The sequence below is a fragment of the Cygnus olor genome, chromosome 3 (genome assembly GCF_009769625.2).
Source record: "Cygnus olor isolate bCygOlo1 chromosome 3, bCygOlo1.pri.v2, whole genome shotgun sequence".
NCBI lineage: Eukaryota > Metazoa > Chordata > Aves > Anseriformes > Anatidae > Cygnus > Cygnus olor.
Window position 1 is genome coordinate 3,456,487 of NC_049171.1, and position 70,687 is coordinate 3,527,173.

Below are 70,687 nucleotides of genomic sequence, written 5' to 3' on the forward strand. Positions count from 1 at the left end.
ATGGACACGTGCTTTTGACCAGGAATTAGCAAGCCCAGGGCCCCTTCCTGGCAGACAGTTCAGATGCAGCCACCCAGTTTTGATAGCCAAGAGCATTTAATTGCACGACGTGGCCAGACAAGGTCAGCTGGCCTCAGGACCAGGGACCAGGTCTGCAGCGGGTTAGTTTACCAGCGGAGGTGTCACCACCAAGGCTGGACATCTCTATCATCGCCATAACAGACCATACACGGTCCCCACTCCCTCTTCTGTAAATGTTTATTTTTAATTTAGTTGTGTAATAGATTTCAAATGAGCTGCCATAAGACAACAGTGAAAGGCTGGAGCTAGGTCCCTCTGAAGTCTCCTTATGGGTTTTAAATGTTTTTGGCCTGAATTTGTCTCATTTAAGTTATCTTCACCCAAAGGATGTGTGGTGGGAGCTGCTCCTCTCCTTCCACCAAAGCACTGTCCATGATGAGGCTCTAACCCCAACCGCCTGCACAAATGCCCAAGGTTAGGTGTAATAAGTGAAAATAAACCTGTACAACACTAATGCTGTCTATATGTATGGCTCAGTATTTTATTTTATTATTTTGCTCAGATACAGTGAGGCCTTTCTGTTGCACTCAGAGCTGCAAAAGAAGCCAGCCTCCAGAGCTACGTCCTTCAGCATCCCTGGGCACAGCATTTTTTCTGGAGGACCCTTGAGCCCCTGGGAACACCTTGTTACAGGCCTGAATCCTTGCTGGGATGTGGTTTTGCAAAGCTCAAGCTGGCAATTGCCTGCTGCAGGGGCAATTCCCTGCAGGCTTTTTTTGGGAACCCGAATATCCTGTGCTTACCACGGTCCCATAAGGTAGATGTGCCCTACAGCCAGCCAAATCTCACCTGGACCCTCTAAACTTTCTCTGTGTTACCAGCAGGAAGAAATGGCCATTCCTCTTCCATAACAGGAGCAGTTCAGAGCAGATAGGATTTGAATCATTTACTTCTTGCCCTGACTTCTGGCTTTGGGGTAGTTTTTTTTGTAGGCATCCTGCTAAAAGAGCATGGAGGAGCTGGACATGCCAGCAGGGGAGTGTGGCCATTCTGTGGGACCACATGCTGGGAGCATCAATGGTTGTTTCTTGGTTGGTCACCAGATAAATGCCTTTTCCCCAAGGCGAAGGACTCAGCATGCCAGGACTGGGATGGGGAGAGGAGGCTGTGGTGCTCCAACCACCACCAACCTAGCCTAGCTGCAAGAAGTCTCCACTCCCCACATGGGTGCTTGTACCAGGACAGTCCCCTGACATGGCTGGAGGGCCATCTGGGTGCTCATCGACCTGGAAATGTGACAGAGGCACCTACAGAGGGCAGCAGGTCTCCAGTTAATGCTGTCCCCTGGTCACCGCAGGGGAACCAGTGCAAGACACCATGAGAGCTTAAGCGGGGACCTCCGCACAGAAGGCCCAGTCCAGCTTGGGTTTCACCCCCAGATGTTTGCTGTTTGCCCCTTCCAACTGCATTTCACCACTGTCATGGAAGGGCTGGAGCCCAGCTGTTTTCTATCACTTAAAAAAATCGATGTGGAAACTGCAGAACTGGCTTTGTAAATGTCTGTGTTAAGTTCGCAAATCATTCTTCTCCTTGACTCCAAAAAAGTCCCTAAGCCCTGAAGAGCTGAAAATCATTTGCAAAGAAAATCATAACCTTTCCCAAAGATTTGAAGTGGCTCATTTGTAATGGCTTTCCTTTGAGAATCTGCTAACCCCAGTTCATTGCCGCAACCCGGAGAAGCAAAAAGCATTTAAAATCTCAGAACCAAGATGCAGTTTTTTCCACCTTTCTATTTTACTGGAAAAAAAGGGGATGTGTGTTCCACTTTCACCCAAAATAGTTGTTGTAAATTATTTGCCAGAACCCCTAGGGAATAAAAAAATCCCCTTCCAGTCTTACCTGGTTTCCCAGCAAATCTACTTCATAATATGCCCTCTGGGCATCTTTACTGAAAAATATGGGAGTGGAAGGACTTGGGGTGAATACCACCTCCCCACACTTCAATTCAAACATTCTGTGTCCACCCTAAATTTGTTGCCATGGCTTCCTGAGCCAAGGAACGGAAAGGTGAAGAAAGCCTATCTCAGATACTGCTTTAGGGTGGGATTAATTCCCTTATAGAATCACCTGTGTCCATCTTGGGTTAAATACTGAGCTTCAGACACTGTGGTGAATTCTTGGCCTATTGTCCTTGACTTGGAGATGTGAGGTATTTCCTGATGTCCACATCTTCCTGCATGTATCCGTGATGTTTTTTGGTCACTAGCAAAGGTGCAGAGCTGTGTGTCCCACAAGTCTAGGACATTCACTGCCTGGCAGCCCCCCAGGACACTGCTGGACAGGAGGAATGTTGGCCCAGCACCACCACACAAGCAGGCCATCTGGTAAGGGCCAGATGGGGTTACGGGGTCTGACAGAGGCACACATTTAAATATCACCACCCCAGCACTCACAAAACAACACTAATATGGCAGTGGGCCTGAAGGCACAGTCCTCAGGGCCTGCTGGCTCTGTCAGCAAAGATCAGGGAGGCCCCACGTACGCAGGGCCCACATGGAGAAGGTAGGGGAACTCCTTAGGATTCGTCCCTTTCCCAGTTCATGCCCAAGCTAATTCCACTGTGAAACAACAGCCACAGACTGTGGTGGGCTGCACTGAAAGGTGGCGTGAGCAGCCCAATTCCACAGGGATCTCCTCAGCAGCCTCTGCAGAGACCAACAGGAGCTGCAAGATGTGTCATGGGGCACAGAGGGGTCTGCCAAGGAGACGGGCAGCAGCATCCCCATCCTTGGCACCCACCCGTGTATGAGTCAGTGTCTGCAAGAACTGGGTGAAATTTCCTGGATTTGTAGCTGATGGCCAGATAACACAGTTTCACTTCAACCTTTGGTGGCACAACAGACTGAATCCGGCCAATAGCTTCAGCTCAGAGCAAAAATGAAAGACAAAGTGTTTTGTTTTTTTTTTTGACTTTTTGTTTTTTCAGCCCAGCGGTTTGATTTTTCTGGTTTCTGGACCAAGCTGACCCATTTTGGAGGCACTAAAATGAAAACAAGTGAAATGTTACTTCTTGTTAGATTCTTCTGTAGGTTTGTTTTTTTTCAGCTTCATTGCAGTTTTTCAGTACTTAAAGGGGGCTTATAAAAAAGATGGAGAACAACTTTTTGCTCAAGCAGATTATAGGAATGGCTTTAAACTGAAAGAGGGCAGATTTAGATTAGAGGTTAGGAGGAAGTTCTTCACTCAGAGGGTGGTAAGACCCTGGCACAGATTTCCCAGAGAAGCTGTAGGTGCCCCATCCCTGGATGTGTTCAAGGCCAGGTTAGGTGAGGCCTTGGGCAACCTGATCTAGTGGGTGGCATCCCTGTCTATAGCAGAGGGTTGGATCTGGGTCATCTTTAAGATCCCTTCCAACCCAAGTACTTCTTTGATTCTAGTGAATGAACCATACTCTGACAGACCCATACTCTGGAGGCTGTCTCCAACCCCCAGATAGCCATCATCAAAAGGATGTTATCTCAGCCAGCGGTGCTACCTGAAACTGCAGGACCGAGACCCAAGATTTAAACTTCTCTTGCATAAATCTGTAATTCCCCAACACAGAGTTGATAAACAGCCCACTGAAGATCCAGCTTCAGGCAGGATCCCTGCTGTCTGAGAAATGCTTGGGCTGCCTTGCCTTGACTCAGCAGAGGTTCTATCCAAAATCCCACAGAATCACGTGGCGATGCACATCAGCTTCCTGGCCTCCAGGCAGGTTGGTAGGTCTGAAACCCTGCTGGTGAGGGTGGAAATGAGAATAATCACGTTTCACAGCATTAGGCCGCAGGCAGTGAAACACCCCAGCACGGTGTGATCTGAGCTGATCCCTGCCCACTGCAACTCCAGATGAGCACTGGGTGGGCAAAAACTTTTTGCAATATAGCAAGTTGCTAATGGCAAAAAATACAGGAAAGGCAGATCATACGAGATCTTACATAGAAGTGATGAAGAGATAACAGGATGTGCTGTCATCTATCTCTGGCATCTCTTCTTCCATGCCCTAATGACATCAGCTGGCTGAGACGCAGACAGCTCTGAGGACGAACACGACCACTCTCTTTCAGATGAGATTTTAAGCAGAAGCAGAACCTCAAATGGAAAGTGAGTAAGATTACGGCACCGTAACCTAGATTATTACAAAAGGGGAAACTGCTCAGACCAGAACCTGACTGGAGATAAACTCTCCCAAAGGTTAAGCGCATGCAATAAATATCTCCATCCCTGCTATTGGCCCAGCATGCTCTTAGCTGTGAACGGGCCAATCTAGAAAACTCAGGACCCGTATTTCTCCTCCCCTTTGCAAACCAGCTTTTATACCCTGTGGCTTCATGGGTGCCTTCACACCAGCCTGAATGAGAGTGGTCCGGGGCATCAGCTGAAGAGGGACAGTGCTTTTTATAGCCTGCTGAGCCTTTGTGGATAACAGTTCTTCTAAGGTAGCCACCGTTCCAACGTCAGCACTAAAGGAGTCGTGTGGTTACACTACCAGCCCTTTAATTGCTATAAGTGTAACAAACTAGTTCGATTTGTCATTCAGCTGTTGTCGACAGGAAACCACTAACAGCAGTCAACTGACAACGCCATGAAGAATTAGGGTTTCTCTTTCTACGTGCTTTAAGGATTAAAACTTATCAAGGGGAGCTTATGTTCTTAAGTACGCACCCTGCAAGGGATTTTTTAACTCTGGTGGACAACTAGGATCGAGTGGGCTATGGTTTAATCCGAACAAAGGAATCACCAGGTAAGAGCAAACACTTTTTTTTTTTTGCAAATTCAAGACCTTTACTTCATTCCTGCTGCTTTATTTATCGCCTTCCTCTTCATTCGGTGCATGCACTTAGAGCACCCAAGATTTGGTCCATCTCTGACTATTGTCTAGACATCTGGTTATTGTCTAGCCATCAGTGGTGATTAAGCCCTCAAAGATGTGTGGCAGGATATTGAAGGGAATTGGCCGTGCTGCTGCCATGGATCAGGACAGAGTGCATTTCTTTCTTTCCTTCTGGCAGGGTGTATCTTCTGAAATCCGGGCACCCTCTGAAGCGGGACTGGTGCTCTAAGTGAGAAGCTGACCTGGCATGTTCTCTCTTGGGCACTGATCAAACTCCTTCTCTTCAAAAGAAACCAAAAACATAAAAGTAGATCAAAGCCCTCTAAACAGCAAAGGGAGGTGGAAGTTTGGATGTTCAGGCTCCAGGCGGTGGCTGCTGAATTGAACCGCTGGGTGCTGCGTACAGTGCAGAGAAGGGTTGAGCCTTTAATTTGCCTTCTGCCAAGAAGCACATTTGGGACTGCAGATCTTTGCTTTGTTTTGCCCCACAGATGGGTTGGATCATTTTGGAGATATTTTTCTCCTCGGAGATAATAATTCTGCTTTCACAAGCTCCTCCAGTTAAGCTGGTAAAACCAACAGAAGCTTAATGTGGACAAAGCTTCTGGCAAGCTGGAGAACCCCAAAAGGGGTTATAGGAAGGACAGGCTTAATGCTTCTCTCTCTGGTCACTTCCCATCCCCACTAATGCAGAACCTACTCAAACCTCCATAACTTTCACTCTCGGTTATAATTTAGGCCAGGCTCAAATTTTTCCCTAGTGCTCCGACTTGGAGCCTGGATCTCTCAGAAACCACCTTGCTTACGGTGTGATCTCTGGGGAGGAAAAGCAGTTGCAGTGTCATGGGGCGTTCTGCATCAGGGCATCATGGTCGGTGATGCCTGGCAAGTCAATGCTTTTTGTGGCACTTTAGTTACCTCCCTGGTGAAACAGGGGCTTTGTTTCCTATCTCGTAAGGCTGCCGTGAAATTGAATTTATTACGGATCCCTGAAAATGTAGGGTCGGGACAAGGTGCATATATGGTCCGCAGCGATGTTGCTGACGGTGCTACACACAGCGCTCACACGTGGTCCCAGGTCTAGTGTGAGATGGAGAAGAGAAGCCGGCTAGAAATTAAGGAGGAAAAAAGAGAGCTGCAGGCCAATAAAGGCATCCTCATTAATATACTACATTAGTCATCATCTCAAGGCTTAAATAACTTTTGTCAGAAGAGTTGAGGGCTGCCGAACTTGTGATCTTTTGCCCACATTTTGTATTTTCTCTTGGACCTCCTGGAGCACTATCATTATGCCGATGCACAAGAATCTCTTAAAAAAAAATAATTTGGCCCATTCTTGTTTTGTTCTGCCAAAACAGAGCTATTACTACACCTTGGGGGTCACAGGTAAAAAGCCAAAGGCCAGATTTTCTGATGCAGGAGAAAAGACACAAGACATATTTAAGTGAAAATTCTGCGGTGGTGTTACTATTTTTTTTTCTGCTTTTATAATGACTTTCCACATTCTGCTTATTAGACAAGGGGTGTTGTTGTATGCATTTCTACCCTGGGCTCTACTGTTCTCAGTTGAGGTGGGGTGCTCTTCAGCCCCTGTTAAATAAGCCCATGATATCTCAAGCTGAGCATTAAAAAAAATAATAATAAAAAAAGCATCCTACTTCCACACAATTTGGGCCATAAGTCCATTTCAGACAAGGAGATCAGCTCTTTTATTTCTGCTTTGTGATTTTCCCCTTGACTGACTTTTCAGCCTTTAATTCTCCTTGAAACCTTTACGGAAACATCAAAGTCCAAGCAGGTGTTGAGGCTGTCTTCAAGTCCAGAGAAGACTTTTGGAAAGGGGGTATTTTTCACCAGCGATACCCCGTTGTCATCTGGAAACAGGCCCCTGTGGATTTCACGGGAGTGACGGCACTGTGTTGGGCAGAGTAGGAGCACTTGGGCACACTGTTACTTCATCATTATTTGCCTTCCTTCCTTACTATCAGTCTTTCCATTCTCTCTATGTTAAAAAGGGAGTTTCCTTGCTGCTCTTTCATGCTTGATGAGACTCAAGGAGGCAACCAAGCGTTGACTCCATGTGGGTGAGCTCCCCTGTAGTCAATCGTTTCCTGCAGACCCACGGGGCTCAATCATGGGCAAAAATTTTGCAAGGGCCCTGGGGCTAAATCCTGCTGGAACCATGGGCAACCCCAAAGTCTCCACTCACTGATTCATTTAATGTGCTGCAATTCAGCTTTCTCGTTAGATCTGTACCGCATTGCAAGCAGCAGAGATTAGAGGTAGTAGAGGGGATAAAATTGGATGCAATTCTCCCTTTTCAGAGGTCTTGGCAACAGATTACAGCCTCAGGGTCCCACTGCTTGTGGAAGAATTGGCTGCACCATCAGATGTCACCATGAAACTCAAAAGAAAGTACATCCCTATATGAAACAGGATATACAGGTCATGGTTTTGGTTTAAAAATAAATGTTAAAGTGCAACTTATAAACCAGGAACATAAACCAGACCTCTAGCATTTCATATTCAACAAGCCCTGTGCTTCTCAGAGGTCTCTCTGTCTTCCATATCAGGGGTAAAGCCACTTGAATTCATTTCACTGTCCAGCCAAAAAAAATCCCCCCTTTCTCCCCCCCAAAAAAACAAACCCGAAAAGAGAGCAGTTCCTTGTGTTGAAATAAAAAATAGATTTATAATTATAATTGCTTCCAAGAAAATGTTGCAACTGAGCTAGAGAACAATGTTTCTGGGGTTTTACAGAGTAATTTTGCCTTTGTTAATGTCGGTCAGTTTTAACTTGGAAAACATTGCGGGTTTGCCTATTCAAGCTCCCAAACCCAATTTCAGAAGGCCTAAAAAAGAAGGACACAGCTGAGCAAAGGTGTGGACAGTGTGATCAATGGGGAATTTTTTCAAGAAGTAGTAGTGCTTGATTTGCTGGAGCCCCTGCAAAAAAAACAGGGGGGAATAAACTTTGTGTTCACCATGGGCAGGACACGCAGTTGTAGGTCTTTCAGTAAGGAAATTTGTGCCGATCATTAAGAAGTGCTGATCATTAAGAAGTCATTTTAAGTCTATGGAACTTGGAGGGCTGGGACAGACTGGGGAACAGTGGGAATTTCCAACAGTAAGCACCATTTAGGTCATCTCCCAGAAAAATATATGTCCACCAAGCGGATTAGATGACTGCCTGAGGGCCAGCCCTACATTTCTGCGACCCTGTAAAATGTACTTCTTTTCTGAAGTGAAATGTGCTTTTCAAAACCTCTCTGTGGATTTCCTCCCCAACAAACTTTTATTTACTTATGAAATAATTCGTTGAACTTGACTGGATCTCACAGATGACTTCTGTTCATCTGGAAAGTGGGAAATCTGTTGCTGATCAAAAAGCAGCATGCAGGACTCCTTGTGTCCTGCATGTCAGGCACGTAGGAGACAGAGCAGAAATAGAAAACACATGGGGTTTACAAATGAGTCCTTTGCTACCCAGTAAGAGGAGAAGAGTGAAAAATTATTAATTTGTCTGGGGCGTCTGGGCCGCCTTACCGATGGTTGAATACGCAACTCTGGGTGGAGGAAGCAGGGGTGAACAAACTCTTGGTGCCATTTGCATTATGGCCAAGAGGCAAATGAGGCGACTGACCCTGCATCCGAGTCACCGGGGTCCCCGTTTCCTACTTTGCAAATATCTCCTCATACGCAGAAGGTCGCAGCCTCCTCTTTTCTCAGACCTCTGTTCTTCCCCAGGTTATGGTGGCAAGTGGTGAAGGACCATCAGATTACACCAGGTGGCCTCACAGGAGGGTATCCCTCTGCTCAGTGCAGCCTGTGGTGGGAAAAAGGAAAACCCTGACAAAATGCCACGGGCAGAGGAGCCGAGGTGTTGCAGGACTTAACTGAGATCAGCTTGGTGCCTGCCCAAGACCCAAGCCACAATGGCATCCGTGTTTATGTGAATAACTGCTCACGGCGAATGGCTTGGAAACAAGAAAATTAGGGGCAGAACATCTCGAAATGGGTGCATGATTCTTGAGAAATGGGCTTCGAATGCAGGCTAAGTGGTCTATGGAAAAATCAAGGCGTCATCAGCAACATGTGATGGAAGGAGGGAGAAACAAGGTCATACTAAGCAAATAGAAAAATTGATACAAAAGCTTTACCTTGACTTTTATCACAGAGTTTTTTTCCCAGTTGTCTCTTACGCATTTGGCCTTCAGCATTTGAGACTCACAGGAGGAAGACCACAGCTGTTTGTGACATTACTAGAGTAAACTTGCGTCAGAAAATATCCTTTTTCCAGCATTTGATGAAAATACCAGTGAGGCAGGGCTTCAGCTGCTGCAAGTAGCAGGAACAGGCATGGTGTGGAGGAAGCCTGGCAGGGAGGATTGGGGAGAAGAGCACGTCCTTACCAGTAGAATACCCCCCAGTAAACGTCAAACAAAGCCACTGCTGCATTTTCTTCCCAGTCCCTTGGGCTAACCCAGATGATTCAGCAATAAATACCAGTAGCTAAACAAGAGAGAGCCCCGCAAAGCCCTAACAAGGAGTTTGGATGCAGCCACCTTATTTTGAAGGGGGAGAGATGGAGACCTGACACTATTTCACTAGCAGAGATGCTGCCTTAGAGCTCAGAAAGCCTCAGCAGTCAAAATGGAGGCCGGATGGTTGGTTAAAATGCATCAGCATCCTCCTCCAGCAGCAATCCAGTGCTTTAAATTAGCTTTTAATTTGCCAGAGGAATGGCAGCTGCAAGGTTCAGATGGTAAATTAGGGTACTCGTTCTTAACAGGCAAGGAATGGGAGGGGAAATTCATAAGCAGGTCATGAGAACAAGGTCTGGAGGGAACGAGCTACCTAGCCTGCACTGCAGGGGTGTAGAAAGCAGCCCCTGGGGCCAACTGGAAAGTGGAGGTGCCTTCATCCCTCTGGGTGGCTTCAGATCGAAGCTGGAGTCCCTCCTGCAGCAGCCACCTTAACGGGAACACTTTTATTGGGTTCAGTGTAAAGTGGATAAAATGTGGTGGACTCTGCTGCAGAAGGAGGCTGTGCAGTGGGGCCACCAGTGTGGGTGTATGGCCGGGTGGCCATCCCACTGGGCTTGGGGTCATCCAGAGGGAGCCAGCAGCATTTTCTGGACTCTCTCCGTGTCCAGGGATTGTGGTTAGTCCTAGAGATCTTTCTTCGGGCATTAACCCCATGGGCTGGACATTTGGGTTCAATGCACATCTTACGGGGGATTGTAACAGGTAGCAGAGATGAGCCAGCTGTGGGATTGCACACTGCGAAGCTCCTGGGGAACATCTGGAGACCAACATATGGCAGCAAGGTGGGACCACTGCCAGCCAGACCCTGCTGGAGCGGGGGAGATGACAGCCTGCACCCTCGGGCTGGGGAAACTGGGGGCAGGTGGAGCCCATCTGGAGTGACCCAGGAGCTGTGTACGAGACTTCCTCTCTTTTCAGTGCCCTTTTTTGCGTGCTTTCGCAGTGACTTCCCTCCAGTTTCTTTTAAAGGATACCCGTGGGCTGGTGCTTCATGATTTCTGAGCAGACAGATTGCAGGAGGGCATTCACTGCCTGGGCTTCTCCACTCTGGGTCTTGTCTCAGGGCCAGGAGAGTCCCCGTCTGGAGGCAACAGAGGAGGCATGGGGATGAAGGGCTGATTCTCCCCTCAGGGTCACAGCTCTAGGTACCTAAAAACCTCCCTGGGACGCAGTAGGTAGATTGCACCATGTTTAATCTGTTTATTTAGACTCTTCAATTCTGAGCTGCTTTAACTGCTGCCGTCACTGGAAGGGTCTGTGCAGCAGCCTGGCTGCAGCTGCTGGGTTTCCCCACTGTCAGAACTGGGAACGTGTCTCAAATCAGAAGCAGGTTTCTGTCTGGAGCTGCCGTGCTGTCGCCCTGTTTCCCAAGATGACTTGGCAGCCTTATTTCTAAGCCTTTGCTGCACCTCGTGGTAGCTCCTCCTTCCTACCTCTGCGGTGGATGGCAAGCAGCTTTCTAAAAAAGCAACTTCCCTTTTTGTAGGAATAGGAAGTGAAGCTCACTTAGCAGAGAGCAGTCAGGTACTTCAGACGCACTCTCTGCCAAAGGATGAAGCCCTGCCCTAAAGCTCAAAGCGCTCCAGCTAACCCCAAATCTGTCCTCTCCTTCCCCAGCCCCAACCTGACCTCCTCCAGCTCTGTCCTCTCTCCCCTGCCCTTAGCTGGAGGAGAGCGGAGACAGCAAAATGCAAACTGGTGAGGGAGAAGTCTGACAAATCTGCAAGGGCTTCCTCATTTCTGTGTGTCTTTGGTATGCAAAGAGCAGGCCTGATTCTGCAGCACACCTGCCGGAGGGGCAGTGGGGTAGGTGTCTGTCCTGGTTGTCCTCAGAGAGTGCCAGGATGACCCTGGGCTCTGCCAGCTGTAGGATAAGGGGCATGGCTTGGCCCCAGGGCAGACAAGGCACTTGCAGAGTCCTGCTTAAGGCCCAGACCGTTGTCCCAAACACTTGCAGCCCTCCACGGGGTTTGCTCCCTCTGCCAGGAGCACAGAGCACTTGCAGAGCCTTGGCGATGCCCACGAGCGGCGCTGGGGCAATGGGCACCCGCATCCTGGGGCACCTTCCCCGCTCACACAGCATCGTGTCCTCAGCCACCTTGGTCTGAAGGCTGGTAAACATCCTCTGCCTTGACCTGGGCTTAGAGCAGCCCCACGAAGCCTTTCCTTCGTAAACAGCATCACCAGCACGTGGGCGGCCTCTGGGCCGTGCGCCGCGCTTGGCGGATGTCGGCTTGCGTTTGTCCGTCCCAGCGAGCGCAGCCGAGGCACCGACTGAAAGCCTCGAGGGTGCTGAGACCCAGCATCCCTTCCCTCCCCACTGCAAAAACCATGTCGTGGCATTACCCGCAGAGGTCATGCAGTGGTTTTGGGGGGGGGGGGGTCCTTGCAACGGCTGAAGGACGATAAATGGCAACCCAGCAGGTCTGCTCCACAAAATGCATTGAAAACACGTCCTACGGGAAGCCTCAGGAATGTGTAGAAACAAATCTTGCTTCTTATACATCATTTATCTCCTAAGGCAGACACATTTCAGTCTCCCTACTGAACGTGCTGAGGCAGAATGAGAAAGTAATTTCCTCAGAGTCACCCGCAAGTCCCTGTCCAGGTCTTCATTCGTTAGAGCACTTCGCATCCTCGGTGACACGACTCAGTAGGTTCGTAGAGCGTTGGGGCTTTCTGGAACAGAACATGTTTAATCTGAAAAGACGTTTATTAGTATTTTTCTTCTCATCACAAAAAGAAGAGATCACTGCAAAGCCAGTTTGTTCAGCCGTTTCCCAAAATTTAGTGGTTTGCCTAGTGGAAACAACCCATTCACAGCCACTGCAGCTGATTTTAATGACAGCTGTTAATAGCCTGTGGGTTTTGCTGGGTTTTGTGTCCGGGTTCTCTCCGGGTTTCTCGCCTTCCTCAGTGCTGTTTTCATTGGCCAGGTTGTCTGGGAAATGCAGCTTGCCCCCCCTCCCTGATGGATCGTGCCGATATCCAAAATAGAGCAAGGAATCCTCGGGGGGAAGAGAGGAGCCAGTTCTGACACAGAGGCGCGATTAAAAAAAGAAAGTCCATTAAAAACCATTTGCAAAACCAGGCTGCTCCGGCATCCTGGGGGGTGTAAGACTCAAAACCACCAGTCCCATGGATGGTGTGGACGTGGTGTGAGCCAGGGGTCTCTCACAGAGAGGTTCTGCCACCGCTCCCAGCCCCATGGAGCATCTGCCATGGGTCGGACCAGTGCTTCGTCCGTCCTTGGATCGCGTCTCCAGGAGCGGCTGCGTGGCAAACAGGCAAGTAGGGGTCATCCCACCCCTGTGCGCATCCCCCCGAGGGTGGGGAGAAGCCCAGCAGGCTTTTCTCTACCTTCTTCCTCTTCCCCATCCCCTCTTCATGTGGTGCCCCCTGCCCTGTTTCCATTCCCTGAGATCTGTGGGGTAGAGAGAAGATGGGAGCAGTCCCGACAGGCTGATGAGACCGAGCCCCGAGGGATGGTTTGCAGGGATGCTGATCCCTTGGTTTGCAGCAAAAAGAGAGGAGAAGTGCATGCCAGGCGTGCATGTCCTGGTTCTTCCATCCTCCTCTGCCCACCTGAGGGGGAGGTGTGTGCATGGGGAAAGCTGGTCGGAGCTGGGCGCTGCTGGGGTGGGTAGGGGAAGGGCTCTGTGCCCAGCAGCCATCTCCGACACGGCTTTCCGAGCAGCTCAGGCGGGGAGCTGGGGATGTGCACCCTTCCCTCTGTCCCTTTGCCTCATCTGAGGGTGGCAGGAGGGTGTTGGGACCTGACCCAAGGGGCTGATGGATCCTGCAAAATCCTCTCCCTAGGAAAAGGCAGTTCCCTTTCTGAAGGGCACTCGTCTCAACTCTTCCCCTTGTCCCCAGAGGAATAACCCCCAGGAAGGGCCTTTCCAGGGGCAGAAACGTGGCTGACCAAACGTAGAGGTGTGGAGGGACACCCCATCCATCTGCTCACATCCCCACAGCTGTGAGGGCCAGGCCGACATGATGTGCCCACAAAACTCTTTAAAACAGAGCACTGCAGATTTTGGCCAAGTGAGCACAGCCTGTGCCCACTTCCACAGGGCTTAGAGCTCACCTCGGTGTGGTTTGTGGAGTGGATCTCCCTTTCCTGTGCTCCATCTTGCCCATAGCTCATTAACAAGTTTGGCCCGTGCTTGCTTTGAGCAGTGGATAGATTTGGGTTGAAATGGATAGATTTGGGTTGAAATGCCAACAGAAATTGCTTACTGAGTGATGCAGCTTTGTGACAAAGCCTCTCACACCCAGAGGACCCCAGAGACACTCCTGGCACCCCGAGAGATGTGCACGCTTCTCCTGGCCCCGTCCTCCCACTTCTGCTCTCCAGCACATCCCACCCTGCTCCTCCCCACCCTGCTGCAGGACCGCCGGTCCTGCAGAGCCATCTCCAGCAGACATCGCTGCAACGCCAGGGCACAGCTCGTGGAGCAGCATCTTCGGAGGAGGTGGGGCAGGCAGTCTGTCCTCCTGACCCGGCAGCCTGCTCCGACACCCCTGGGACCCCCAGCCCTGGCTCCGTGTCCTGGCCCGCAGCCTCTTGCAGCTCAGCCAAGCATCTGCCAAGCTCCAGCGGGGCGCGATGCTCAATGTAAGCAGCGATTTTTCCTCCAGACAGATGTTTTGATTAGCGGATGACCACTTTGGCAGCCTGCAGCTGTGTTCTACTTCTACCGAGAGCAAGAAGCTTTTATTATCTTTTTTTTTTTTTTTTTTTTTTTTTTTCTTCCCTGTCAAGAAACTTTTTTTGCATCTGCTTAAGCTCAGGCGCCTGGAAATCTGTGCAGTCACACACCACCCCCAGCCTCACACAGCCTTCTCCCACAGGATCTCAGCTTCTCAGACAGACCCAAAATAGCCAGGTTTTCTGCTGGGTTTATTTGCCTAGGCTGGATTCACCTGCTGCAGTTGGAAAGCATGGCAGACTTAAACTGCAGTGGAAACAACAAGCTGGCTAGGCTTTGATTGCAGCAAGAAGAGATCCCCAAATAAGCCACTGGGCTCCAATCTCATTTCTGCAGTGCCTACCCCTCACCAAGGCCTAATCACAGGAGCACAGAGCTCCTCTGGATTTGTCCACCCGCTGCCCTGGGTGCTGGCTGGTGGAGGACAACCGTTGCAGAGAGCAGTTTGGCCACAGCAGCTGTGCTCGAGGCTGGGAGAGGCAGCAGCACGATGCCAGCCTGGGCCAGCATTGACTGGAGAGCCTGATGCTCCCGGGGGATGCTGTTCTTCGTGCTTGAAACAGGCCCCAACGCAAGCAAAAATGCAGCCTGCTATCTTTATCCAACAAGGACCATGGTCTGGATGGGGTGTGAGCATTGCCAATAGGAAATTTTTACCTGCTCTAGGGAACCTGATCTGGCAGGGGGGTTGGACCCGATGATCTCTTGAGGTCCCTTCCAACCCCTGCAATTCTGTGAAATTTCAAATTCTTCAGCAATTTTCTAAGGATGCAACACGTAAGACAGCCATCTGCTTCACCCCCCAGCAAAGGCCATGATGCCTCTGGCTCCATGCTGGGGATGTTTAAGGAAAGGTTGGACGTGGTGCTTAGGGATATGGTTCAGTGGGTGACATTGGTGGTAGGGGGATGGTTGGACCAGATGGTCTCGGGAGGCTTTTCCAACCCTAATGATTCTTTGATTCTCTCCAGCTCTTTATAGGGACTTCATTCATTGCTCTAATCCCTCCACGCACAGCCTGGTCACTCCTTGTGAGCAGCAGTTTTTGGCCATAAGAGTCTCCGTGCTGCCAGCAGGACACCCACACTATGTGCGTTGCAGCAGGTCTCCCTGCCCTCCTGCTTGCAGGAAGGGTTGTCCAACAAGACTTTACCTGCTGTGTCCTTCTAGAGGACAGCGGCCACACTCTCCACCTTCTGCCTGAGACAGATCTTCTTCAGGGCTGATGCTGTTTATAGCACAGCACATTTCTTGTCGTTCATATCTGCCTTCTAACCACCTCCTAGCAACGAAGCCACTAATCATTCACAGACTTAAAAATGAAATTAAAAAGAACTCGGCCAAAACCCAGAAAAACTGGAAAACAGCCGAAAATGCTTAGGTAGGGATGTCTTCTTCACTGCTGATCTAATCAAGTTCTTCAGTAATTCTCTGGTTCTGTCTTGCAACACAACCCAAGGGTGCCTGGCTCGGAAACGTAATGAAGTATTTTGTTGAGGGAGAAGAAAGCTTCTGGAGAATTTAATGCATCTGGGATGTGCCTAGACCTGGGGGAAATATTTCAACTGAATTTTTTTGCTCCTTGCTGATGCGAAATTGCAAATCTGGTGTAATTACGTTATTGTATCCAAAGTGAGTTGATTTCAGTAGTTCTTTCTGGTAAAGGGACGACACACAAGAAAAATCTTGAGCATTTAAAACCATAACTGTCTGCACTTTCAGAATATATATATATATATATTATGCTATTTCTATTAAAGTGTTTTTTCTTAAGAAAGATATTCTTAAGTTTTAAAACGAGGTGAAATATCTAATCTTGGTCAACTATGAAAACCCTGCCGGACCCACTCTAGCATTTGAATGGAAAAGGGGTGATTTTGTGCTTTCTCTGGTCTTGGGGGGTTTTTGGAGCTGCCCTCACAGCGAAACACTATTGGCTTACTCAAGCCTTAAGCTATTTTTCCATGGCACAGTTTCATGGGGGTGAGGCAAATGATGAGCTGAAACTTCTGCTTTTCTGCTAGATTTTCTGCTAGATTCTGTCGTGTTTTTCCCCCGCGCCCGCCCATGCGATCCCAAGGCCGTTCATCTGTGTCATCCACATCCCTGGTGCAGAAGGCATTGCTGCCTTCACATCAGCAGCAATTTTGAGCTCTCTTGCTTGGGTTGCGAAAAGCAGCCAACCGCAGTTGACAGCATGCTCGAGACGAAGGGTTGCTTACTGTAAAGAGGAGACGGGGAAAAAAGTTCATGCTTGCAGCGCCCGGCTTAGCACAGGTGCCTCCATCCTGCTCTCTGATCTGCTACAACATAAAGCATAAGTGCGTCCAACAGCACCAATCTGACACCATCCCCTTTGCTTTAGCTCCCCCAAGCACTCAGAATGTGCCAAGCATTGAGACAAGGCAGGTCTCCTAATGCTGTGGTCAGCAAAGACTCGTGTCCACCCCTGCTGGGCCTGGGCCTCATAGGGGTTGCAGGCACAGCTAGTTGGTTTGCTCCTCTGGGGCAACTTCTCCGACCCGTTTCAGAGATGGGTGAATGATAAAATTTACATCCTTGTCCAAATATCAGTAGAAATATTGCTTGAGGAGGCCATGTGGTGGGATCTTCAGAAGACTCCCCCCTTAGACCATTGCTGCAGGAACATCTTTACTTGCATCCAGCTCTCACTAACCAAAATGTCACCTCTGAAGACAACCAAAACTGCCTTTGGTTCTCCAGGGCACACAGCATTTTTTGGAGGTCCTATACAAGTAACCCATGCGTCTGTGACCTGCATGTGTGTCCCACACACGTTCGGAGCTATATGTTACACAGAGCTCACCGTCCTCATGTCTGCTGACCTTCTCAGCCAAAGATCTTTAGAATCTCTCAGAAAAACTTCTGCAGAAAATATTTTTACCCAAAACTTATTGACATCCAAACCAGACTCTTTTTTGCTAAAACTTTTCAAACATCCGAAAATTTTTGTGTTGCCTTAAATATCTTTGTTCCTTTATGATTTCTAGTTGCCGTCAAAATATTTTTTAAAATATATTTTCTTGGTTTTGAACTTGAGTAAACTTGAGAAAATGAGTTAAAAAGGAATGAACACATGGAGAATATTTTGGTTAAATAATATTGATGTGATGAGCAAAATCACATTTTCTTATCTGTACTCACAGATTATATTAGAAAGAAGGGTTTCCTCACTTTCAGTTATTAAAAATAAATATTTTTAGATGGGCAAAGTAGTAAACAGATGAAAGGATATTTTTATGCTTTTCTGAGTTACTGTTTTCTTACCGGTGTTCTTTTCCACTGTGGGGAAAAAATAGACTGTGAGACCTATCGGTTAGTTTTCTCAAATCTATTTTTGTGATGCTGATTTAAAAACCAATAATCTAAAGCAGAAACACTGTGAACAATGCGTGTTCATCTCAGCCATCTTTTTTGAAAAAAAATATATATATATTTTAAATAAAACTTTGCCAGCAGTGGATTGGGAGCTTACCAGCAGCATGCTGCACCGTTCAGCATTTGTCTGCAGCATTATTTTAGGGTTTTGTCTAAGACCTGCTGGCATGATGGATGGTTGTGTTGGCTGCTGAAGGCGTGGAGAGCATGAATGCTGGATTTCGTAGGGATCATAAATACCCAGAGCAGTGCTAAAGTCTGTGTGCCATGGAGGCAAAGGCGTGGGTGGGAGCAGGTGACCTTTGCAGGAGTGTTCTTGCTGGTTCCATTTCCCACCTGAGCTGGGACATGTTGTTTGCTTCTCTTTGTTGCCTTGCACTGACATGTCCGGGGTCGCTTTGCAGTTTTATGTGTGGAGAGAGGTCAGTTTATGTGAGCGTGCAGAGGGGTGTTTGCGGAGAAGTGTTTCCAGTCTCGGTGTGGTGGGACGACGAGGTGTCCCTAGGGTGCGAGGCTCCCTTGGACGCAGGAACACCGTGTGGAGATCTGGAGGTCAGAGCATGGTCCCTGCAGCCCTCCAACCCTGTCAGAGGAGCTGGGGTGGCCACAAGCCCCTTCAACACCTGGTTGGACTTGCTGTAGTTGATGTTTCTCCATGCCCCACCAGAGTCAACCCTGAGAGTGACTCAAGACCCCAAAATGTGTAGTCACCATTCTGTAGACGGTCCATCCTCTTATAAAATAATCGGGTCAACATGACTGGCATTTGAAGCATATTGCAGACTTATGCTATATCTCACGTCCCCTAAGTCTGTAGAAAAAATGCCAGTTGCTATGTCTGCGTTTCCCATTCAGGACCAGAGTATCCCAAGGACCCTGAGATGCTCCAGAGAAATAGTAACAAGGACCACAGATATGTGTCCAATCATAGAATGTCCTGAGTTGAAAGGAACCCCCAAGGACCACGAACCATTGCATGACAACCAGGTCTTCTAAGCAGAGCGAGGTCTGGTTACAACCACGAGGAGAGGCTGCTGAAGTTCAGTATCTTGCTGCAGGAAATGCTGTGGCTGATTCAGTGGGCTAAACCTCCCCTCCAACCGCACCGAGTCCGTGCCCACAGCGATGCTGAGGCCTGTGTACAGGTGGATGGGCCATATGAAAACTCGGGTCTGAGAAAAACTTAGAGAAGTATGGATGCTGAAAAGCTTTTGATTAGAGAAAAGATTGTATATGGGGCTATCCTGAAATATTTCACTAATTCCTTCCATTTTGCTCACCTCAGCTGAGGCAGAAGGGAGGAGGCAGTTTGAAAAAATAACACCTTAAAATATTGGGATGTCTCTGTTAGAAACCTTCTCATTTTAGAGGTCCCAGTTTCTGAAATAAAAGAAACATGCTAGAAAGAAGAAAAAAGGAAAAAATAAATAAAAAAGTTGCTTTTACCAGAATATTTTTTTCCTTCATATCTGGTTTGCCAGAAGTCTTTTTGAACACATTTGTTGGATTTTATCATGATGTTTGGGGGAATTGACTATCCACATTATTCCCAGGACCTCCAGTCCTCCATATTCATTGCAGACCATGAGGTATTTTAGAAAGAACGGGAGCCAAATTGTCTTTGATCAGATGAAAGTATTCACGGTTTGGGATTTTTTTTTTTATTTTTATTTTTATTTTTTTGACATTTAGTCCATATCTTTCTATGCCTTTTGTTCAAAGCTGAGGCTGGGGCAGACTTTGGTGCTGGACAATGTAGATACCTTACATACCCATGGCAATAGCTTTTCAGTAATGCTGGCTTCAACTGCTCCCTACATTTTCAGGGGGCTGAGAAAGCTGAGGTTGCTGTGGTTTGGCTATTTTGGCCACCCATACTCAGTATTATACTGGGATTATTGACCAGACCTGAAATTACATTTCAGGGCTGCAAATTAAGCCAGCCCTCAAGAATGAGTATAGAAACCCTAGTGTGGACCAGAGGATAGCCCATGGAAAGGGTTTGATTCACTTTTGTTGAGTGCTCCTTATGGTGCCTGGGATGTGTTTTTTCCAACATACATGTATCTGGAAAACATAATCCAAGAGGTACAGGAGGCCCACAACTTGTGAGACCCCAGGGCATCTCAAACAGTACTGGGGCATTGCACGTGGGCAACTGAATCAATGCCTAGGCCCACACATAATAGGCAGGATGGATGCAAGCTACACCATGTTAAATTCCCCAAACATCTTGCAGTCCTCTGAAGCATCTCGTCAGGTGCCACTACTTCATGGACAACCTGAGAGTATACATGAGCTGCCTAAGCCCAAGGATGGAGGGGACAAGTACCATGCAGACAGCCACCACATCTGTGTGCTGCACGGGAGGTACATAACCTACAGAAAGCACTGAGCAGCATGGCCACGGCTTGGTCTTGTTGTGCGGACTGTGTGGCACTCAACAAGCCCTGGTACATCTGAACAGCTCAGCACAGTGATATTGTCGAAGATCTCCAGCATCACCTTCTGCAGAGCGTTCATGGAGCATCACCTGGCTGTGGAGCAAGTCTGCTCAACACCAGTTGGGGGTCTGTGTCTTGAAGAAGAGACTCAGCTAGAGAAGTCATTTGTGCTTCTTTTTTTTTTTTTTTTTTTTTAGTGGTGACTTACAGTGTCTCTCTGAAACTCATCTGCAAAGTGTGAAGGACCAGGCTTGTGTGGGAACAGAAGTTATGAGGTTTACAAGATCTGGGGTAGTAGGAGGTCTCTAGATGGGATGTTATTAGACTCACCCCTCCACTGTCCCATTTTTCTCTACATTTTCATCTTCTCCAGTTTGTTCTTCATGAATTAGATGATTGTTTTCTCCCTTGCTGTCTGCATCTTTCCCCAAGAACAATTTAATTATAAAATAATTATTGGTCTTTCTTCCAGGATGGGCTTACTTGGGAGCAAAAACCAGCTGACGTCCAATGAGAAATGCACTTCTGGAAGCAATCCAAAACACAAGAGTAAACCTCCTCCTGCCCCACCCAAGGTAAGTCTGCAGTTTTGTGTCCTTTTGGGGTCCTCAAGGATGCCATTTTCTTTCTAGAGATCTGTTGTGGCCATGAATTGTCTGAGTGGGTTTGTGATGATGGTGCTCTGAAAAGCTGTGTGTGGTGGTTATTATTATTATTCGCTTGGGCTGGTGTGGTGGTTTTACCCAGCTGGGCAGCTGACCTCTGCCACAACCACTCTCTCACTCTCCCTCCTCAAAGGGAAAGGGGTAGAAAATACGATGAAAAGGACTCAAGGGTTGAGGTTAGGACGGGGAGATCACTTAGCAATTATTGTGATGGGCAAAACTCAGCATAGGGAGATTACTGTAATTTATTGTCTATTACTAACAGACTAGGGCACTGAGAAACTGAAAGCAAACTAAAAACACCTTCCCTCCAAAACCACCTTCTTCTCCCTCCTCCCCCCAAGCGGCACAGGGGAACAGGGGAATGGGGGCTGCAGTCAGCCTGTAGCACTTCATCTCCGCCGCTCCCTCTCGGTCACTCTCTGCCCCTGCTCCATGTGGGGTCCCTCCCACAGGATGCCATCTTTCCTGAACTGAGCCTGCGTGGGCTGCCCACAGGCAGCAGCTCTTCAAGAATTGCTCCCACATGGCTCCGTACCACGGGGTCCATCCATCAGGAGCAAACTGCTCCAGCACGGGTCCCCCACGGGCGGCAGCTCCCCCCAGATCCCTGCTCCTGCGTGGGCTCCTCTCCACGGGCTGCAGCTCTGGCCCGGGGCCTGCTCCTGCGGGGGCTCTCCATGGGCCGCAGCCTCTTCCAGGCCACATCCACCTGCTCCACCGGGGGCTCCTCCACGGGCTGCAGCGTGGAGATCTGCTCCATGTGGGACCCATGGGCTGCAGGGGGACAGCCTGCTCCACCAGGGGCCTCTCCACAGGCTGCAGGGGAACTTGTGCTGCGTGCCTGGAGCACCTCCTGCCCTCCTGCTGCCCTGACCTGGGGCAGGGCTGCTTCTCACTCCTCACTCTCCCAGCTACTGTTGTTCAGCAGTTTAATTTCCTTTATTAAATCTTCTCTACCAGAGGCACAAACAACATTGCTTGTTGGCTCGGCCTTGAGCAGCAGCAGGTCCCTTTGGAGCCAGCTGAAGCTGGCCCTTATCTGACATGGGGCAGCTTCTGGATTCTTCTCACAGAGGCCACCCGTGCAGCCCCCAGCTACCAAAAACTTGTCACATAAACCCAATAAAGCTGGACTGGAGAGCAGGGCAGGGGTCAGGAAGAAAATGTTCATCAGCCACCACCCCGTGTGCCATTGTGATCCTCCTAGCTGGCCCCGTATCTCAGACAGGGCTGCTGCCTCCAGCACTCTGCAAACCAGGCTCGTGTTGCTGATCTGCAAATGGCACAAAGATGGGTCAGATTCAGGCTAAGATTCAAAGTTGCAAACCACAATGGAAACTTTACCATCAGGGCGGACAACAGGCTCAAAAAGAGGGTCTACAGCTAATCTGTGAGAATCAGAAACGCTGAGCACCTGCTGCTCCCTTTGGATTCATACAGCCTGTGCTTGCATGGACACAGACATTTAGGAGATCTCAAATAATAAACTCTGTATATAAACCTGGGAAATCAGGTAATCTAGCTGCTTGTTGCTGTACAGAGGACGTGAAAATATTTTCTCTTTCCCTGTCCTTGTCAGCACTGCATCCAGCAGCCAGCACAAGAGAAACTCTATGTGCAATGAGCATGTGAAAACCTGAAAGCCACCTCAGGTCTTGAGCTCTGAGAAAGGGGGGAAGAGGGGGAAGGATGTCTATCATTGATTTTGATGACAGATGGTGGGTTTTTTTTTACTCCTTTAGTTTCAGTTCTGAGTTCTCCCATCATGATGAAGTTCAGTTTTCATGACAGAAAATGTCACGTTGACCAAGAGGATGTTCTTTTCCTAAATTTCCTTCTTCCCAGTTCACTGGAGGGAAGCTGCAATCAGTGTAAATGCAGGATCATCAATCACCTTCTGACACTCATTTTTTTGCCACGAGCACTAAGCTCCCACATGTCAGGGGAAGTCCATATTTCTTTCAGTTAAATTAGAAAGGGCAGTGGCTGAGCAGCTCTCCCGCCCTACAGTGCTGCTAAGTGGGAGCCAAAGGGTAAGGCAGACAGGAAGCACTAAATATTTTTTAATTCAGTGTGTGTAGTTCACCCCTTCTGCACACATATAAATATCCCTGGCAGTGGTCACAGATCCACTTCAGTCACTAGGCACTGTACCTGGGACTGATCACAAGAGTTTGAGGATGGGTAGAGGCCAACAGAGCCCACTGGAGCATTTCCATACTTCTAAAGTCCCAGCCTCCAAAGCAAGGTGGTTGCACCCCAGCTGCTGATTAGGAGTGGTCTCTGGCCAAACTAACCCTAAACCATTCCCAGGGTCAGGGCCAAAAACAAACTAGGGACCAGGTCAATGTTTCGAATGTGGGGTACCTTGCTGCTGATTAATTTGCTAGTTAAATCGCTGCCTCTTTTTCTGAACATATCCCTGAGGAAAGGGTGTTCTGTGAGCCATAGGACAACCATGGCAAAGAACACCCCAGGTTTTCTGCTTTGAATAATATTGCAACTGTTGTTTCTCACTTGGGCCATTCACATCTCATCCCTCAGTGATCCTATACGTGGCATCAGAGTTAGATAGACCAGGCTCAAAATGAGTGGGTAGCAGATTTACATTTTTATTCAGAGGGGAGCCAAGGTTTATTCAAGCTGACAGTGAAGCCAGCTATGAACACATCGCAGCAAAATGTGCTAAAACAATCACGACACATAGGGAGCCAGATGCAGGGCCTGCTGACTGACTGCAGTGGGCTCTGGATCAGACTCCCACTCATCTGTGAAGCTGAGAGCAGGCCTTCCAGCAAACACAGCAAAGCTAACAAATATCTTCTCTTCTTTTTCTGTTTCCATCAAAGGGCAGACAATTTATCAACATCCCTCATCTAAACCAAGCCTCTGTACAAGGTAAGATGCTTAGCTCAATTACTGCTTCTTTCGTCTTCCCGTGGGGTTTTGCAAGGTGGTGGTCCCCCGACAGCAGGTCTTGAGAACAAGCTGTCATGTCACAGGCGTGCGGTTTCTGTATTTTCAGCATTGCCAGGCAGGGAGTTTATCAGTACGTTTCGGAACATTCGGTTTAAATCACTAAATATTTGTCGCTGCCAGTTTCCCCTACTCATCAAAGAAATTAAGAGAAATACATTCCTTCGTTGGCTGAGCAAAGCGAGATCTGAGGCATCAGCTGCATGAGATTTCTCTGTCTGCTGCCCCGTCTGCAGCATGAGAACTTGTGGATGCAATATCCAGCCAGCTGAATGTTTCAGAGGAAATAGCAGGCATCAGAGAGCCTAGGCAGACTACAAAGAGAACGAGAAGAAAGAAAAGTATAAAATAAGGATGCTCGGAGCCCCTGCCTGGAGACTGGTTATTGACTTCAACCGCCTCTGCAATTATCTGCAGATCACAGATGGCGTTTGGTAGATGATTGCCTTTTAGCAGGAAGCCTTCTGCTACCTCTGCCTGGCCTCTGACAGCAGTTGTAGCTATTTGTGTCAAAGAAGTTTTGCAGATTAAAGACAGAGAGAGAGGATCAGAGAGGGCAAAAAATAGAGGAAGCTTGGAAGAAAGCAGCTGGCAACATGTAAATGTTTCTCATGTGGGTGAGAGAGAAGGAGAAAGGGAGATGGGGCATGAGCAAAGGAAAAAGTGGGGTGGCAAATAGGTAGGATGGGTGGAACAGCAGACCTGGCCTTCGTGGTCTTGTGGACACCTCTGCTTTGGGGTGGCCAGAGGAACTACTGGAATGTCAGAATGTTTTCTTCAAATCTGATGTTTCTCACAGAGATCAGAACGGGAACACTAAAATGTTTTGTTTTGAGACACTTCAGTGTTATTCAGCCTTACGCCTGCGCTGATAACAGGCGTTGTGCGAGGCTTAGCTCTTCATCCACGTGAATCTGTGTGCTTCTCTGTGCAAGGACCACTTTTCCAGAAACCATGCTTTCTTTGGCAAAATATTTTTCATGGCACGTTTCCAAGTGAGTTTGTTCTCATACCTCCACAACTGAGCAGACATCACCAGTTTTTCATGATATATATATTTTTTTTTTGTCAGTGTTTTCACTCTGGCTGGAAACACAGCAGAAGCTGTCTTTGGAGGCGTCTTTTACTTCTGCTTCATGCCAGAAGGCAGAAGTGGAAAGATGATAAATGCATTAAGTACTATGCTAGCCATTTGCAGATCTCAAAAATATCGTGGTCTGTTGAGTTTGGTTCCAGTTTTGGAGGAATACTCACACTGATGGTTTGGGAACTTCTCGTTTTTCTCAGCCAGTGCCTAAGCTTCTAGAAATGATGCTATGTCTGCCTCTGTTCTGTGTAGCAACATGGGCTGATAGGAACCATGCGAGGCATTTGAGATATTCTGGTGAAAGAGGATAAACCAAGCGAAGTGATAAAAGAAGCACAAAATGCAGACTATTCAATCATAAAAAAAGCAAAGAGCTGAATTATATCTTATGGGAGCACTTCCAGTTCAAGGCAAAATTATTGACTACATATGTCTGAGACATAATATTAATTCAAAAACTTTTCCTTTCCTTTCCTTTCCTTTCCTTTCCTTTCCTTTCCTTTCCTTTCCTTTCCTTTCCTTTCCTTTCCTTTCCTTTCCTTTCCTTTCCTTTCCTTTCCTTCCTTTCCTTCCCTTTCCTTCCCTTTCCTTCCCTTTCCTTCCCTTTCCTTCCCTTTCCTTCCCTTTCCTTCCCTTCCTTCCTTCCCTTTCCTTCCCCCTTCCCTTCCCTTTTCCCTTCCCTTTTCCCTTCTTTTTGATTTTTTGCACTCCTTTCATTATGACTTTTTTTTTTTTCCCCTTCTGGTCTTGGTGTTACGCAACTTGTATCACAGTTTGAAGCTTTCACGCTGCTGTCTCAGAAATAATTTATTTAGTTATTGTTAACAAAAGCCTAATTCCTCCTGTCATTACTTGGCTTAATGGAAGTAGCACGAAGACAGGCGAGAAGTACATAACTCTCTGGCGAACCGTGGTGTTGGCAGCATTGCCAATCCACCCTTCGCTTGTGAGTTATTCCACCGTGCAAGTCTCTCATTCATTTTACCACGGGTCGCTAAGCACTTGTGATGCCTTTAAGGTCAGTGGTGGATCCTCCCTCCACTCTGTGGGGTCAAAACTTACCTTTAATTCAGCAAAAAGCCCAGCCAAGTCCTTGCCCCAAGCACAACAGCTCCATTGCCACAGCTGCTGCTACTACCTTGCATTAGATAGATGAGAGGTAGCAGATAGGTGAAATAACCCCTGTGCACAGCTGGATTTAAGTACTACTGATGGAGACAGCTGCTTGTTTGGAGTACTTGTCCTCAGGCATTATAATAACCTGCAAGTGCACAGAGAATCAGCCCTGATGTGAAGGCATTTCTTCCAATTGAGGAACTGCAACCTCCTTGCTTGCTTTGACTAACCATGGTGTGAACAGGTCAGATTTTCAGAGGGTGGGAGCTAAGCGTGCTCTGGAAATGGAAGTCTCTTCAGGCATCTCGAGATTAGCATCAAAACTCTAAGTCGTTTTTATTGTTGTTCCCTGAATGTGGATTTGAGTTTGAAAGGGAGGCTGTCGGGAACGTGATTGTGCATTTAGGTGGAACAAGGAAGAGATGCTTCTGCTGAAAAGGCTGACTTTTCAATGAGAAATGAGTATTTCTCATTAAAAATAGGCATTGCAAATCGAAAGCAAGAGAGGGAAGGAAGATGAGAGTGAATTACCCCAAATGTTCACATTTCCTGATAAAAAAAAAAAAGTTATGAGTTTCAATCATAAGATACAATCTTATGTGGAAAACAGAAATTATCTGAAAAAAAATAATGATAATAATTCACTGTGTCAAAACACAAGGCACATGGATGCACAAGGCAGGAACATATCTGGCAGAAATCACGCTTCCATTTCAAGCCTGCATGTCTCAGGAGGCATCTCCATCAGACCTGGACCTGCTGACCTGCTGGGCGATGCAATATCCCCATCCCACAGTCTTCTGCATCCCCACCAACAGGACTTAACGGCACTGCCCTCGGTGTGCCACCAGCAGCCGTGTGTTTGGAAGGCTCGCTTTCCTGGCACACATTTCTCCTGATGAACCAGCCCTTGCCTTGCTGAAACGTGAAGCTGGACCCGTTGCTGGCAGCTTTAACTCACGGCTGAGTGCAGCCAGTAGGCCAACACATGTCCTGCGAGTCGTCTTTTACCGTACAACCATCCTAGCACGGCTCTAAACTAATTCTTGGTCCTCCGAGGGATGCTGGCACAACCTTCTCATGGCTCCATCGCCGTGGGATGGTTGCAAAGGCTTTCCATTCATGACGGGAATCCTGCTTGAATCCTGCTTGAATCCTTTCCATTAAGCCATCAAACTGGCACCCAGCCTACGCAAACTGAGCTGGTATCTCGCTTTCCTGACAGCAGCTCTGAGCCAAGATGTGTTTTGGCTGGCTATCAAAGTCCCCGGGCTGCTAGCTCTATCTGCAAAGCACTCACGCCCAGCAGCCCGGTGCCACGCGGAGCCGCTCATGACCTAACCTGACCAAATGGGCCAAAAAAGTATTATCGAGGCTGTTTCTCAGCGGGGTGACAGGCTGAGGGAGGGAGAGAGCCACTTTCATCGTGAGACGGCAAGTCCTGCTGGCTGGAGCAGAGAGAGCGCTTTTCTTCTGGCTCACTTAAGCGTGCAGTGTTTCTCAAATGAATGTCAAGAAGGGGATAAGAAGGGGACATATTATTTTTTCAGCATAGAAAACCTTTTTGTCCTTGCAAATTTTACTCTTTTTCTTCTTCCATTTCTCCTCTTGTTTGTTTGTTTGGTTGGTTCATTTTGGTTCCGTTTATTAGTAGTTATGGCAGTCGTTTCAAGATCAAAATTTATTTCTTTTTCTTTTTTCTTTTTCTTTTTCTTTTTCTTTTTCTTTCATTTTCTTTTTTCTTTCTTTTTCTTTTTCTTTTTCTTTTTCTTTTTCTTTTTCTTTTTCTTTTCCTTTTCCTTTTCCTTTTCCTTTTCCTTTTCCTTTTCCTTTTTCTTTTCCTTTTCCTTTTCCTTTTCCTTTTTAGTTTTCTTTTTTTCCTTTTCCTTTTCCTTTTCCTTTTCCTTTTCCTTTTCCTTTTCCTTTTCCTTTTCCTTTTCCTTTTCCTTTTCCTTTTTTTCTTGTTCTCTGTTTCTTTTTCTCTTTTTCTTTTTCTCTGTTTCTTTTCCTATTTCTCTTTCTTTTTCTTTCTCTATTTCTTTTTCTTTTTCTTTCTCTCTTTTTTTTTTTTTTGAGCACGCAGCCACTCAGTGCTTGACAATGTTTACACGTTTGCTTCTCTTTTTTAACGCAAAAGTGAAGCCACTGCTTTTTTCACTTTCAAGAGGAGCTGGACAGTGTGCGTGCACGAGCACACTGGCTGGGGACACCTAGCAGCAGGCACATGCCCAGAAACCTCTCGTGTCAGAGAAGCTGTGGTATAACACCAGCCTTGTCAAGGAGGCAGCGAGCGGATGGAGGCACTGCTTATGCTTTGAGATCCCTCAAGGGGAAGCCCCCATCCGTGCAAGCTGTTTTAAGACTTCAAAGCATTCTCCCTTGTGGCCGACCATCCTTTTCCCCACATGTAGCAGAGAGTGAGGCTCTGCTGAAACTTCTCTTGCATCCCTGAGTTCCTCCTCGCAAGCCTGACAGGAGCTGCTCGGGGCTTTGGCTTACAAAGCCGTGTTTCCTTTCTCCTCTCCCCTCTGACGCTGACCCCTTCTCATCCCTCCTCGCCAATAAATCGCCAGCAGAGCAGCAGCCAGTCTGCACGGACACAAAACCCAAGTTGCCCCAGAGACAAGTTATCTTGCGATGACAAAGGGCCAGTCTGGCTCTCTTGCTGGTGGCATTATTTGAAAAGGTCACACAGAGACTGTGGCTTGACAGTCTGTTTTGAAAAATGCTATATATAGACCGTCCATGGCTCTTGGTGCATTAATTAGGCTGCATACAAGCTAAAGTCTTTCCACAGGTCTCCTTTTTCTTTCTTTTTCTTTTTCTTTTTCTTTTTCTTTTTCTTTTTCTTTTTCTTTTTCTTTTTCTTTTTCTTTTTCTTTTTCTTTTTCTTTTTCTTTTTCTTTTTCTTTTTCTTTTTCTTTTTCTTTTTCTTTTTCTTTTTCTTTTTCTTTTTCTTTTTTTCTTTCTTTTTCTTTTTCTTTTTTTTCTTTTCCTTTTCCTTTTCCTTTTTCTTTTTCTTTTTCTTTTTCTTTTTTTTCTTTTCCTTTTCCTTTTCCTTTTTCTTTTTCTTTTTCTTTTTTTCCTTTTCCTTTTCCTTTTCCTTTTCCTTTCCCTTTCCCTTTCCCTTTCCCTTTCCCTTTCCCTTTCCCTTTTCTTTTCCCTTTCTTTTTTTTCCTATTCCTTCTTTTCTTTATTTTTCCTTTCCTTTTCTTTTTCCTTTTCCTTTTTCTTTTCCTTTTATTTATTTTTTTTTGTTACTGTGTATTGGTTCAGTGCTTGGGTTTGCACGCGGGTGCCAATTCTCTTCGTAGGTTTTGATCTGCCCCCAAATATCTGCTCATTTCTGCTTTGGCGGCTGCAAGCACGCCGTGCACACGTGGATGGTTGCACAACCTCTCTGTGAGCAGCACCGGCACAACCCAGGCACGCAAACGTAGCAATTCAGCTCCCCGAGCCTCCAGCCACAGAGATCTGCCCCTCACAACATGTGTACCCAGTGGCTGCTTTGCCATGCATGGCACGGCTGGTGTGCAACACAGTGCATGCATCCATTTTGCTGTGCCAAATTTTAGGCTGGGCTGACATGGATGGAGTCAAAGTAAGGTGTAAGGGTAGGGGCGGGGGACCTAAATCTGCTCACAGCCTCAGTCCAGGTGGGTTGCAGGAGAAATGGGAGACACACAGCGTCAGGTTTGAGGTCTGGAGAGAGGAAATCAGAAATGCATTTGTGTTGGGGAAGGAGATCCTGAATCCTGCTCCCATGGGAATTGCAGCTGAGCCAAAAAGCAGCTGGGCGCTGGAGTCGAAAACAGCAGCACGACTTCCACGTGGTGTCACATCTGCAGGGAACAGCACGTAAAAGGGATGGCAAGATACAGACTGAGCCCAGAGCATCTGGAGGCAGAGCTAGGCCCTAGCGGTGGGCTCCTCTAACAGGAACTGAGATGTCTCCATACCTTCTTCAGTCAAGAAAACCTCATCTTGTTGAGCCAAATCCCAGAGCCACCCTGGGAAGTGTTGCCACAGCAGTTTTCATTTCCCATCCTGTAAAACTGAGGCCAAACACCGATGGATGATTTATGACCTTTCTTATTCCACACAAACATTTTCTCATTGTTGACACTCGGGGTTTTGTGGATATGGGGATCTGGAGTGCTTTAAAAATACACACAGAGGAAACACTTTGGTGAATCAGTGTTAGTCCCCGAGCAGGAGCTGTGGTTGGCAGGAAAGCTGGGTTGGCAGAAAGCTTGGCTTTTGGGGGACTAGGGGGGTGAAATGCCCCACCATACACCTGCGTGTGCATCACCCCTCAGAAACAAGCTGGATTCAATGTGATGTTGCTTCTTTTTCTTTTTAGAAAACGTCATTGTGATTGCACTGTACGACTTTGCTGCCTCAAGCGACCGTGATCTGGAGCTGGTCAAGGGGGAGAAACTCCAAGTCCTCTCCAAGTAAGGGAGCTGCTAGCAGAGGGGATTTCAAAGAGCATGGTCAGGTTGGGAAAGGGGTCGGACACGAATGTGGGGATGGGGAAGGTGACACTTCCCTGCTTTCCTTGGGTTACAGATACTTTGGGGTCAGGTAGTGTCCACACCTGGCTGCTACTGGGACCTTCCTCATTGCCGGTGTGCATGGGCACAGAAGTAGCATAAGCAGCAACAACTTAACTTAGCCTGTTTCATATTTTGTGCTGATCGTGCTTTTGCAAAGGATGTGGGTTGGGCGTATTCTGAGGAAAGGACAGAATCGAGCCAGAGAGGTGAATGGTTTCATTTCATCTCGTAAAACTCACGAGAGATGAGGCTGACAGTCCATCTGCCCAGTCCGTATCAGGGCAGGGGTGAGCTTTGGTCCCACTTGGCTTTGAAGGGCTGCTCCATCCTTGGCTGCCCTATGAGGTGGCCTCCAGAGGTGACATGGTGTCTGGCAGATAATGGAAGGAGCAGAATGGTGGAGCCTCCACACCGCAATGCAAGAGGCAAAATAAACACACAAAGATCCAGATTTCCCTCCTCTCATGGGGTGCTCAGCCGAGGTTTGGGGCTGTGCTTCCTCTGCATCAGTGGAAAGAGGCTGTCACCTCCAGAAGTCCCTGAAAGACCAAATGTTGTCTTTCTCACCAACCTTCAACTGAGCGGTGGTCCTAGGAGATTGAGAGGGACCTGTACAGTAAAATTAACATTTTACCTAATTAGCACTGTCCTCCTTGCAGTGCCTGAAACCCCAGAAAGCATGTTGACCTTGCACTCTTAGCTTTTTGAGAAACCTCCTCTGGGCACTCACATTTTTTTATTTATTTGCAGCGAGGGGGACTGGTGGCTGGCAAAATCCCTCAGCACTGGGAAGAAAGGCTACATCCCCAGCAACTTTGTTGCACAAGTGGACAGCTTGGAAGAAGAAAAGTAAGTGCATAAGCTTATGAGGGGTGAACACACATGCAGAGCTTTCCTTTCTGAAACAGCATCCTGGCACTGGTTGCTGCATTAGCCCAGGTGCAGGCATCCTATCTGGCACCCTGCAAAGACAGATTCAAGTCCCAAGGTTTTTTTTATGCCTATTTTACAAGCAGAAGAAGGAGTTTTTCCCATGGTTTATCCTCTTTGATGGCACTCAGTTATAAAGGAGCAAACCTGCTGACTTCTTTCACAATCCCTCTTTCCAATCTCGTCTTGGAGTGACCCAACCATCACTGAATTCGGCAATTATTTAACAGCATGCAGAAACTTGGTCGAGACATAAATGTTCTTTGTATCCAAGAGATTTTTTTAGTGGCTATGGGCACATTGTGCTCAGCCTCCAGCCCACGTATCTGCTCCAAATGTAATTTCCTTGGGCTTCCTCACTTGCCAGGTGAGCTGTGGGTCCCAGTGTGCCTCAGGGACCATGCTTTGGCTGGGCTTTCACCACTCTTGTGTATGGGGGCACTGAGCAAACTCTGCTCTCTGCTCTGCCTGAATTGATAAGCTATGAAACAAGCCCGAAGTGATATAAATCAGGTGTTAATCTACCAAAACCAGCTTATTACTACCACTTTCCAGCAGATAAAAGACTGTTTGCTAATAAAAACAACCCTCAGTTTCAGAGCATGACAGTAAAAAACAAACAAACAAACAAACAAAAAAAACTAACTGGAAAGATTTTATTTTTTTTTTTTCTTTTTCTAGAGCTTTTCCTTTTCAGCCATGATTTTCCTTTTTCTGTCTCCCAGGTGGTATTTTAAAACTCTGAGCAGAAAAGATGCTGAACGGCTGCTGTTGTCTTCTGGTAACAAAGTTGGCTCATTCCTTGTCAGAGAGAGTGAGACCAGCAAAGGTGAGTGAGATCTGCAGAGCAAGTGGATGTCCTGGGCATTGCCACGGCTTGGAGAACCTGTCAGACCTGAGCTGCAGGGTTCAGCTGTGCCAGTGTTTGCATGGAGCTTCCTGGACCTGGTTGGGCAAAATCACGCTTGCCAGGCTCAGCAGGGCTGCAGAAGTGAGGTGGGGACTCTGACAGCAAAGATTTTCTCATGATGCTGCCTGTACATGCAGTTCAGGCAGTGGTGAGGGTGGCTCCTCTCACCACAGTTCGTGGCAGAGATACAGGAACACAGATGAGCAGCAAATAGTTTCCAAAACAATGTGTAGGGTGTTTCTTTTCCCTTTCTCCCTGAGGAAATGCTGCTTTTTTGGCAAATGGTGATTCTTCTGCACACCCTTGGGGAAGCATTTCTGCTATTTGCAGCTGAAACTGGAATTTTGGAGAGGTTTTTGAGAGAAACATTTTCCAGAAGAAACACTTTTTTTCCTGATAGTCTGAAGCATGGGGAATCAATGCACACCACGGCTAATTGTCTGGAGGGAGACTGACTGGAGCAGGAGAGGTGGACATCATCCACTTTCCTTCCCTATGAACATGGATGGCTTTTGAGGACAGGACCCAGTGAGGATGGAAAAGGCAGAGCATTGTGGCAACCTCTCTTAGGCAGTGGATATAGTTATTAACAAATGCTTAACTGTGTAATTGCAACTTCATTCTGTGCTGTTAATTTGTAGACACTAGAAGTTGGTTTAGGTGCTCCCGTGGGTATTTCACATTGCTTCTTCCCTACTTTGCTCTCCTTGCATCGTCTGGGCCAGCAGGCGTGTTTTGGGCATGGAGGAAATGATGCTCATAATGGCCCATGGTTGTGCTCTGAACAGGCTCCTTTTGGAGTTCAGGATAGCTCTTTACTCTCGCTGTGCTTTGGTTTCTCCCCTGTGAAATGTTACACGTGGCTGGGATTGGACTTTCCCTTGCATTTTCACAGGACAATTGTTTGGTGCTTCTGCTTGCCATGATCTGCAAACGCAGGATGAAATCGTGCCCTCCAATCTCTAGGGTGTGAGTGGGTCTAGGCTGCATGGAGCTTGGACAGTGCTGGTGGAGTCCTGAGGCTCAAGGAGAAATAACCAGGCTAGACTGGTCTTTAACTTCCCATTTCTGCTGGCAAGAAGCAAACTTGGCTGGAGGTGTGTGATATCTGCGTTAGCAGAAGTAGTGTATTTCAGCCCCATGAAATCCCCTCTTGATCCCAAATGGCGAGAGGTTGGCTTCTGCTCTGAAATATTTCACATGTGCCATTTTTGATATTCTGTCTCAAAATATGTCTGCTATTCCTTCAAACACCCTGTCCTTCTCTGAATCACCCTATGCATCCAGCTTCTAACAAAATCCTGCCATGTCTTAGGCTGCTTGAAAGGCCACGGTGACAGCATTTGATCAGTCTCAACCACAGTTTCCTCCTCTGTAAGGAGAAGGGGAAAAGAAGAAGCCCCACATCTCCAAATGTCCTCTGATGCTTAGTTCACTGATGTAAAGCTCCCTGTGACCCACCACGAAATGTCCAGAGCAATGATGTGGAATTAACCCTACCCTTCAAACCCCACAGGTTCTTCCTTCTTTTCCTCAATCATTTTCATTCCCTTTACACAACATGAGCAACATTTGACCTTCAGAGCCGAGCACTGGGTCGAGCTAAGGATAATAATACACATATTGGACTCAGCCACAGAGTGATGCATCCTGCACCCTGCCTTAGAGCAGTACCTATTCACAGCCCATCCTAACAGTGCCACTGGCTCACTTTGCTTATGAATAAACATACAGAAATTCTGCAAGCCCAGGGGCTTCTCTTTCAGTCAGCATTTTGCATCCCAGGATGATAGCTCCTTGTCAAGTGTGGGAAGCAGATCAGCGGTGAAATCTTCAGTGGATAGTTAGCCTCGCTGAAGCTGCTGGAAGTAAACAAACCTTCCCCCAAAGTCATGATCGCTCTGAAACCCGCGGGAAGGCAGGCACACAGCTGTGCCAAGGCTTGCAGCAAGGCTGCTGCATCTGCTCCTGGCAGGAGGGACCTCGATGAATTCAGCTGCGGCACCCACCTGATCTTCTGGGCTTCCATGGGGAAGGGCTCAGAGCCCTAGGAGACCTGTGGGAACAGGAGATGCCACACGTGGTATGTGGAAGTGGGACCCAGTTGGAGATGCAGACACCAGAACATAGATCTTAAATGTGGTAGCTGTCCTGCTGTAGCCAACGGGGCTTGATCTGACTGCCCAAACCTGGATGTCTCAGAGCCATCTGCGGAGTCCTGCTTGGCTCCAAGCGCTCCACAAGATGTGGTTTTGCACTGTATCTGCCAGGCCCATGCAGATGTCCCACAGCATGTCAAGGAGTGCAAGACACCCGTGTTTAGGTGACTGAATGAGCCCTTGGCACAATCTGAAGCTGAATCCCTTGAACCTTCTGTAGTTTTCCCATACAAAACTGTCCACGCTTAGAACAAAAAGGAGCTGAGAGCCCTTGTGGGACGGTTTGGGGATCTCAGCTCCAGAACAGGGCACTCTGAGACCCAGAGCTGCCCAGGACAAGATTTGGTTGTGCCCAAGCTGCTCCAGGCTGGCATCTAGTACAAGGGTGGACCTGTCTGTGTGCCACCCCAGGTTTGTGCTGGGAGGCAATGCAGGACTGTAGGACAAAGAATATCCTTGTGGCTAAGGAGCAGGAACTCCTTTTTGGCCATCCTGGTTGCCACCAGGGGAGATTAGGATCCTGCCATACACCTGGCTCCATGTAACTCTTAAAATTTACTGCTGTCATCGAGAGAAGAGGGAAATGATGCTTTTCAGCCCTTGTGCTTTGCCTTTACCCTGCTGCTCCCAGGAGAACAGTAACTGACCAGGGTGAATGACAGGGAAAGCTCCACGGCACTCGTTCCAGCAAAGCGAACTCTGACTTGGGGTGAAATGCAGTCATTAGCTTTAATGGCAGGATAAGGATTAACGCAGGTAGCAGGCAGCTGATGGATCGGCCTGGAGGATGCCTGCAGCCCCTGTCACTTCTGCAAGCTGCACATCGCTGGTCTGAAAGATGCAGGAGGGTTTAAAGGGTCAGTGGGGTCTGGGGAGCAGGTCCTGCAGGAGAGCAGACATTTTGGGTGCAACCACACCAACAAACAGACCAGGTCTTCTCTGCTGACTGTCAGCCCCCAGGCGCCTATCTGCACATGTTTTAGTCATTAATTCCTGCGCTCCCTTCTGCAGCGCTCTGTCGGCAGTGCAGCTGGGTTCACACCACGCCTGGCTCCGTCCTCTCGCAGACCTTGCCTTGCAAAAAACCCACGGTCACCCTGAGCCACGTCGGTGCATGCAACGCGCTCATTTGGGTTCTGCTACCCGCTCATTTGGGTTCATGCCCTACAAGCCCAACTTTGAGGAGCTATAGCTTGGCTTGTATATTACTTCAGTCACTTTGAAATTAAAAGAACATCATCTTCATCATCAAGAACAATAAGTAGTACAATTACTACAATTAGTAGTAATAATAATAATAATAATAATAATGATGCATGAATGTGGTTAATCCACTCTAGCAGGACTTGTGTTGAGCATTGTGGACACAAGCCCTATAGTGACATTTCTCTGCACCCAACAGGAACCAAAGATCTCTCCCTTAGCTGTGTGGTTGTAGCCTTTGGTCAATGAGGCACAGACTGTAAAAATGAGCCATTTTTCCCTTTCCTGGAGTTTTTTGTCACCTCATTGAGGACACTGCAGGACCCCATCATGCCAACGTTGTGTGCTTCCAGACTTGGGGTTCCCTTGCTCTGCATTTAAACCAGCAGGTCTTCCATGAAGAACGTGCAACCATATTTCATGGTTTGGTCTCTGCAGAAAAGGATTCAACCCAAAACAACTGCTTGCACTTGGAAAACTTTTAGCCTCTCCCAAATCCTGCTTGCCAAGATCCATAATCAACTGCAATACAGCAAACGTCCACAGAGATGATCTTCTATTGTTACTTTTTTAAAATTATCAGTACAAGGAATGTTTTCCAGACACAGTGCAGGAAACTGCAGTAAGAACTGGCCTGGTGATGGAGAAACACCAGTCAGTGAGCATTACGTGTTAGTAAACTTTTCCCTCGCATGGAGGATTAGGGTTTCGGAGTCGCTGTGGAATGCCCCACTTCTGCTTATGATCCTGCATGACAGATATGTACTTTTTAACATATATAGCTTTGCCTTTTCAAACATTAAAAAAGCAGCCTATCAACCCGGGTGATGTATTGGACTTTTAACAGCCCAGCAGGCTTATAACAACTTACTCCGGAAATATGATCCAGACAAAGGAAAAAAAAAAAAAAAAACAACATTGCTAACATCTATTGAAATTTACCCTGACATAGGCTTGAAGTTCCATGCAACATATTGTGCTTTTCTTTTTGGCACCAAAAATAAAAATAAAAAATCCATGGTTTGGATTATAAACCCATTATAAGGAAAAAATAGCAGATCGGGGTGGGAGATAGCTGAGTAGCTCCTCTGAGGTCAAAAAGCACCTGCAACGAGATGTGAATCTAGCTGTGGTTTAGCCACAGACACAAGCTTAAGGCTGAACAATTCGGCTGAACCACACAATGCTGATGTGCCTACCAGCTGAACCCTTTAGCACGGGGGCTATTGGGGAAAACGGGGACACAGGGACCTTGGGTAACATTGAGAAGGGACCTTCTTGTCAATCTTGGCCTTCTCTCTCCCGTGAACTGAAATTCTGGACATGCTACAGACCAGTGGGTCTGCAGTCCCGTGTTTGTCCAGGTGAGAAAAGCTCAGATGGGAGACGTGGAGCTGTGGCAAGACCACAATGACCTAAGAAGAGCCTGATTGCTCTGGATGGTGATGTGTTTTTGGTTGCCATGCGGTTTCCTTGGGGCTGTTGGCCACTGCATGAACAGGTCTTACCCAACCAAGCCTCAACAGGCCCAGTAAAGCTCTGGTGAACCTTTGTCCTCTCCACTTGCCTTGGAGAGAGGGAAGTTAGCAGCTTTGCAGCCTGATGAGACCTGCCTTAAGGAGGCATCAGCAAGGGTTGGGGGAAGTGTCTACAGCTGAGAAAAGAGGAGGTAGCTGGTCCTGGAGTCAGGTGCTGCTTGGCCTCACAGTTCCCTCTTCTTCTTGCTCTCTAGGTGCCTATTCCTTGTCCGTGAGAGACAGCGACTCTGCTCACGGGGACATCATCAAACACTACAGGATCCGCTCCTTGGATGGCGGGGGTTATTACATCTCCCCCAGGACGACGTTCGCCAGCCTGCCAGAGCTAATCCATCATTACAGCCGTGAGTTGCTTTCCTTCCCTAATGGGCCTGGGGTCTGCCTCGGGGGTCAGTGTGTGGGCAGAGGGAGGACAGGCTTGCTAGCCACCATCACTCCATCCACTCTCATGGGCCAGATGTGCTCCCCCAAGCAGAAACTGGGCTCTCATGTCTTATCTTTTGTCCTTGGGCATTGTGAGGGTGAGCTCTGCCCACAGCCCTATAACCAGGGAGTTTCTCCTACCATGAGCGCAAAGAGATGAACGCTGGAGGGATAGGCAGGAGGGATGCCTGGAAAGCAGGGCTAGGACTTACCAGACAGGAAAATTTGCACCTCTGTGACTCTTCTTGAGCTTTTTCCTTTCACTGGGCCCATTCTGGATGCCTTGATCCCAGTGGCTGAAGCATTGTGCAGTTGTGGAGGTGTCCCATGAGCTGACTTCTTCCTGTCACGGAGGAACAAGTTAGTTTTGGGCTGCAAGTTTTGTGTCGAACTGCCCATTGACCTGTCCTGTGGTTTCTCCTCCGACAGAGAAGGTAGACGGCCTGTGCCAGAGGCTCACAGCTCCCTGCATATCCCTGGTTCCCCAGAGGCCCTGGGCACAGGACGAGTGGGAGATCCCGCGGGAGTCTCTGAAACTTGTGAAGAAACTTGGCAGTGGGCAGTTTGGGGAAGTGTGGATGGGTAAGTACAATGCCCCCCATTCCAGGAAGGAAATATATAAACAGAGGAGACAGAAAACCCTCTTTCCCTAAGACAGGACTGCTCTGGGCTTGAGGATCCTAAAGCATGAACACATGCTTTATGGGTACACCTGTAGCAGTAGATTTTGTACTCCTGGAAGGACCAGACAGGTTGTTTGCATGGCTCCGTGGTCCAGCATGGGTTTCATAGGCTAGATGTATGCGAGGGGTCTCCAAGTAACTATGTACTCACTTCCCAGGGCATGCTCTCATTCTCTCTGGAAATCCCGGACAGCAATCTGGGATCGTAATTTACCTGGGTGACGCTGCCCTACTTTTTCTGCTTCTCTCTTCTACTTTATAACCCAGACCCAAATCCCTCGTACGTCCCTGCCCATTGCTAACCAGCGGGAGAGGAAGTGGGGCGAGCTCAGCTTCCTCTGCTGTCCCCTTTGGGGTTGCCTGTTGCCTTGGCAATTGAGATTGCGGCCAGCACCAGACTGAGCTGACCTCCTGGCTGCAGAGTCCTGTTTTTCTTGAGTATTTGGTTTATTTGAAAACCTAGCCAGTGGATGGCTCTGGGGATTTCACCCTGGGAGGGCCCTGGGAGGGCTGTGGGAGAAACTCATCAACTCATGAGCCTCCTTCACCTAGAGAAGGGATGACTTTTGATAAAGCCATATTGATTGACAAACATGCCATGCCTCTCCTTTCCCCTCTTATACTTATTGGTTGCTCAGATCCCAGTGTGCTGAGATTTAGTACTCACTCACTTTTCTGTTTCCGAATCCACCAGCTCTTCTGCTCCTTATTTTGTGGCCTGACAGTGCCCGTAGAGATGCCAAAATTCCTCACTGCATCATTATCTCTTTGCAGGCTACTACAAGAACAACATCAAGGTGGCTGTGAAGACCATGAAGGAGGGCAGCATGGATCCTGACGCCTTCTTGGCAGAGGCAAACCTGATGAAGAGGCTCCAGCATAACAAACTGGTCCGGCTATATGCGGTGGTCACAAAGCAGCCAATCTACATTGTGACAGAGTACATGGCCAATGGTAAAGAGCCTCATGTAACATTTTTGCTGAGTTTCTGCAAAATTGGGTCATTAAACTGACTGGTACTCCCATCCATAATGGGAAGGGGGGGTGAGCATTGTACCCAATCCGTAAGGAAAGGACTAAATGGTCTACAAGGCTTTTTCTAGGACTATAAGAGACTTTCTGGGTAATTAAATATGTGCTCACAAATTTCATAAGCCACTTCACAAGATGGTGATGCTCCATTTCAAGAGCATTTAAAGTTCTGATCTCGACCATTCCAAATTTTTACTCTCTTCATGGTGACATTGTCCTTTCTTTTGCCCCTCTATCCATGAGGCTTGGGGTGAAGAATGTCCAGCACTTTGCAAAAGGTGTGTGCATTAATAGAGGGGGGAATTGGGCTGCTTTTGGGAACTTTCCTAATAGAAGGTGCTCCAGGGGACACCCACTGTCAACCCTCAGATTTTCTTTAAGATTCAGGCAGATTTGTTGCATATACTCAGAAAAGCACCAGGGAAAACAAATGCATAGGCTTATTTGGAAGCATCACAGCGGTCTCTCCTTTTCTGCAGGGTGTTTGCTGGATTACTTGAAGACAGAAGAAGGAAGCCAGCTGAATCTCCCAAAACTCATTGATATGTCTGCTCAGGTTAGTGAACAGCCTCTGGAAACGGACTCGAGGCCACGATTTGTTGTCTCAGTGAAATTCTTGCAAGTTTGAAGTCTGTGTCAGCATCGAGTGTCACGGAGAAAAACAGCACCTCCTGGTGTGCTGTCTGAGGGTTTCTCTCTCAGCACTCGTGTTCATGTGCAAGTCAGCTCTGCAATGCTCTGCACTCCTTAGGGCAGACTCTGGGGAACTTAGTACAGGGCTGGAGGGTTGTTTTGTTTTGTTTTGTTTTGTTTCGTTTTGTTTTTCTGGCTTACTGAGCAGGAAAAAGTCTGTTTCTCTTTTTACCAAAGGGATGAGAAAGCTCAACAAAGAGACTTTCTGTATAGAGACACACTGGCTTTCAACAGTTCTTCCCTCTTGACAATTAGGCATAAAGAATTATGTGTCCCTCAAATCTGGAAATATTGTTATTTATAAGAAACATTTGCCTTTATAGGTTTGTATCCCTCTAAGCATCTCCAGGCTGTAAATGTTAATGGTTGGTTATAGATCCAACTGCGGCATCCTTATTTAGTACCTTTCCCTCCCTCCCTCCCTCAATTTTTCATTCCTTCATTCCTTCTCTTAAAAGATATAGCCAGTGGTTTATTTTAAATACCTAGTGATAAAGAGAATGGTCCAAATTCCTTGGTACTACGCAGCCCTTAGGTTGATAGGAGATTTACACCACAGAACGTGGCTCGATGCATTTCTATGGAAGAGGAAAGCACCACAGCCTGAGCAATCTGCTCTCACAGATGTGACCCAAACAGCTCCACAGCAAAGCTGTCAGCCGACACCATATGCTGGTGTGAGACACCAACAGCAGAAGCTCCGAGTCTTTATGCAGTTCTTTAACACAACATTTATAACTTGCAATATTTAGCATGTGGAACAGCAAAGCATTTCCAGGCAGGTGTGTGGGAGCATTTGGGGCTGGGGCAATGGCCTTGTTTGTCCCAAGCAATGGTGTTGTATAACTCTGACAACACGCTGGTTGCAGGAGGATCCCAGCAGGATTCAGACATGCACTCAGTAGCTCTGGGAGGAAGAGGAGGAGGAAGAGATATTTTGCAATCGCTGCTCATCTGCGGTGTCAGGATGACATCACGACCCAACAGGCGCCCAGCCCTTTCGAGAGCAATTTTGGATTCAATTGCATCTGTTGGAGATAAAATTAGAAAGCTCTGGGCTGATGCACTCGATCCTGTGGTCAGTCTCAGGGGTGAAAGCTCGAAAGCTCTCTGGGCTGGAACCAGCCCATCGCTGGGTGCTATCTCATTAACATCAGGACAGGAAATTACATCAATTCTTCCATTTTCCACTGCAGCAAACAACACTTGCACTGAAGGGGTGTTGACACAGGTTAGAAATGCAGCATTGGAAAGTATGTGTTAGTATCCTGTTTGAAACCACATGTAAGCAGAGATGCTGATGTGAATCTGTATGGAGTGGAAAATCGCTCTGCCTTCACCCGCAGGCGTTTAGAGGTTTAAATAGATGCTAACCATTATTAGAAGGGGTTGCGTGCATCCACTCACCCTCCTGATAAACACCTCGCCCAAATCTGGACTTGGCTAATAGAGCAGCCTCACAGCTTTGCAATCCCCCTGTGCTACATCACCCAGCAATAAAAGATTGCTGCCCACATTTATAGGTACTCATCACACACCAGACACCTCCCCTAGCTGCTCCCTGCTCAGGATCTCAGGAGCAGGAACCTCCCAAAGTAAAGTTTGGAGGTGGTTGAAGAAGGCAGCATGTGCCCAGGATGCAGGACTTGCCCAGGACAAGGGATTTGCCCACGGGCATACCCTCTGTCTCACTCATATTTCTATACATTTCTGGGTCTTCTGCTCTACTGCATCCTGTAGGTATCAGAGGGATACTACGTTGTGTCCATGGGTCCTAGTCTGGATCCAGCCCAGGGAAAACAAACATCAGTCTCATCTGTGTTGTGGAAGGATCTCCAGGGGTCTCATCCCCACCCCAGAGCAGACCAGCTAGGGAAAAGGGAGGTTACTGAAAATTATCTGGTTGTCCCTTATCTGGACTTTGGTACTGTGACTGAGGGACAGGCAAGCCCTTTGAGTTGTTTTTTTTATTTTTTCTTCTTCTTCTTTTCCTTTTTTTTTTTTTTTTTTAATTCACTTAATCTGTAGTATTTATAAATAACTAGTGGGGGGAGTCTTGTGGCAGAAACTGGGAATCCAGTGATGTGGCTTCAGGTTTGCTTCAACTTTCCTAACCTTGCTACAGACACAGCTCAAAGCCACAACTTCTGAGCAAAACAGAGAGTGACACTTCTGCTCTGCTCGACTTGGCTGCTTAAAGCTTTGGGACGCCAGCTGCATGCTGGTAGAGCTGCACCTAAACACATATGCGTGGGTGATATGTATTTATGGATGGATGGGTCTGTCTGCTTCTTTATCTACCTGTTTATTGATCTGTCTGTCCATCCATCCATCCATGGATGGAGGTCCGTGCACATGGAGGCATGTGGACAACCCTACAAACTTACTGTGCATTTGTAAATGGGGTTGAGATGCAGCCAGGCTGAGATATCATGGGAAGGTGCTGATGAAGATGGGCTCTTTCCTCCTCTCCTAGGTGGCAGAGGGGATGGCATACATTGAGCGAATGAATTCCATCCACCGTGACCTGAGAGCCGCCAACATTCTCGTCTCGGAGACGCTCTGCTGCAAAATTGCTGATTTTGGCCTGGCCAGGATCATCGAGGACGAATACTTGGCGCAAGAAGGTGGGTGGCGTTCCCAGCATTGCCTCACCGACACATTTCCCTTATCTCCAGCTCTCCTGCCAGGCAGATCTGCCAAGACATGGGGCACCCGAGGGCTGAGCTGGGACCAGGCACAGGGCACTGCCATCATTGGCGTGAGACCAGAGCCCCCTTTCTGCTGCTGTCAGCACCCAGGAAGCAGGCAGAGCAAGCACGAGAGCCAAAAATGGGCTCCCACAAGAAGCAGCAGCACTTGGGGACATTAAAAAGCAAGTGAAGTTTGCAGAGGGAAAGGGGATTAAAAAAAAGTCTTTTGGCACTGTTTGGGGGAGTCCTGCTGAATCTCAGGTTGTGTTCCTAGAGAAATTTTGACCTCCAGTAGTGAAACTCACTGCCTGTACCTACATGTTAACAGTGAGTCAGCCCGAAGGGAAGGAAATAGCAGTGTAATTCAGTCACTGCACGCACGGGTCCGCAGAGGGGAGCTGGAGCCGTGTATCTGGACCTCGGGGAAATTTTCAGACGTCCCAGGCAAGCAAAGCCCAAAGCAGATCATGTCTCTTGAATAACAGTGACAGCTTACAAAGTGTGGGACAGGGTTTGAAGCCTGGCAGGTGTTTCCCGAGGGAACAGCACACCCAAAACATCTAAAACAAACAAACAAACCCAATATTCCCTGTATTAACACACAATGTCCTTATGGCTCCACCTGCAAAGCCAAACCCCTTGCTAGGGCTGCTGGATGTCTGAGCTGGTGGTGGACAGGAGAGCACACCCACGAGAGGTGGCAATTGGTTTGGTTGGTGCAGAAATCTGTCTACAGCCTTCTGGCAGCAGGGCTAAATCAAATTCCTCTGGTTGTGGCTTTTCTTCCTGTACTTCAAGGTCAATTACGAGAGGGTGCCATTCAGATTGTGAAGGGGCCCTATAGAGCATGAGGGAAATAGGAGAAATGATGGAAACCAAACAATTAAATCTCGCGTGGCGCTTACCAGAAAAAATTCAAATTCTGGAAACCCACCTTATTCCAGAGTTGGGATGAAGCTAAGATGCCCTATATGGAATATTTTGAGGAAAGGAAATTGAATATATATTTTTTTTTTATTTTACAATAGGAAAATTCTGATTGAACTTGCTATTCTCAGTATACTTTATGATACAAATTATGCCCATTTCAACATATAAAATTATTTCTAAATGGAAAAATCCCACAAACATCATTTGTGAAATGTCATGAAGGGATACTTTGAGATTGCTGCAATTATTTAGGGAACTTTTTGTCCTTAAGAGAAGTTTTGGTGAAATCAGTATAATTCTGTTAACATACTCAGAGGACCTACATCTCCAGTGGAAAACAATTCTTATCAGCATTTTTCCAGCTAGCTTTAATCTTGAATAACAACTGCCCCTCTATCTTCTTTGAACAATTTTCACTTAATAGATTGCATTTCCTAAACTCATCAGTCTGCTTGTCAAAAGTATGACATGCAAGAACAAAAGCACTTATTTCACACACTGCCTTTGGGCTTTCAGCCCTGCGAGGATACATACAAATACAACTGTGTTTTTCCCTGCAGTCTTTAACACGTTCAGTTCCTATGCCTCAAGGTTGGTTTTGTTTTGTTTTTTATTTAGCCTCAGCAAAACTGAAATTGCAATCATGTGGTCGTTGCTGGCTGTAGTTGCCGAAAAAAGATCTTGGTGGACAGAATCAAACAGGATGTTTTCTGTTTGTAGAACACATACGCAGATTTGAAAACCAGAGAACCTATGTCTGCATCATTTGTGCACTTTTGCTATAAATAGACCCTTAGAAGTGAGCAATTTTATACAGAAAAAAATCCTACTGTCATTGGCCTCTAATCGAGCTATGGTAAGCACTGACTTCAGGTAGCACAGGCACATCCTTTGGGCTGCAGGAACCCACTGGTTAGCATCTGAGGAGCAGTCGGTGTCCCGTGAGAGCTTCTGGCTGCTGAAGGTCTGCAGCAGTGGCTGCTCAGTGTCTGTGGTGCTGGTCCTGGGCTCCGTGCCTGGGAGTCCAGTGCTAAACACACAAGAGATGCAAAGGCGTGAGAAGACTGTAGATTCCTCTAACTTTATTAGTGAAATAGTTTAATTAGAGGGTTTTTGTATGCGTGTGCTTTTTTTTCTTTTTTTCTTTTTTTTTTTTTAATATGCATATTAGCAGCTACCTAACATATTATTTTTTTTCCATTATTTGGCTTCTGTGTATCAGTACCTATGCATGTTCATAAGGACATGTATGTCAAAAAGTCTTGAGAAATGAAATACCTTTGATGGCACTAGAAAATAGAACTGAGAGTGGCAAAGTGATGCCCGGCAGAAATGACCTTTTAATGAAGCAGGAGACAGGCAGCAATGACCTTCCCCTGGCCATTTCTCCTTAACTCCACAGCACCTTCAATATGTCCCATGACATCTCCCTGGTGCAGCCAAGGACTCAATTTTTGGGGAACCACTTGCTAATGCCTATGAGCACCTCCTAATTTTCTTTTTTCTTCCTCTGGACAGGGGCCAAGTTCCCGATCAAATGGACGGCGCCGGAGGCCATTAACTTTGGAGTTTTCACCATCAAATCCGACGTGTGGTCTTTTGGGATCCTCCTGACTGAAATCATAACCTATGGCAGGATCCCCTACCCAGGTACGGTGCGCTGTGAGTAAGGGAGGAGCATGCAGCAGCTTCAAAGCATCTAGCGATGTTTCATGCCTGGAGACATGTAGAGGGGAACTCCCAAAAAACTTCAAAACCCACAGAAGGGAGTTGGGGAGGGCGCAGAGGGATGGATGGGGGAATACAACCACAGATAGTGCCCATAATTGTGGTTTACCCTTGCCCCTGCATCCCCACGGTGCTGAATAACTCCTGCTGGTTGCGTTCCCCTCTAGGGATGACCAACCCCGAGGTGATTCGCAACCTGGAGCGGGGCTACCGCATGCCCTGCCCGGACATGTGTCCTGCCGAGCTCTACAACATCATCCTGAAATGCTGGCGGAACAAGCCCGAGGAGCGCCCGACCTTTGAGTACCTGCAGTCGGTCCTCGAGGACTTTTACACGGCCACGGAGAAGCAGTACGAGCCGGAGCCGCAGCTGTAGGCCACGGTCCCAGCAGCACCTGGGGACAGGTCTGGAGGAAAGCCACCATCCCACACGGCCCCGCGATGGCTCTCATCACGCCTTTCCCTTTCTCCTGTGTGCTGCCACAATGCGTTTGGAGACAGGGAAGGAGGAGGGACATGAGGGGAGGTGGCTGCTGCCAGCTCTGTTGCCGTCACCAAGACTGAAGAGGAGGCCAAGAGCTGGAGCAGCTCCTTCCTCCTCGGCCTTGGAGGGCTGCTCCCATCAGGGGACTCTACTGTGACCTTCTGCTGCCTCCTTCCTGACCCACCTGGGGGCAGAAAAGCCGCTCAGCCCCCCCAGCTGCCATCCCTCTACCCCCAAAAAGAAGGGAACACAGCCAGGAGTGGGGTATGGGGCGGCTGCACAGTGTCCCCCCGCGCTGATGGCACCGCCAGCATTAATACAGCCCCCTTCACGCCACGGGCAGGGGTGGGATGTGTCCTCTCTGCACCTCCGTGGGCCACACCAGGCCTCCGGGCTTTGGAGCAACCCCTCCACGTGGTGCCAACCCCAAATCCTTAATAAAGAACTGGATACGACCCTTTCCCATTTCTTTATTCGGGCGTCAGGATAAGAACATGCTCCTCCATCTCCCATGCCTCCTCCCAGCCCAGGGAGGAGAAGGGAAGAGGCCGTGGGGTTCCCTTGGGCTGTATGGGGGGTTTTGGGGTGGTACCGGGGTGCAGGGGGAGTCCCCAGGCAGCAGGGGGGGTCCCCAGGGTGCACCCCTGCGACCCCCGGCACAGGCAGGACGAGAGCCCAGAGGAAGGGGAGATGTTCATGGTGTGGCCACGAGATGTCCCTGCTTCCCTGCAAATCTGGGTGCCTCCCACAAGGGGGGTGGGAGTAAAAATTAAAATGAAATGAAATTAAATGAAATGAAATAAAAAAAATAAAATGAAATAAAATAAAATAAAATAAAATAAAATATGAAATAAAATAAAATAAAATAAAATAAAAAATAAAATAAAATAAAATAAAATAAAATAAAATAAAACAAAACAAAATAATAAAACCCTAAATAAAAAAGAGATCTCAGCTCTGCTGGGTCGGGGGAGTGGAGGATGAAGGAAAAAAGCACACAGCTCCCACCAAAGGGGCACGAGTAGCTCAGGAACGAGCACCAGGCTGGGAGCTGGGTGGGCTCCCGTTCAGATTGTGGCACGGAGCAGCGTCTCCCCAGGGTGCTCGCTCTGCTGGTTGCTCCATGAAGCAGAATTTGAGTCCTGCTGGGGAGGGAGCTTCTCATAGCATAACATCAGCAGGATGCCAGGAGAATGTGACAGCAGGGATGACTGCGGTCTGCCAGGGAAAATACCTGACCATCGCCAGCACGTGTCATGGAGCTACCTGTGCACACTGCTGCTGCGAGAGTGTTGGAAGTAAAAGGCACAAAAAGGTTCATAACGAATTTGTAGGGACAACTTAATCATTGACAGGTACATTCAGGTCAAGTTCATTCACCTGTCCTTTGCCTGTGGTGGGCCAAAATCCCTTGTTATGGTGCCAGCACCCTTTGCCATATATTCCTGATGGGATAATAATGCTTGTGTTGTTGTGAGCAGCACCTTGCCTAGCTTTAGACCCTGTATCCCTCCTTTGCAGACCCAGCACTGGGAGAAATAGCCCACAGGGACTGGCTGAGCGTTCTCAGAAGGCCAAAGTCTGCACACTGCTGGTTTGCACTAGCTGGAGGTGTCATTCCCTGCATCCCCAGGAGGGAAGGGGGCTTTAATTGCAGTAAATGAGGGCCCCAGACAGGGAAGGAGGGGAATTGGGTGAGATGACAGTACCTCATCTAGAGGTAGATCCAAAGGAGACGTGGTTACCTCCTGAGCACTTCTCTGAGCCACCAGCAATAAATCAGCATTGATCAGCAGGGCAGCAGCCATGCGGCCAGGGACCAGACACACTTACACAGACTTCTTCATCAAATAACCCCATCCAACCACCTCCATCTTCACAGCCCTGGTCCTGTGCCTCCTGAGCCATGTGCTAGTAGATCCTAGCACTAATTTGGGATGAAACAGCTTGTTTCCTGGTTCCACAGCACCAGCTATGGGCCCTATATCTATACGGAAGCAAGAAGCATTTATTAGTTATCTGTTCAATAATTTCACAGGAGATGAAGGAACGATATTCCACCTGCTCGAGCTCCTGCTTGGCCTTTCACATTTACCAGGAACTCAATGCTGGGCTAAGAGATTTCTATTAATGATAAGGCACACTGCAAATAAATACAGCTGAAGCACACGTGCCCCCTTGGTTGTAAATATTTTATTGAACCGAAAACTGTGGATCATTTATGCTGGAGCAAACAGGGAGGAAGAGCTGCAGGGTGTCTGCTAAGCACTTGTGCATTTCATTATCACCCAAGGCCAAGGAGTCAAGTATAGTAGCTCAATTTAGAAAGGAATGGGGTATTTTTATGGCCAATAACAACACGTGGCCGAGCCCAGGGTGAACAAAACAAAGAGGAGATTGCACTTCCTCTGCACTGGATGTCTTAGCCTTTTAATTCAAGTTGCACCAACATCTGCACCAGCAACGTGTCTCCAGGGGTTGCAGGAGACCCTGAGCCCCATGGGTTCAGGACAAAACCACGGGAACAGGAACCATGGATCCACCTCTGCTGAGATTATTTCGCTGGGGAGGAAAGGTCCCACGTCCAGTCTGTGCCCCAGACACGTACATCAGGGACTTTGGTCAAAACCCCAGGTGAGCAACCTCCAGCCCAGGAGGTGACTGTGTTGCAGGGGGCCAGGACATCTCCCAGGGCCTCAGGAAACTCTGCCAGATCCCCTTCACCCCCAAACCTATCTGGCAGCTCCGTGACGTGCCCCTTTCACCCAGCCAGAGGCTCACAGGTCAGTCACTGAGCAGAAGGATAGTAAAAGGGATCTGGGATCTCACACTGTGATCCTTCAGCGGTCCGCCACTGCTCAGACAGCTCGCTTACAAGTGCTCCGTGAAGCTACCCAAGCAGAGCACGCTGTTTATTTTGTGCAGGCATCAGGTTCTGCAAGGTGTTTTACAAGATAAGAGGTAATCCCGGCCTTAGACAGAGTATGAACTCTCCAAAAGGCCCAGACAAGGATTAAATGAGGTACTTAGTGATATATATCTTGCAGGGTAACCAAGAGAGTCCTTTCATTACTCCCCTAGGTGCCAACTGGTCTTTCCAAACACCACTGGAATGGTTTTTCCAATGCTCATACTGAAAGACCCAGAGCTCCACTAGCTGTCTTTGCTGTGCAGTGGTGGTCCCATCACTTCATCCCCATCCTTTTTCTGAAAATCCACCCATTAATCTAATGTCTTCTCTTGGTGTGGAGTATATCTGCGTTAACCCCCTGTTTGCAAGTGGTTTGAGGCTCTGGAGGGAAGGTTTCTGGTATTTCTCACCTTGTAGATGTGGAAATATTCTCCCGGCCACAGTGTAAAGCCTTCTGCAGGTGACAGCTGTGTGCTGGGATGTGTTAGCAAACTGGAAAGTGCGTCTGGAAACTTGGAGCCGGGACCAGGGGCGAGACGGGCATGGAAAAATCAGCAGGTGCTCAAAGGAGAGAGGTGGGAGCGAGGGAGAGCGAAGGAAAAGCAGGGAGAGGGCAGTGCCACGGAGCAGTAGGAGGAAATCAGGTTGGTTCTCTGATGCCTAACAAGCTGCGAGCTCCAGATGAGGCTTTTCCCATAACCCAGGCATCCACAGCCAGGTGGATTTTCTAGTGTCTGATATAAGACGAAGCATGGCATATGCTATGGTCTGTCCTAGATGTCTTTAGGAAGCTGAGTTAAAATCAGAGCAGAAGGAGGTTGGCAGAGATGGACAAGCAGGAGAGGAAGATGAGGGAGCACACAGTCCTGCCCTGGTGCTTCAGCAAAGACCTGGTGCTTCTCGAGGAAGGTTTCTCTACCCTCTGCTTTCTCCCTGTGCTTTAATTAACACCCCAGAGTGCCTGACTCTGGCTCACAGCAACCCTCTGCATGCAAGTCTTGGCCACAGCAGGGGCAAAGAAGTCCATTACCTTTCCAGACTTCTGGCTAAGAGCCTGGCACCCTGAAGTCCCAAGCTCCTTGCAGAACAGGGCACCTGGACACTGCCACGCTGCCACCAAAAAGCGAGGCAGGGCCCCCAAGAAGGGAGGCGGCAAGGAGCCCTCACCTTGCTCTGATTTACCTCCACCCACGCAGGGCAAGGCAAATATCCCCTGGCAAACACTGCAGAGCAAACAAGGGCATCAATGTCCTGCCAGGCTGAGCCTCGGTCTCTGGGCTGCCCCACCAAAGGGAACAAGGGCCATTTTTTTGGCCAGGAGGGCCCCCTGCCTGGCTGGACAACTTGCTAGCCTGGTGCTTACAGCCCAGGGATCTCATCTGGCTTGCTTCCTCAAGAAATCTTGGCTCAGAGCATCTCCAAGGGCTCAAATCTGGGTGTGCAAGGGGAGGGTGACCATCCCTGAGCACCCCCAAACCAAAGGAGAGGTTGCGTGGGTGGCAGAGAGCAGGGATGAGTCCCCAGCAATCCTGCCCAAGGAAAGGCTTCTCCACACCCACAGCCACCCAGAAAAACCCTCCGTGAGGAACAACAGCAGGGAAGGGCCTGAGGGGAGCCTTTTCTCTGCACTCAGGCTGCTCCAGAGAGGTTTGTGGGATGTGCCGAAGGCCTGGAGCTGGTTCTGAGTGACTTGACCATCCCTCAGCAAGTCGAGTCAGGTGTTGTGACACCATCTCTGGCTTGGAAAGTCTCTAAATCTCCTTGTTCTTTTCTCTCAGAACTCCTTCTGCACCCTTCCCCTGTTTTGTTTTTTTTTTCCTCATGGCAGCTGCAATTGCCCACCATTGGAGGCAGGTTTTGCTGTGGCCTGACAGGGTGCTCCTTCTCTAGGCTGCTTCCAGACATCCCTTCTCCAGAGATTCCCTCCCCAACATCCACCCAAGGTCACTCCCAGTTAAAATTAGAAGCTTATTCAGCACTGGCGAGAAGGGCCAGACAATCTCTCACAACCCACCCGGCATGAGCCTGCTCGTGAGCTCGTGATCCTGGGAGCTGGCGTCAGGGGGATCCAGCTCCAACTCCTCTCAGAGGTGAGTCCTCGCGCTCAGAAGAAAAGGATTCACAGCCAGCTCAGCCTCTTTGCCATAAAACCATGCTCCAGAGCTGTGCCAGCAAGAGTGGAGGAAAAAAAGTGGCCCTGGAGCATCCTCCAGTCCCCACCACCATCCTCTGAATGCCAGAGGTGTGCCCCCCCCTCGTTGTACCCAAGCCAGGCATTTCACAGCTCGTAATTGTCTCTGTGATAGCAGGAGAGTTCCCTCAGCCTTTCAAATCTATATTTAACTCGTCCTCACCTGATCCCTCTTCCTGGCCTTATCTTTCTTCTGTCTTTTTTTATTTTTTTTTCCAAGGCAGGCTGAAGCCACAGGGTGGAGGTAGCAGAAAGGTGGTGGGATGCTGTGATCCGTCCCTGCCTTGCATTAGGGATGCTCAGGGGTGTAATGTTTGGCCCACCAGGAAAGGAAAACCACAGCCTTGAGGCTGCCTTGCTAACAGCCTGGGCAAACATCTCCTGCCCCTTGCAGCAGCAACATTCAGGTAGCTTGTCCTTCTTGCAGCATGCATCAAAATTTGGTCCCAAGGAGGAAGAGCATCTCTGGTGTCCTCGTGTACTGGTCAGAACATCTCCTGCAGGCTCAGCTCAACCCACACATCAGTGCAGGAGCTGCTGGCAGCTGATGTGGGTGAGAGAATGGTGGCAGAATAAAATAAAATGAAATAAATAAAATAAAACAAAACAAAAATAAAATAAAATAAAATAAAATAAAATAAAATAAAATAAAATAAAATAAAATTAAAATAAAATAAAATAAAATAAAATAAAATAAAATAAAATAAAATAAAATAAAATAAAGAAATTGTGCACCTAGCTAGGAGGAAGGGATGAGCCCATTGGTTTCATCTTTGAAACTGCTGTGAATGAAAAACACCCGTGGCAGCAGTTTGAGGGAGGATATTCCTGAGGAACAGAGGTGTTTGTGTGATTAACAAAAGGCCAGTAGGAACTGCTGCACCCCATATTGCTCAGCTTTGGGCCATCCAGGCAAGGTGTGTCTCTTGCTGTGGCCCCGATTCCCTCCTCAGTAGGGTGATAATCGCAGAGGCTCCTGTGAGCTTCCAGGAAATGGCTAGCTGAGGAGAAGAGAGGGTCAACGGACGTCCTTCCTGAGGGAAAGACATGAACACAGTCTTTGTTAGATGCCACAAAGCTGAAAGAGATATCATAAATGCCCCTGATGTAGAAAAAAAGCTTCAGGTTGGAAGGGGCACCTCATAAGACAACAGGGAATGCAGCTGCAGGGGCCCACCCTCGCCACTGAGACTACGGGACATTCACCCACATTTCACAAAATACCTGGTTTGGGTGAAAAACTTATTGGGTCTCAGGTGGGCCAGGAAAACATCTCCAAAATTACTGAAACACTGGGGAAAAAAGTACTTCTCCAGATCTTCTTTCTGGGCCTTGACCCTGCAGACCACCTCAGTGACGTCCCTCACAAAACTTGTGTGAGGTAATTGCTTTATTTCAGCCCCTGCACAATCTTTCTGGTCCTGTCTGGAAACTTTCACTTCAGCTTTGGCTTCCCAAAGATGTGATGCTTTGAGGAAATTCTTCAGAGTAAGGTGCAAAATGGAGGTGCCTGGAAATGGGTCAAGGTGCTGAGGTAGTCTGGCAGCCAAGCCTGGGTGATGCACGCCTCAGGACATGGCACCTCGCTTAGCATTCCTGTCAGGGATACCCAGCTCAGGTATTAATGAGAATCGGGCCTTTCCTTTGGCCTCACACAGGTCTGAACCTTTATTTCTTCTGGATTTAGACATTGTGGTGGTCACCACATCTCCTTCAAGGGTTGGGAGGCAGCAGCAAGAAGGTGAGATGTGGTTACCAGCTAGCAGTGAGGTCTTGACACGAGACAAACAATACTTGCAATGTGAGAAAAATCTCAATAATTTTCTTCAGACAGGATCTGCGGAGGGTTACGGTCTGAGGAAGGGTCAGTAGTGTGGGTTCATGTAGGTGTGAGGCAGTTCATGTGGCCTCATTTGCCCAAAAACAGCTGCTGAGAGATCACAGCCACCCTAACGTATGGGAATGAGGACACCTTCCTCGGGCCTGTCTGCTACTGCTGGCTTTTGATGCTGAAATGCTTGCGTCCCTCTGTGTGTGACATTAACAGGGATTTAAGTCAGTTTTCTGAGTTTTCCTGGATCCTGAGCCTCTGCCCGGGGACTCCGGGAGAAAAACAGAGGAACAACTCCAGAGCAGTGATTGCAGCCTGTTCCAAGTGAAGAGTGGCATGTAGGAAGCCAGCCCAGAGCTGAGCTCATGTGTTTTATTTGGGAAGGAAGATCTGGCCTGGCCTCTACATTTCTCTCTGCTGAGGACTGGTAATGGGATGTGACCAACAACAGACCTTCTTCCCTATGTGCCTGATGCTCTCCCTTGAATATCACAAATTTGCCTTTGCCATTTTCATTGAATGACCTCTTCCTTTGCCATCTGCAACTGAGGACCTTGCTGGCCTTCCTTCTGCAGGACAAACCCTGTTCTGGGTGGTGTTGACTCTTCTTTACCTTAAACTTTTGAGCTCACACATTATGACTGCTGGTAAACAAAAAAAGCACCTGGCTTGTCCTCTGACCCTGAGGCCAGCTGGCCATGTCCATGCTACGAAAACCTCTCAGCCTCCAGAACAGAGTGGACACATCCAAAACACATTTGGGGAATGATGTGTGCAACCTCCAGATCCACGCACAGGGATTGTTCAGGTCTATACTGTTCAACCCGGGCTGAGCTGATGCTGGGATTATGTTGATAATTTAATGGTGTGGATCATCAAATTGTCAGCAGTATTGCATTTACTACTATAAATACACAAACTAAGCCTGGTTTTGCTGAAAATCACTAGGATTGGTTTTCGGCTGGTGGACAGAGCTATCCCACTGCTTGGGCCAGTGCTGCAGAGGGGGTTAGTCAGCCCAATTGGATGGACTGGGAAAAAGTACCTCTACCAGCTATGGACTGGTAATTATTTTTGCCAGGTGTTTAGATGCTCATAGAGGCTCTCATCCCTGGATCCACGTGGGCCAGGAGCCCCCCGTGCTGGCTGTATCTGTAGATCTCCTCTCCTGGAGCTGTGCAGGATCGCCGCACAGCTCACGTCGCACCGTAGGTGGTCCTCCAGCCCCACCGCATGGTCGCTTCCCTCTGATAACTCCGGGGTCTTAAAGGTCAGCCCAAGGGCAGCGGGTGGACATGTATCAACCAGCCTCGACGTGCTGCACTCCAGGAGTAGCTGTGTTTAGAGACAGCGACTCTCTGATCTTCAATAACCTGGCAGCAGCCTGTAAACAGTGGGCTCGATGTGATAGCATCCTCGGTGAGCAATTTACAGCCTTCCCCCTGATCCCGCATCCCTCTTCTCACTGCTATGGCACTGGGAGCCTGAGGGAGAGGGTTGCTCGGGGCCAAAATCGCCAAAAGCAGCTCATTTTGTAGCTGAGTGTCAGCGATGGTGGGCTGGAGAGTCAAAGAGTGCTGAAGGGGTGGGAGCACGAATGTGTGCATGTCCACCCTGCATGCACAGCTTGCCCTGCACGGGGGGGGGACCTCTCCATTGCTCAGGGAATGTGACAGTGATTTGGGGTTGGCTTCAAGGGAAATCAGTGGAAAGAAACCCCAATGAACCATGGATCAAGTCCCAGGTCTGCCAGGACTGACTTCCAAAGAGAAGAGAAAGCAAGCAAGTTGATGTCTGCATTGCCTTGATTTCTGTTTAACTCGTTTGATCTAAAAAGAGTGCAGATTGTGTAAAGCCCTGGCCACACGCCTATCACACCTTAACCCCAAGTGTGACCTGCAAGCCTAAAGCCATCTGTTGAGATAAAAGCAACACCCACCAGGCGATGGTGGGTTTTGCTGCCTGTTTCCCAGCCTCAGCTCCTTGCACACACTTATGGGTGGTGCAAGCACTGGAGATGGGCTGCACCTTGCTCAGGGGGTTTCTTACAGCCTTGCCCCCTGTGGATGCTGAAGGAGAGGATATTAGGATGGTTCACCCCAGGGGAGATGCCCAGCCAGTGTCCCCTCTAAAGAAGGGAGAGATCACAAAGACAGGGAGATGGAACAGGGACTTTCCAGCTGTGCTGTGTGGCACTGAAACACAGAGCTCCTGTGAACCACCACCTCCAAATTGTCTGTCCTGCTTGACCTGGCCCCATAAGCACTGCCCCGGGTGAGTCCCAGGCATGGTTTTGGGGTTGTCACCCCAAAATGGTCAGTTTGATCACAGCCATCCTTCTCTGATGGGGAAGAGAGTTTAATAGGATGGATCCCTGCTGCCCTGCTTGCCTTTGGGACCAGAGAATGCTTTATTTGCCTATTTGAGCGAACTGTGAATTGAGCCCCTGTGTTCCCTTTCTCCTGCACCTGGGAAAAAAATAAAAATAAAAATAAAAAAATAAAAAACACAAAGCACGAAGGCAGGAGAAATCAAAGTGCTCCCCAGCCACGTCCTCCCCTTCTTCCCTTTTCCCCCAGCAAGGCGGCGAGGTGAAGGCCACGGGACGGAGCCCAGCTGTGCCGGCTCTTTCCACCGCACTCTCCCATGCAGTCCCCGCTCCTCCTCCTCCTCCTCCTCAGCTTGCAGGAGGGCTGCAAAACAAGCCGGCCGTATCCCCCGCTCGCTCCGGAGCCCTTCCCTGGGGCTCAAGGTAACGGGAGGCGCACATCTGTGCCCCAGCCCCCCCAGGGGAATGTTCTGTACCCGGGCGCAGGAGCGTCACGGGGGGGGGACGCCTGCGTCAGGCCCTCCTGCCGGGGGGCCTTGACTGGTGGCTGGCAGCGGGAAGGACAGGGCTCTGCTTCCAGAGGGCAAGAACGGGGCTGGGGTCCCCTCTCCAGACCCCAGGGTGCTGCTTCGCTGGGCAGCACAGGGCTGCACCCAAGGAAGGTGCCGGATGCCCTCAGCAGCCTTAGCAGCACCATAGGATATTTATCCTAGACCCCATCTGCCTTGACCCTTCAGATATTAGGCATAGTATCCCTTACAAAGCATGTTATTTAAGGTCCTTTTGGATTTTCTTGCTGTTTGCACATGGACTGTAAGCCCCCTGTGATGTGTCCCCTGTGACTTCCCGTGGAAAGGATTTCCCCCGGTTCATGGCACTAATTGCCCATTTCCCCATGAAGTTTTCTGGCCGTAGCTCACCCAGATCTAATTTCCAGTGGAGGTTGGGAAATTGGAGCCACACCCTTCCCTTCTGGCTCCATAACTGGGAGATAAGGGAAGAAGAAACGGGATGAAGGCCCATTTGTCCCACATCACGCCAGTGTGGGTTCCCTAATAGCAACTTGGGGGTGAGCAGATCGAGCCCTCATCCTATGATGAGATCAGGATCTGAGCCTTCACAACAACAGGCTAATGGAGGGGATGATCCCGTAGGAGGGGATTGAGGGGTCTTCCAGGGAATGAAGACAAGGAAACATTAAGTCCCTCCCATGTCCAAAGCTGCCTGGAGGTCCGAAGGGCGCTGCAGATGCAGAAGTGCACTGGGACCAGCAGGTGCTGTACACAGGACAACGTCTCAGCCTTTGGGGCAGTCCAGCCAGCCAGTACTGATGGAAAAAAAAAAAAAAAGAGAATTTTCCATCCTGAAGAGAAAGCTGGTTCTTAGCCAGAGAAGGGCCTCTCTTTCCCTGGTCATCCCCTGACCACAACCGGTGCAGAGGATGTTGTATCGCCTCCTCCTGCCTCTTCTCCATCAGACGTTTGCCTGATTTATTATGGGGTTGGACCCGATGATCTCTTGAGGTCCCTTCTAACCCCTACAGTTCTGTGATTCTGTGATTTGCAGCATCGGGAAGATCCTGAGGGCTCAGTAGGGCCGGGTCACCTCCTCCCTGTAGGAACAGGAGCCTCAGGTCTGCTGGGAGCTCAGCCACATGTGAGCAGGGATGTCGCTTTGATCCACATCCTCTATAAGAAAGCTCGAGGCACTGCAATATCTCAGAGACAAGGCAGGACCTTGGTGGATCTCCAAGCCACATCTGACCCCCTAAAAAGCACATAATTGCCCCGTGGCTTTCCAGACAGCATCTTTTTCACCTCACCAAGTCCCCCTCAGCCTTTCCTCAGAGGCACCAGCCTCGCTCCACAAAGAAGGCTAGATTTTAGGCTCCCTACATTCATCTACAACAACCCCAGCACAGTGAAGCTCCAGGCTCACCTACAGCCCCCAGGCACGCTGCAACTAAGAAGTCCATCCTCTTAAGGCCATGGCATTCAATCCACACTCAGCAAAGAAATAAAATTTAGCTGAAATACAGTGTTTGGTCTGCCCAGCAATGCTTCTCTCTGCTTGCTTGAAAATTTATTTATTTGCTATTTGTTTCAGGGGATGTCTGCATATCTGGCTGCCTTTTGAGCTGCCTGTTCTCAGCACAAGTCAAGAACAAGAGCGACAAGCAGGAGAGAGGTTGGCCGCACGGATATGGGTAGGCAAGAAGCTGTTTGGCAGGGAGAGCTGACATTAACTGCTCAGGCTATTTAAAAAGGGTGATTTAATCAGCCAAGGTATTTCATGCCCAGCTCCGTGCATTTGGCAGTTTGCTGGAATCGGACCAGGGCGTTTTATCAGGAGCGAGGAAGGGAAGGAAAGGGCAAAGCAGATGTGGATGCAGATGAAAAAAAAATTAAAAAGAGAGCTTCCAAGGCTCTTCCATAAAGAAAAGCAAGGAAGAGAAAACAGAGTTAAAAATAATATCATGGCATGTTCTGGGCAGAGATACCAGCGTCCTAGGAAAAATATACACGCTTATATTTTGCCAAGAGGGAAATAAAAGGGAGGATGAGGGAGGATGCTGAGGCTGTTCTTTGCTTTGAAAATGAAGCAAGGTCAAAGAGCAGAGCTGGTCGCTGGGATTTTTCAACAGAATGTGCGTTTTATAGCTGGGCCTGAAACCTGCCAAGTGCAGAAATTTGCTCCTAGGGAGAAACACAGGCCAAACCATGCAGGACAGATCCACTAACATTGGCTGGTGTGCCACCTAATGAAGCTCAGATTGTACCGTGGACATCTTCAGATGGGGTAAATAGGACTTTTTGCCCTCGGTGGCCACCAGTTCAGTCCCTTCTGCTGTCGGAAAGTGCCGTCATCGTACAAGCATGAAGGGCCAGTGTCATCCAAGAATGAAGCACTAACTCTCTGGGATCTGAGAGGGAGTTAGGTACATGCATTCCTTTAAGAAGCTAGCCATAAAGGCTTGTCTGGGAAGACTTTTGCACCATTTTAACTTTATCTCTTCGAAACTGCTCTGGGCTTTGTCTGAGCTAACTGAAATTTTTCATGACAATCATTAATTCACTGGAAAAAATGCAGTTTCTTGGCAGATCGAGACTCTTTGCAAGTTCAGGTCAATTTTGGCAAGCCGTTTCAGCCAAAAAATGGGAAAAAACTTTAAAGTGGTTTGCCCTGAGTTCTGAAATGAAATTTCTTGCCTTTATTTATTTATTTATTTATTATTTTTTTTTGTGCAGTGGTTGTGCCTTGAAAGGAAGCTGTGCTTCCCTATTCAGTACCTTTGAGATTAAGTAAGAAAACCAGAGAAAATGAAATATTTGGCGTCGTTTCTCTGTCACTTGAAAAGAGTGCTCTGTGTTCTATTTTGGGGGAAGAAAGAGATTTGTCCCCTAACCCAAAAGTCCATTTCCCCTCGTTACACCTTCCAGCTCACCTGAATATTGATGCCAGGACACAGCCACTGCACAACAGCAGCTTCAACATCTGAACCAAGCAGGCTAAATGATAGAGAGCCCAGGTTTGCCAGCATAATTTGCAGTTATCCTGGGTCTCCTGCCAGCACGGGGACCACAGGTCTTCACCCCAGCTTTGGGAGATGTGATGTGGAAGCAGTCACAGTTAAAGTAGAGAAATCTCCACCAGGAGACACTGTGATGGTGATGTGAGGGAGCTCGACCTGCTGCAGCTTGTTCCTCTGCATTTTCCTCTTCTCACTGTACAATGTAACATCCCTTTAGCCCATTTTTCTGATCTTTTCAGCCAAAATCAGAGCTGTGTTTTATTTGTCCTTTGAGAAACTCCCCCAAACCAGCCTAACCTGGCTCCATCTCGTCCCCACTGCTTCCATGGGGAGCTATTTCCACCCCATGCACCTCTGATGGTAAAAACACTTATTCCCATTTTCTTTCCTACTGCAAGCAAAAGAAGAATCACTGCAACCCAGAAAAGCTGAAGCTACAGCCCTGTACCCCATTTCTGTAATAGAAAACAGCAAACTGCAGAAACTAACATCTGTCTTTCAAGAAAACCTGTACACCCCAAGGTCCCAGATAGTTCCAGGGATGAGCAAAAAGGCAGTATAGGGGCTCCTATAGGGACTTCTGGTTCGTTTTCAGCCTAGGATGACAGTAGTGGAAAGCCTTGCATTGATTATTTGGTGCATAAATGTCAGCTTTGGTCCTTTCTCAGCATCCCTTGGTGCTGAGACACAAAGTTCAGTGTTCTGGAGGCACGTGCTAAACACCAGTGTTTAGGTATCTAAATTCATCCTCCCCAGTACAGCCAGTAAAGCAGTGCAGCTGGATGCAGACGTCTGCCTTAGCAGGAGCTGAATCCCTCCACGCTCTGCTGTCTGGACGACACCTCCAGTGACTGGAACAGGAAGGCACATTAAACTGCCATTGTGAGCAAAGAAGCTGAAAAACTGCTTTGCCACAATATTTTTCAATGCAGAGGCAATTAATGATCAAATGTTATCCTTAGATCGCAGTCTGATCTGGAGGAGGCGTTGAAACGTGTAGGAGGAGGCCCAGTGTCTTAAGATTTGGGAAGATCTTTCAAGCTCTGGGTTTCACTTGGAGGAAGAGGTAAATGTCTGCTCCCTTTTCTACTTGTGTTCAGAGCAAAGGTAGAAATCACAGCACACATCTCCCAGCCCATTCCCTGCAGCACCGCCACCAGCAGCTCCCCACAACTCATGTCTTGCTTCAGCAGCTCCTAAGCCCTGTGGTTTGGGCAGTAACTAAATCTCATCACTTCCCCATGGTGCAGTTTCCCATAAGTCATAGTGTCCTTATTTTCTTGTAATTAAACCCCACACCTTCCGGGGTATTTTAAGGAAGCCAGTGGCTGCTAGGGGATGTTGAAAGCACAGTTTCTCCAGCATGGTCTCCAGCATGACCTGCCAGGTTTGGTGCACGTGTCTATCAGGAGAAGGATCTGTCCCATGACTTAAGCAGTTCTAGGTGATATTGCCTCTGATGAGAAAGCTGGTTTAGAAAGGTCAAGGAACAATATATAGCAATCAGAGGAAGCAAAGACTCTCGTCCTATTGCTTTGAGACCAGTCTGAATCCCAGATATATTATATATATAATATATATGTAACAATAATATATTATTATATATATTATTTTTCTTTTTATTTTATTGCAACCCCAGTCCTTACAAAGACCTGGCACAGCATCACAAATTTTTTCACTGGTGTAACTGCAGGTTTGGCAGCCTGTGGCACAGACCCTGGGGACATCATTAGGGCCAGATGCCCCCAAATTGGCTCACAGCCACAGGGAATAAAACCTGGCATGAGACCCTTGGAGTCTGGAAGGGTTTGTTCCCAAACACCTGTAAAATGCTGCAGACAACAACCAAAAGAAAGCTCAGAGAGTGGCTCCACTTCCATTTATTTCTCTCCAAATGCAGTTGCTCAGGTGACGCCACCCCTTGGGACTGGCAGCTCCAAGCAGTCACGGAATAACTTTCCTTTGAGTCACCAGCATGGTCCAGGTGGGAAACCTGAAGGTGTTTTTTGGTGAAATGTGAAGATATTTTTTTCACAGAGGAAATTCAAAGTCAGTTTGTCTCGGTTTGCTTGAGACATCCTGGAGCACACAGGCAAAGCCAGGCTTTGTGGCACCTTCCCACGTGTCATATCTCGAGTCCCTGAGGAAGCTTTCAGGTTTACACAAACCCCACGATGTTTTACAAACATTGCTGGCTTTCAGCTATCTTCCCCCTCCTGGATGATTTCATGTTTTCTCCAAGAATGTGGGGGCTGGCAACTTTTGAAGCTGAAAGTGCAAGGTCTTCACTTTGTACTGAGGTCTGGGGGTTCCCAAAAAAGGCCAAGCCAACAGCAGATTTGCAGAAAATCTGTGACGGGCAACATCACTTCCCAGGTGATCTCAGAGTCTTCCTTGGTTTGGGTGGATTTGTCTCCAGGAGGGTTAAAGGGACAATTAGCTGCTGTCCTGTTCTTGAAGAATAATGTTCATTTCAAACAACCGTCGGTCACAAGACACAGGAAGAGCACTGAACGCTGGGACAAATGAACAAAACTGAGATGTTAAAAAATGCAGAGGGACTGCCAGGAAACACTCAGGACATCTGAATCACAGCAGGGGAAATGAGATGAAAGCAAGACCTAATTTGGGGACGAACTGTCCAATTTGCATTCATTATCCTCACCCCCTTGCCTTTTCTTTGGCCATTTTTAGATCCAGAAACTTTTATTAGGTTCTCAGATATTCAAGATTGTTTTCATGCAACCTGTTCTAGGACCTGCTGGCCTCCAGGGGTCCCTTCCAAGCTCGTTCTGTGATTCTGTGAGCTCTGAAAAATATTTTCCAAGACATTCTTCTTAGGTTTTGCCACTCTAAATGTTATCACCCGGCACAAGCGATGCAGATTGCGGAAGACCAGAGGGAGAAGGGGTCTGTGCCTATCGATCAGGGGCTGCTGGGGCAGGGGGCTCCAGCCTCTATCCCCACTGTCTTCCACTTCAGCAGAGTCTGCTTGTGCAGGGGAGCACTGTGAGGATGAAATGTTAGCCACACTTCCCTACCCTGGGTTACCTTCACGGTCTGGAAATCACGTATATTTTTGATACATAGCTGGCCAACTTCAGCAAGAGGGCTGGAGGTGGGGGTCATAGCTCCTTCCTGGGAAAGAGATGATTTTGGTCTCAGTTTTCTGAGCCTGAGAGGGACTGGGAACTGAAATCTGCTTCTCCTCTCCCAAGCAATCCAATTCTGCCCCTTCCAAGAAGTGCCACAGAGAGGGTATCCACGATGGGACAGTATTTGGGACCTTGGTGGGGATGGGGACCCAAACTGCTCTCACTAGGAAATCCTTCAGCAGCCTTGAAAGAGAGAAATTTATCCATCTGCAGCCATTTACAATTTTCAGCCATTCCTTTCGGTGGTAACAGACCGATTTCTGCTGCAAAAAGAAAGCATTTCACCCCCCAAAAAACCCACTAAGAATAAAACATGAAAAAATAATTGTGTCCCCTTCTCCCTTCCAAAAACATCTCAAATGAATAACTTCTAAATTATTCCTTAATTCTGAGCTACCATCTCACATGGCAGCACGAAGGATGCTGCTGAGACCTACAAACTCAGCTCATGCAGGGCCAGGACGTGCAGCTGGGGGGAAGCACCGTGTCCCCTCCGCACTGCTCTCAGATCCCCGGCCACTCGCTGGCAGGCTCTGAAAGGAGATGCAAGCCATCCAAAGCGTCCCACCGACCCGGGGGGGCAGGGGATGGGGCGAAAGCAGTGTTTTCTCATAAATCTGAGCAATATGTATATCACTTTAATTGATGTCAAACTTTCAGCCTGACATGCTTTATAAACCCCGGGTGGCTTTGATCTCCTTGTCTTTGCCTATAAATGCAAGGATTACAAAAACATTCCGAAAAAAGAAAAAAAAAAAAAAAGGCACCAGCACCAAAAATGTCTTTCACCGAGGTACTTTGCTCCAGCAGATAAGGCTAATAAGCAAAGAAACCCCAGGTATTAGGCAACGAGGCTTTTCAGGAACGTACTCCAGGCGGAGGGGGGCGAAGCGGCTGAAGGATATTGATGCTTATGCTCCCCCTGTCATTATTTCACGATATTGTTTATATCCCCGGGATGTGGATAAAGGTAGCTGTCACTTCTGGCACCGGGAGATTACGGCGAACTGTGGCTGACACTGGCCAACGTTGGCTTGACTGACAGCCCCTCGTGGCATGGTTACTGTCAGAGCCCTCGGTGGGCTGGGGGTGCCCAGGAAGAGGGAGGGAAGGGGGGTTTTGGGAGAGCCACGGGCTCTGCTTGGCCTCCAGCACATCCCCATTGAGCAGGAGGTGGATAATGAAGCTGAGGGGAGGTGTTTTACCAGCCCTGACTCATGGATGCTGAGGTTCTTCTGAGGACCAAGGGTGGGAGGTGGCTCGGTGCCCTGCTCCCAAGGGGTGTTTGGGGACGTGGTTGGGGTTCTGCAGTGCCTCCACTGAGCAAGGCAAGTGGAGTCTCTGCAGGAAGAGAAGGGTGGAAATGGAGATGTGAAAACAGAGCGAGGGAGGTTGTAGAGCTCCCTAGGGGACTTGTTGTCCTAAATCAGGACTCAAGTCTGGATTAAGACTAATCAATTTGTCCCAGCCAATGTCTCCCTGTGAGCTGGATGTCTAAATTCTCTTTATATTCCCTTTATTCCCTCTGGTACCCTCAGACAGCATTTAGTGGATTGAATAATGACACTTGAGATGTCTACAAGCATTGGAGATGCTGCCATATCAACAGAGGGCCAGCAGCTATGGCACAAGACTTTCACCCCTCTGAACAGGGTGCCCAGCCACCTTAGGCACCCTTGTGGACACCAAATCCCACCCCAGTATTGCCTGGAGCTGCCACAGCTTCTTGCTCTGCTCTTCACAGAGACCAAGGTTTGGTTGGCCAGCTGGACCGACAACAAGCGGTCACCGGAATGTGGGTGTCCCACCTCTGCAGACTCATGTCCATGCCCGTTGTAATGGGAGCGGCTCTTCCCAGTCCCTGGGGAAACTGGGAGGTGTCTGACCCTTTGGGGAGCTCCGTGGGGCTGGGGCGTTATGTCTGAAGTTAGCTCTGGAGTGATCTCCTCGGTGCTGGGGAGGTCTCAGCTGGAGCACGGGGCTCCCTCCTGGGCCCTGGGTTTTGAGGGAAAAAGGGGTCAAACTGGGGCCAGCCTAAAAAAAAGGCAAAGAGCACAACTAAAGGAGTAGAACCGACAGATTAAGGAGGAAAACCCAGGGACAGGGACTGTCTTTTGATGGCATTACTTGGGTCACTCTGGGTGAGCTCTAACAGGCTTCGTCAGTTAAAATAAGGGGCAGGGATTTCCAGCCCTGGCTGTACTAGGGCTTGCCACATTTCTCTGAGACATTTTTCTCTTTCTCACTTTGTAGGATTTCACTTAAAAGATCAAAAAAAAAAAAAAATCAAACATGAAAACTAGATTCTGCACCATCCTTTGCATAAGACAGTGGAACATGGCTGAACTGAACACATGATGGGTTTTGATAGGAACACGGGTTTCAAAAAAGGAATCAGACATTTGTATGAATTAAATGACATGGTTAATTAACATGATTTAAGATGGCAAATGGTCTGGAGAGAATGTTAACTCTCCAGCTTCGGGGGTTGAAAGAAAGCTCCAGTTTTTACAAGTCCAGATAAGTCTTTTTTTGTTGTTGTTGAGAAATGGGAATTTGGCACCTAAATCAATTAGGCCTGCCAACTCTACAGAGAGGTTTATAACTGAGCACAGAATTAACCCCAGGCCTCGCAAACTGTACATCAAGCTGCACAGCAAGCACTGCCTCTCGCCTCTTTGCTTGGTGGAGTCGCATGGCCCGAAGACAGAAATTACTTTGCAGTAATGCTGTCAGAGACCGAAGCAAATCTGATGCTCCCAGATGTGTGGAGGGCACAGGCCTTGGCCTGTGACTGTAACTATCTGCAGACAGCGGATCCACCCATCTGAACATGAGAAGAAACGAAAGCATGCAATATTTCTGGCTTTCTGCCTCTCCACCAGACCTGAGCTGGCTGTGTGAGGAACCTCATGCAAAGTCCAGGGTTGTTCTAAGGCCCATGTTATGGAATCATTCAGGTTGGAAAAGCCCTCCAAGATCACCTGCTCCAACCATCCCCCTACCACCAATGTCACCCACTAACCCATGTCCCCAAGCACCACGTCCAACCTTTCCTTGAACACCCCCAGGGACGGTGACGCCACCACCTCCCTGGGCAACCCGTCCCAATGCCTGACTGCTCTTTCTGAGAAGAAATGTCTCCTCATTTCCAACCTGAACCTCCCCTGGCACAACTTGAGGCCATTCCCTCATGTGGTCCTGAACTCAGCTCTATTCACACCATCTGTCCTCAGGAATGACCGAGGTGGGGCCCTTCCAGGAAGCATGTTGGACCACTTTGTTCATCATGACCACAAGGGCTGACAGAGGACACACATGGTGCGGTTTATGTCTAAATGATCTCGTAAATATGCCTTTGGGTTTGTTTTCTGTGTGTTTTGGTGATCTCTCTTCCAGCACGAATGGCTCACTCAACAGCCACTTGAAGCACAGAAACAGAAACCATGGCTTGCCAGTCGGTCTGACCTCAAGCCTGACTTTGGAGCCACTTCTTCCCAGCTGTGTACACAAAACTTGGCCAGTTGGGTCCAGACGTCCAGAGCCCAAGTGATCAGCTTTGCCGTGAGCGGCTTGATTCACTGCGAGTAGGCACTGAGTGATGTTTTAGCTGCCCTCAGCCTCCATCCAGCTGCTCTTCAGGGTTCGCACGGGTCTCCTACAGATCTGGTGCCATGTCCATGCAACCTGAATGCTCTAGCAAGGCTAGAGCATCTCAGAGGACACTAGGTGCCCACCTGTGTGCAGATGCATGGATGTCTCTGTTCAAGCTAATGACTCTAGGCTCCCTTTCCAATACTGCAGACCCTTGCAGACAGGCATGAATTGTTTGACCTCTCTGAAATGCCTGCCTTAGGCTGGGATGAGCAGTGCCTTTAGAAGTGCCTGTCTCTCTTCGCTGACTACAAAGGAGCTCGGGGTGATTAGCTCAGCTCTGGGATGTTTACAACGCGCACAGCAAAGTTTGACCAGAAGAATCTCACCCTTGGGCCTTTGCTATTCTGCATGTCCCCGTGTCCCTTCCAAGGCTGGGCTCCTAATAGGAAAAGGGGAAAAAAAGAAAGAAGAGGAGGCCCTCCCACTCCGTCTCTGCTTACATCGTCCTTACACTAAATGGAGAGGATCCTAATAGGATATTTAGAAGAGGTTAACTCTTCAGAAGCCTCCGTCTCTGCCCTACATCCTGGATGCCTGCCAGAGCAAAGCCAAGGATAACAAACCAGCTTTCGTTCAAGTATTCTGAGCCAATTAAAAAAGACAAATTAGTTTGGCCTTATCTCTCCCTCCTCCTCCCCCTTCCCACCCGAGAGACAAGAGGGGATTCGCGGAGGAATGTTTCTCCTCTCTGATGGCTCTGCCTCGCTGAACTCTTCAAGGTCTGTGATGGATGAAAGCTCTCTCTTCCATTACGCTTCCGACAGCCCGCAGGGTCCTAATGGGGCGGGGGGCAGGGGCAGCGCTGGGGGGACCGGAGTGGCAAAGTAGGGAGAAAGCTTCACATGGGCAATGAGCGCAATGGAGCTAATGGAGCTTTCTTCCCCATCCAAGCTCAGCCTGAGGATCTTAGCAACCTTGCAAGCCCCCGTGTGAGATAAACAAGAACCACCCTGTGCTATCTGCCCTTTTCTTTTGTCGTTCTCTCTTCTCCAGCATTTTTTGACACGTGGTCGCTAGATTTTCCATGCATTGCAAACAGAAATGCTGGCGTGGCGTGGATAGACCAGGAGGAAATAAAAGTATTTGACAGGAACGGCTTTTGGGAAGAACTCTCTGGTTCAACTCTGGGCTTTTTAAAGATAGCATGTGCTGGTTTGATCTCTGCCATGGTCTGAGCTCATCTGCATGAAAAGCAGGGCAAAAACATCTGAGCAGCCGCAGTGAGTCAGACCAGAGCTCTATCTGCTAACATGCTCTTTCCCAACCCTGGCCACTAGCAAATGTTTACGAAAAGGGTTTAAGAAGCAGGGCAAGAGGAGTGATACATCAGCAGGCTCAGCTGTGCTGTGGCCACATGCTCCCTGTGCCCAGAGTGGTTCAGATGGAGCACCCCAAAAAGCTGGGTGCTCTGCCTGAACCTCATTGGGATGAAGAAGGATTGTCGTGCTGGGAGCACAAAGGCATTGCCCTGTGCAGATTTAGGATGGATAAGGGTGGCACTTGTTGGTTTGGGCCAAAACTGTGCCAAGCATCTCACTGATGATACAGACAGCCAAGTTCCAGTATCTGTGTTTGGCACTGCTTAAATGATTAGTAGATCAGTGCCCTGTAATGGAAAAGTTCATCTAATTCCCAGGATTAGGAAGCCACTTGTTCTTGTTATTCATGATAACACTGAGCTCTTGTCATCCTACTCTTGTACTGTCTGCATTTCACAGCTGGGGAGATGCATGTTTACCTGATGAGACACTGCAAGAAGGGGAGCTTAAACCCCATTTTGCTTTCCAGACTAGCACTCCACTCGCTGGGTAGCTAACCATGCCATGCTTGGCTACCTAGTTCACTGGGGAAGGCAGAACAGGACTCAAGGCACACTGCAGTAACCCTAAGGTGTTCTGTCCCCATTCTATGGACCCGGTAATGAAAAAAGCCAAAGCATCCAAGCAATTCAGGAAAACAAGGCTTCTTGGTTTCCACCCAGTCATAATCTCCTAGACTTTTTAGGTACTTTGCGATATACATGTTCTAGGAGTCTAAATAGGAACACTCAAGGATGTCTTCACAGGAACAAGACAGCAAGAAAGATTGTTTAGAAAGGTCCTGGTGAAGTTGCTAGTCCCCTTTGTGAAACTTCTATTGGGAAAGAGTTGCATGCACTTGACCTTCTATCAGTGGTGTTCAACAGTTAGACACGTGGAGAAACAGCAGCAGGCCAGGAGGCAGAGGGACAGCAGAAGACAAGGGCTCTCGGAGAGGCAGGGGATGAAAAGGCAGAACAAATTGGAGTTCCATGCGGAGATGATGCTCATTTGCACCTTGTTATTTCCATGTGATTTGGGCTGAGATCTGAGTTGGTAGTGTTGGTGGTAGGGGAATTCTCTTCTTCCTGTTTGATTAGCATGACCAGGCAGATGTCACTGCTGTTACCTATCAGGATGCCAGAGAGGCCCAGATTTCCCACAGCACGAGCACATCTCAGAAAAGAGCAGTGCAAGGCTCCCCCTGCCTCACCCCACCGCTTGCCTCTTCCCCACCACCACCACTGCTTGGGAAGGAGATCATTAGAGGGAGGTTAATCCCTTATCTGCATCCTTATCTGCCCTGCAGGCAGGAGTGGTTGGGATGGTATCGACACCCCTTGTGTGAGACCTAGACTAGAGAAAAAGGCTCACAAATTATCTAGAAGGTGGTAGCCACGTTGAGCTCCTGGAGATGCGCACAGCTCCAGAGTGGTTCGTGCGGCAGCCTCCATAACATCAACTTGTTAAGGACATGATAGGACAAGGGGGAATGGTCTTAAACTAAAAGAGGATAAATTTAGACAAGACATCGTGAGGAAATTCTTCACTGTAAGGGTAGTGAGGCACTGGCACAGGTTGCTCAAAGAAGCTGTGGATGTCCCATCCCTAGAGGTGTTCAAGGCCAGGCTGGATGGGGCCTTGGCCAACCTGATCTAGTGGGTGGCATACCTCTCTATGGCAGGGGGGTGGATTTAGATTATCTTTAAGGTCCCTCCCAACCCAAGCCATTCTATGTTTCTATGATTTTATGGCCCCTGCATAGCGTCTGTGCCAGCAGGGTCTTTGGAGAGATGCAGGCCAAAGCCTGTCATGGCCTCACCAGGGCAGATCAAGGCCGTGACAGGAGGGGCTTCAAGGAGCCTCCCAAAGGACCCGTGGGACTTGAGGCCAACAACACAGCGCTGTCACTTCAGTGCCAGGGACAGAAGGGTTGAAAGACTGTCAGAGGCACGGGAACTCTCCCTCAGAGGGGCTCCGGCCAGGCTATAAAAGGAGCTGGTCTCTGCTAAATTCCAGAGGGAGGGAACATGCTGTAATTACTCCGGTGCTGTCTCGATCGACAGTGGCACAAACCAGAACCTTCCAGTTCTGCGGTGGAGAACAACAACAGGCGAAAAAGCCTTGTGCCCTTGAAAGAGGGAGCGTGCAAACTAAAGTTTAGTCTGAAGCTCCACTCCTCTGCAGGCTCAGCCCTGGCCTTGGAGAGGGGACGTGCGTGTGGGCTGCTGGGAGAGAGAAACAGTGGAAGAAAAAGCAGGAAGGGAAGAGGTGGAGGGGGAGACGAGAAAAGGAGAAAAGAAAGATGTAGGATAAACATATCCCAGCTGATAAGCAATCAGGGCCAAGACGGGAGGGGCTGGAAAACCTGCTCAGAAGGATTGAACGGGGGGTTTCTTTTCTTTAGCCATGCAATGAAAGGCGTCTCTATATGCAAGAGCCTACAGCCCCTCCCTGACATGCTGAAGGCTGTGTACACAGACCAAAAAAGCACTGCATGCTCCCCAGGGCTGGGATCCCACCTCCTCCTCATGTGCAGATGACCAGCCTGATTTCCAAAGGGTCTGGAGCACCACTGTTTCTGTGGGTGTCAGAGCAAATTAGCATAAAAAAAAAAAAATTGGCATCTCGGTATAGAGAATCTGTGCTGAGAGCCAAGAATTTGTGAGAATGCAAAGTGAATTTGTGAGAATATAAGGTGATCTCCAGTATTGCAGGGTCAGGGGAAAAGGAGGATTTAATAAAGAGATCCTGCACACAGCAAGCTAGAAGCTAGGACTGATGGAGGCCAACCAGAAGGCAACGGATCAGCAGGAGCAGAATAGGATCTGATTGCAGATCAGAATCTGGGCATAAGTCATCTGGTGCAAAGGATGTTAACTCCACACTGGGGCGTACAAACCGGTATTGGAGCTCAGTGCCAGACAGCTCGGTGCTGGAGCACAAGGTCCAACTTGCAGCATCACATGAGGATGTGGGAGAAACCAGAGGGAATGCAGAAGACAGTAACAAAGATGAGCAGGGGACTGGAAAACACAGCCAATGAGGAACAGTTGAAGGACACAGAGTGTTTAGCTCAAAGATAAAACACAGGGTAAATGTGATATGTACCTCATTTGCCGAACTGTCTAGGGAGAGAGAAGAGGGGGAGAACAGTGTCTCCAACACCGGTGGTTTACAAGAACAGGCTGCACAAGGAGGAAAGGTTAGGGAGAGCCAAGGGAGGAGTGTTTGGACTAGCTGAGATTGCAGGGGCTCCTACCTGTTACAGTATTCTTCAATCCTGTTCTCTCTTTATTCCTCTGTTGCTGCAGATTTGCTCAAGATTAGCTCAAGTTTCCCTCCTCATTGTCAAACCTTTTAGCCTGTGGCCTAAATGGATATTTTGGACCCCATTTATTTGCTCTCCTCAATAAAGATCTATCAAGAGCTTTGCTCAGAATTGCAGGCAGAGCTCAGGTAAAGCATTTTCCAAGCAACACATCTACAGAAAGTCTCTCCTGCAACTCTTGACTAGTAAGAGAACTGCACATTGATAGTGAAGTATATGAAAGTGAATGAAACCTGCCTTTAAAGAAAAAAAAAAAAAAGGTAACAGAGAAAGGATGAGTCTGTTCTGAGGAGGTGTAGCTCTAAATCACACAGCCTTGCTGTTTGGTTATGAACTGCAAACCCTCCAGTGTAAAAGGGTAAGAAAACATTTCCTGGATCACTCCAAGTTTTCCCAGTGAAAATTCTCACTCTGGTTTCTCTATCACTTTGATTTCCTGAGCAATAACCCTTCCCTCGAGCAGAAGCACTATGACCATGAAAAGGGCTGTGCCCTCAAAACAGTAGGAAATCTTAGAGCTCATTTACCTAATTGGCCAGTGAATAGGTGGCAAGTCTCCCTCAACAGTTCTCCCAGGTATGTTGAAGTCTGGAATCTCTATCCGTCAGCTGGGTAAGGAAAAATATCTGCCTACAACCTTT

At 48.3% G+C, this 70,687-nt stretch overlaps 1 protein-coding gene and 1 long non-coding RNA gene across 3 annotated transcripts; one reads left to right on the forward strand and one right to left on the reverse strand.

Annotated features, from left to right (window-relative positions):
- Positions 1–3,020: 3,020 nt before the first annotated feature.
- Positions 3,021–46,266, forward strand: BLK (BLK proto-oncogene, Src family tyrosine kinase). 2 transcript variants are annotated; one of them, XM_040550638.1, is made up of 13 exons: positions 3,021–4,804; positions 20,472–20,574; positions 23,517–23,565; positions 30,210–30,303; positions 31,156–31,254; positions 32,061–32,164; positions 37,340–37,489; positions 37,998–38,150; positions 39,026–39,205; positions 39,763–39,839; positions 42,453–42,603; positions 45,118–45,249; positions 45,495–46,266. In XM_040550638.1, exons 2-13 carry the CDS (start codon positions 20,473–20,475, stop codon positions 45,701–45,703), a joined length of 1,500 nt encoding a protein of 499 aa, XP_040406572.1. In that variant the 5' UTR covers positions 3,021–4,804; position 20,472; the 3' UTR covers positions 45,704–46,266. The 2 variants fall into 2 exon arrangements, with proteins under 2 accessions (XP_040406572.1, XP_040406573.1); XM_040550639.1 differs by lacking the exon at positions 3,021–4,804 and adding an exon at positions 12,393–12,728.
- On the reverse strand, positions 6,224–11,727 carry LOC121066887. The gene is made up of 3 exons (XR_005818006.1): positions 9,460–11,727; positions 9,055–9,141; positions 6,224–8,720 (listed from the first exon to the last, which is right to left on the reverse strand). It is a non-coding gene; the product is annotated as an uncharacterized LOC121066887 (long non-coding RNA).
- Positions 46,267–70,687: the final 24,421 nt, after the last annotated feature.

Excerpts from the sequence above, each read along its gene's own strand:
- BLK (XM_040550639.1), top strand. The coding sequence starts at position 12,649 with ATGGAGCATCTGCCATGGGTCGGACCAGTGCTTCGTCCGTCCTTGGAT. Across the intron at positions 20,575-23,516 it reads CTCCTCCTGCCCCACCCAAG|GGCAGACAATTTATCAACAT; the intron begins GTAAGTCTGCAG and ends TTTCCATCAAAG. Across the intron at positions 39,840-42,452 it reads TCATTGATATGTCTGCTCAG|GTGGCAGAGGGGATGGCATA; the intron begins GTTAGTGAACAG and ends CTCCTCTCCTAG.